The following is a 72089-nucleotide window of genomic DNA, read 5'->3' on the forward strand; positions in this document are numbered from 1 at the left end:
ATTTAGGAAGTATTTAAATATGCATTGCGAATACAAGGCGTACAAGGCTATGGGCCAAGTGCTGAAAAATGTGAAAGGTATTTTCTTTCTGCAGACACGATAGGTAAAATGGCGTTTGCTGTGTTGTAGACCTCTATGAGACTATGATTTGATTGGAACTTTAAATATTTGAAGTTTACCCATGGAGCTTTACAAGCTTTGAACTTGATTTGATTTGATTTCATTTATTTATTTCTTGTCACGTGTACTGAGGTAGATTGAAATTTACTGTTCTGCATAAAGTCCTGGTGGAATTCTCCGTAGATTATTACATGGGGCATATAATAATTATTAATAATTACAAGTACTGTAACAATGGTTCTAAAGATGTAGGAAGCGGATATGTAGGGGATAGCTCGCAGAAGTCGCCAATCTCCGGCGCCATCGGAAAAAAATAAAATCCAGATCCAGCGTTTTGTTGTCATATTTTGTGCGCAATGTCGGTCAAGGAAGAGAATGAACTGGTCCTATCCCCTTGTAGTCTGCCTATATGCCTGTTCAGAGAAATGCTATAGCACGTCCCTGATCGTTTCATTCACTTCAGTCCCCGACCCACACAGCTCCAATCGGCCTCTCAATGTCACAATCGGCTTGTGCTGCGGCACCACCGCATGGCCCCGCCGCCTCCGTACCGATGTTAGACTCGAACACAGTGGAGATATGAATAATTCCCGCATAAGACCATAAGACATAGGAGCGGAAGTAAGGCCATTCGGCCCATCGAGTCCACTCCACCATTCAATCATGGCTGATTTCAACTCCATTTACCCGCTCTCTCTCCATAGCCCTTAATTCCTCGAGAAATCAAGAATTTATCAACTTATGTCTTAAAGACACTCAACGTCCCGGCCTCCACCGCCCTCTGTGGCAATGAATTCCACAGACCCACCACACTCTGGCTGAAGAAATTTCTCCTCATCTCTGTTCTAAAGTGACTCCCTTTTATTCTAAGGCTGTGCCCCCGGGTTCTAGTCTCCCCTGCTAATGGAAACAACTTCCCTACATCCACCCTATCTAAGCCATTCATTATCTTGTAAGTTTCTATTAGATCGCCCCTCAACCTCCTAAACTCCAATGAATATAATCCCAGGATCCTCAGACGTTCATCGTATGTTAGGCCTACCATTCCTGGGATCATCCGTGTGAATCTCCGCTGGACCCGCTCCAGTGCCAGTATGTCCTTCCTGAGGTGTGGGGCCAAAAATTGCTCACAGTATTCTAAATAGGGCCTAACTAATGCTTTATAAAGCTTCAGAAGTACATCCCTGCTTTTATATTCCAAGCCTCTTGAGATGAATGACAACATTGCATTTGCTTTCTTAATTACGGACTCAACCTGCAAGTTTACCTTTAGAGAATCCTGGACTAGGACTCCCAAGTCCCTTTGCACTTCAGCATTATGAATTTTGTCACCGTTTAGAAAATAGTCCATGCCTCTATTATTTTTTCCAAAGTGCACAACCTCGCACTTGCCCACGTTGAATTTCATCAGCCATTTCTTGGACCACTCTCCTAAACTGTCTAAATCTTTCTGCAGCCTCCCCACTTCCTCCATACTACCTGCCCCTCCACCTATCTTTGTATCATCGGCATGCGAATGGCTTCATATATAGTGATCTTAATTAAAAACAGTTTTAAGAAATAAATACATGGTCGGATAACTTTATGTTTAAATCGCAGACCTGTCGGACATTGAAACTATCCACCTGAGACTAATGTCATGGGCAGCACGGTAGCACTGTGGGTAGCACTGCTGCCTCAAGACGCCGAGGTCCTAGGTTCGATCCCGCCACTGGGTCATTGTCGGTGTGGAGTTTGCACATTCTCCCCCTGTTTGCGTGGCCTACGCCTCCACAACTAATAATATGTACAGAGTAGCTGGGTTGGCCATGCTAAATTGGCCCTTAATTGGAAAAAAAATGAATTGGCACTATAAATTTTAAAAAAAAACCTCATGTCATGATAAGTTTTAACGGGTGCTTGAATATTATTCCCCTAATGCTCCCTTGCTCGGTGGCTTCTATTGGTTCCCACGAAGACAACAAGTAACTTTAAAAATTATCGTCCTTGTGTTTAAATTCATCTAGAGTCCGGAAATTCCTATTTTGTGCAGCCCCAGAAACCAAGCGTTTCTGATTCTGGCCTCTTCTTCGTCGAACGTTAAAGATATTGCATCGTTGGTGCAAGCCATCCTGAAACGAGAAGTGCAATGTTAGAATCGCCGGTAGTGGAAGCAGAATGGGAAAGGAAAGAAATTGGGCAGAGAGCAGGTATAAGAAAGTGAGATGCAAAAGCGATTCAGATGGAGTGAAAGATTGTAAGGCGCAGACATGGATAGATAGATAGATCGATAGATCAATACATGGATAGCTAGATAGGCATATATACATTTAGATACACAGATAGATAGATAGATAGATAGACAGATGGATGGATGGATAGATAGAGAGATAGATAGGTAAATAGATAAATAGATAGATAGATAGATCCATAGAGAGATAGATAGACAGATATACATATAGATATATAGATAGATAGATAGATAGATAGATAGATGTACATATAGATATACAGAGAGATGGATAGATAGATAGATAGATGGATAGATATATACATAGATAGATAAATAGACAGATATGCATATAGATATAGAGGTAGTTCGATAGATAGATAGATGGATGGATAGATAGATAGATACATAGATAGATAAACATATATGCATATAGATATAGAGATAGATAGACAGATAGATAGATAGATGGATGGATGGATAGATAGATAGATAGATAGATAGATCCATAGATAGATAGATAGACAGATATACATATAGATATCGAGATAGATAGATAGATAGATAGACAGATAGACAGATAGATAGATGGATGGATGGACGGATGGATAGATAGATATATACATAGATAGATACATACATAGATAGATAGACAGATATACATATAGTTTTACAGACAGATAGATAGATAGATCCATAGAGACATAGATAGACAGATATACATATAGATGTAGAGATAGATAGATAGATGCACATATAGATATACAGAGAGATGGATAGATAGATAGATGGATAGATAGATACATAGATAGATAAATAGACAGATATGCATATCGATATAGAGGTAGTTCGATAGATAGATAGATAGGTATATAGATAGATGGATGGATGGATAGATAGAAAGATACATAGATAGATAAACAGATATGCATGTAGATATAGAGATAGATCGATAGACAGATAGACAGATAGATAGATAGATAGATGGATGGATGGATGGATGGATAGATAGATAGATAGATAGATCCATAGATAGATAGATGGACAGAGATACATATAGATATCAAGATAGATAGACATATAGACAGATAGACAGATATACAGATAGATGGATGGATGGATAGATAGATAGATACATAAATAGATACATAGATAGATAGATTGACAGATATACATATAGATGTACAGATAGATAGATAGATGTACATATAGATATACAGAGAGATGGATAGATAGACAGATATACATATAGATATCGAGGTAGTTAGATAGATAAATAGATAGATATATAGATAGATGGATGGATAGATAGATAGATAGATACAGAGATAGATATACAGATATACATATAGATATACAGATATATAGATGGAAAGATAGGTAGATAGATAGGTGAATAGGTAGAATGATAGATAAATACGTAAATATGTAGATACATAGATAGATAGACGGATAGACAGATAGATAGATAGGTAGACGGAAGGGAGGAAGGCAGGATTGATCATAAACATTTCCTGGAAACAATGTTCTCTTGATGCCGACTGTGCTGCCGTAGTATATCCTGCCCTACGTTATTCGATCGTGTATCCCTTTCAATTGTGGGAACACTTTATCTTAGCTGCCTTTACATTCGCATTCTCAGTGCTGATGATTACAGATCATCGAATTTAATTTGACACAAGGCAAAGTCTTTATGGCCTGTATCGTTCTAGGAAATACTGTGTGCACCCTCTGAAAACTCTTCCCATTCTTCCTAAATATCTCCAAAATTAGAAGGAGCATCACGGTAGCATAGTGGTTAGCACAGTTGCTTCTCAGATCCAGGGTCCCAGGTTCGATTCCTGGCTTATATCATTATCTGTGCGGACTCTGCACGTTCTCCCCGTGTCTACATTGTTTTCCGCCGGGTGCTCCGGTTTCCTCCACAGTCCAAAAATATGCAGGTTAGGTGAATTGGCCATGCTAAATTGTCCTCAGTGTTCAAAAAAATTTGGATGGGGGTGTCGGCGTGGGTAGGGTGCTATTTCCAAGGGCCGGTGCAGACTCGATGGGCCGAATGGCCTCCTTCTGGAATGTAAGTTCTATCAAATTCTATGAAAACAGATGAAGCAATTAGACCGATAATTTGCGAGTAGAAACAGGGAACAAATCGAAGTCGCGATTTTGAATCATTTGAGTTATTACTGAAGAAAATTGACTGGTGAGTGACCAAGATACTGTCACCTAGGTAAACAATATTATGTTTATTGATGAGGAAAAGCATAATCAAGATTGTTCTCCATTTTCACAACTTAATGTTCTCGATTACATAAAGCACATGCAGAATGAGAAAGTTGCTAAAGTTGCAACATTAATTACCTTAATTTCAATGCTTTTCCAATCAAAAATGAGATATAATTTCATGTTACCTATCTTAATCTTGTCAAAACATTTCTACGACATTTGCCTGAAAAAAACCCAGTGATAGTAGGACCGTTCTCCAATTACAAAGACCACTCAACCCTCTAAGGTCGATTAGAAAAAGGCCAATATATTGTCCCGTTTGATGAAACTATGAGAACAATAACATTCGTTCTCAGCACATCGATGAATAAAATGTTACAGACCACTGCAGCAAATTGAGCGCCATCTCCGGAGACTCAAGTTCACAGTTAAATCTTCATGCATATATCTATATACGGATTCACCAAATAATTAGGGAAGCATTGTAATTCTGTGTGACATTCAGCAGACAATGTTGCACCAGTTAACCTAAAACAACCCGGAAAATGTTAATTCCCATTGATTTTGCTGCAACACAAACTGAACGTTCACAACAAATGTTTTTCAAATTCAATTTCCGCTGTGCATAAAAACATGCGGCAGTTGATTGTTCATTCCCTAAAGACGAATAAATAATTATCTCGTTAGTAAACTCTCGGCAAAGGAAAGCGATTCCGGTATTAACATGAGGACAGTTTCCCGATGCTAATATCACTCAGTTACGACGGAAGCGTTTTTGTTGATTAAATAGCTTGATGAAAACTAGTACAGAAGAATACGAGGGTATCACAGAAAATGTTTGAACTTCAGAGTGCGCGAGACAGACTAGATTCAGTGAAGTTGTTTTCCACTGGCAGGGGGCGGGGGGGGGGGGTCAAGAACAAGGGGACAGTCTCCTGGTATGGAATCGGACTTTTACCACTCAAATGACGAGAAATACCTTCACATGAGAGGTGGGGAGCCTATAGAATTATCCACCGCAGAAAGCTGGGCAGGCAAAATCACTGCGTATATGTAAGGAGAAAATAGATACGTTTCAAGACTTTAAATGTGCCAATGGATGTGGGGAGAACGCGGAAGTCGATCGTCAGCCGTGATCAGGTGAATGTTAGAGTCGACTCGAAGGGCCAAATAGCCGACTGCTGATCATATTTTTAATGTTTCTCCCGATTAGACCTCAGCCTCATGAACCGTATGGTCCACAATAAAACACATGCATTTCTGCATATCTGAAGCTCCACAGTACCCCAGCTGCATCTCGTAATCAGAGAAACCAATCTTGGCTTGACCATCTTCCGACATTCGAACACAAATGCTGGGACCAAGAAGCATGAGGTTCCCACTCGGTACTTTGCATACAAGGCACAAGTCTGCGCTGCGCATTCATGGTGTATAAGTGAATGTGTTCCTATTTTAGGTTATGGTCTCCTTGATAGATTTTTAAACGATTTGACATAAGGAGATAGATGTCGTATAATCATACCAGTGGTGTCCAAATGCAGAACCAAGTGACCAGAAAGATAGAATGTTGTCAGTTGAGACAAATTGGCAACCCATCGCACCACAGACAATGGATATTCATCGGAATATATAAATCTAACACCGTCACTCCCGATTAGTGCAAGTGGTAAATCCTTTGGGATTAGATTCAGGACACTTCTGCTTTCTCTATCTAATCTTGAATCTGAGGAATGTTGGAACTTGGGAAGGGCGCTTTTTCTGATGTTGTATGTCATGCTGACAACTCAATCATTATTGCTCAATCCGAAATCGATAAGAAACATGCCAAAGACATAACTTCTATAAATTTGTCGGATCTTTACTCCCATCGTACAATTGTATTTCCTAAAGGCGTTCTTCTTTGTGAAGCTAATTTTTAATCGCTATTTAAAAAAAATATCATTTTTATCCATCGGATGTGAGCGTTTCTGGAAAGTACAGCGCTTTTGAATCCCCAATTTATATTGGAGCATGACATACAGCATCAGAAAAAGCGCCCTTCCCAAGTTCCAACATTTCTCAGATTCAAGATTAGATAGAGAAAGCAGAAGTGTCCTGAATCTAATCCCAAAGGATTTACCACTTGCACTAATCGGGAGTGACGGTGTTAGATTTATATATTCCGATGAATATCCATTGTCTGTGGTGCGATGGGTTGCCAATTTGTCTCAACTGACAACATTCTATCTTTCTGGTCACTTGGTTCTGCATTTGGACACCACTGGTATGATTATACGACATCTATCTCCTTATGTCAAATCGTTTAAAAATCTATCAAGGAGACCATAACCTAAAATAGGTGCTGCCTTCTTGAACCTTTGCAGTCCATGCGGTTTCAGTACCTATAATGTGATGGCATGGGGGCAGTTTCTGGATTTCTATTCATCGCAGAGATGGAAAGGTGATAGTTGTCCAGGCGAGTGGCTTTGAGAGGAACGAAGTACTGCTATTCTCATACGTCTGCTGCTCTTGTCTTTCTAGCTGGTAGAATGTACTTCTGCAGGAACATTTATTAGTTACTGCCGTGCGTCATGTATCGAGGATACTTTACTGCCACCATGCATCCGTATTGGAGGGAACATTTGTTTTAAATCGGGATGTTGTTTGAGAGGGCTACTTTTTTTCTGGACGGCCTGTGGCTTCTTAACTATTGTAGGAGCTGCACTCGTCCAGACTATTTGAGAGAATTCCATTCTATTCCTAATGTATTACGTGTAGTTTGTGGAAAGGCTTTGGGGTGTCAGGAAGAAAGTTACTCGCCTCAGAATTCCCAATCACTGCCTTCTCCTGATCGCCATTGAATTTTGTTTTATGGTTGGTCCGTTCATTTCTCTTCTAGAAATCACAACCGTGTTTCTTTGTGCATGCAAAAACGTTCGCTCATCGAGAGATTTCCCTCTGATTTCCATTGCTTCAAAACCTTTGACGCCTCAATGAACGAAAAACTGCAGTGAACTCCCCGACACTCATTCCCACAACCTGTCTGCAGCTATATTATAATTGGACAATTAAGAACAAAGAGCAAGGAACAAATACAGCACAGGAACAGGCCATTCGGCCCTCCAAGCCTGTACCAGTCATGAAACCAACCTTTGCGAAAAACCTCAGCACTTCCTTGTGCCGCATCCCTCTATACCCATCCCATCCATGCGATTGTCAAAATGCCTTTTGAACGCCGTTAAAGTATCTGCTTCCACAACCTCCCTTGACACGCGTTCGAGGCACTAAGCACCCTCTACATAAAAAAACTGCCCCGCACTTCACCTCTAAATTTTGCCCCACGAACCGTAAACCTATGCCCTCTGGTTGACTGACCCTTCTACCCTGCGAAGGAGTGCCTGCCCATCCAGTCTATCCATGCCCCTCATAACGTTGGAGAACTCGATCAGGTCACCCCGCAATCTCCATCTTTCTAATGAAAAGTGTCCGAGTCTGTTCAGCCTCTCCACATAGCTAACATCCGCCAGGCCAGGCAGCATCCTGGTAAACGTCCTCTGCATCCTCTCCAAAGCCACCACATCCTTATGGTAGTCCGGCGAACAGAATTGTGGGCAATATTCTAAATGCGGCCTTACCAAGTTTCTATACAACTGTAGCATTACTTGCCATTTGTTCTACTCTATGCCCCGTCAACGAAGGCATTCATTCCGTATGCTTTGTTGAATTCCTTGCCCACTTGTGTTGCCAACATCAAAGACCTGTGGACCTCCACCCTCAGATCGCTCTGACTTTCTATTTTCCGCAGAATTTTGCTATTTACGGTATATTTCCCCTTCATGTCCGACCTACCAAAATCGATGTCCTGCTGTGTCCTCTGACAATCCTCAAAACTATCTGCCACTCCACCAACCGTGGTGTCATCCGCCAACTTACTGATTAGACCAGCTACGTTTTCCTCCGAACAGTTTATGTATACTACAAATAAAACAGAGGCCCCAGCACAGGTCCCTTTGGAATGCCACTAGTCACAGCCTTCCATTCAGAAAAACACACCCTTCCACAACTACTATTGCTTTCTGTGACCGAGTCTGTTCTCGATCCATCTTAGTACCTCACCTCTGATCCGGTGTGACTTCACCTTTTGTACCAGTCTACCACGAGGCACTAGTTCAAAGGCTTGAGAGACGTCCATGTGAGCAACATTCACCGTCCTTCCCTCATTAATCATCTTTCTCACTTCCTCAAACAACTCAATCAAGTTAGCTTGGCACGCCCTACTCTTCATAAAAACACGTTGTCTATCGCGAATGAGTCCATTTCTTTCCAAATGGGTATCAATCCTGAACCGGTGTATTCTCTCCAATAATTTATCTACTACTGACGTGAGGCTCACGGGCCTATAGTTTCCAAGATTATCGCTGCTATATTTCTTAAGCAGCGGTACCATATTAGCTATTCTTCAGTCCTCTGTGATCTCACCAATGAGGATACACAGGAGTCAGTCAACGGAACAGCAATTTCCTCCCTTGCTTCCCTCAGTATTCTCGCGTAAATCCCGTCCGGCCTAGGAGACCTTTCTACCTTAATATCTTTTAAAAGACCCAATACCTTTTCGATATTCACAGACCCTACACAAGAATTATCTTCCACAAAGTCCTTTTCTTTGGTGGACTAAGTATTCACTTAATACTAAGTATTCATTTAGTACTTCGCCCATTTCCTCTGGCTCAACACATAGATTCCCCCTTAAGTGGACCAATCCTTCCTCTGGCCACAATTTTGCTTGTTCCATATGAATAAAAAGCTTTGGGATCCACCTCAATTGTACTTGCCAAGGACTTTACATGACCCCCTCCTTGGCCTCCTAATTTCATGCATTCTACTTTCTTTGCACTCCTCAAGAGATTCGACTATTCCCACCCTTCTGGACCGTACAACAGTCTCCTTTTTATTCTATTTTATTTATTTTTTTTGATTTATTTTTCAAAAATAAATTTAGAGTATCCAATTCATTTTTCCCAATTAAGGGACAATTTAGCGCGGTCAATCCAACTACCGTGCACTTCTTTGGGTTGTGCGGGCGAAACTCACGGAAACACGGGGAGAATGTGCAAACTCCACACAGTGACCCAGGGCCGGGATCGAACCTGGGACCTCGTCGCCGTGAGGCAGCAAATCCTTTTTATTTTTGACGGAGTGCCCAATATCCTTCCTTATCCAAGGCTCCGCGAACATACCATACTTATCCTCCGTTCTCTCAGGAACGTGGCTTTCCAGAAACATAATCAACTGTCGCTTGAGAGGTGCCCACATGCCTGATGTTGATTTACCATCCAACAGCCGCACCAAATCCAAATTCTTCAATTCTTGTCTAATGTTATCGAAATTTTGCTTTCCCCGTTTACGACCTTAACGCGAGTGTTACTCTCATCCCTATCCTAAAGTACCTTAAAACTTATGGAATGGTGGTCACAACGCCTAAAATGTTCCCCTACTGAAACCTCAGCCACCTGCCCAGGCTCATTCCCAAATACCAGATCCATTACTGTCCCTTCCCTAGTTGGACTATCTACATTTTGCAACAAGACGCTTTCCTGGATTCACCTTACAAACTCTGCCCCATGCAAACCCCGAGCACAAAATCAGTCCCTGTCAAAATAGGGAAATTAAAATCCGCTACCACAACAACCCTCTTACTTTTGCAACTTCCTGTAACTGAACTTTACCCAGATTGCCTCATTGTATAAGCCCTCCAAGGGGTCCTCCTGCAGCACGGCTATAATATTCTCCTTAACCAGTAATGCTACTCCCCTTACCTTTTAAAACCGCCGATTATTCACCCCGGTATGTTGTTGGGCTTCATATCCAGCTGCCAAAACCCTGGAGACAACCTGCTCAGAGACGCTGGTCGGTTCTGCATGTGTGTGACGGGAGTGGGGAGGGGGTGGCGGGGGGGGGGGGGGGGGGGGGGGTTACGCTGCTTCCATGTTCTGGGTTCGCTTGGGGTTTACATATTGTTCACTTTCCACAGGTGGACAATCATCAGCGAATTATTGTCTATTGTTATCCATCTATTGTTGCAGATGTCTGTTCTGTGCATTATGGAGAATGTCGTGATGCCACTTGTCCGTGAGACAAGGAACCTATCAAAGGAATGGATTGCACCCTGAACAACCATTCTGCCGGAAAAAAATGCAAATACAATTATGAGGCTTTCCGGAAGCCTTCGACCTCCAGTATGTCTCCGATATAAACGTTGTTAACGCGTTAATATAATTTGCTTTATTGTTCAGAGCCCTTAATATAATAATATTCGTAATTGTTTATTGTCGTAAGTAGGCTTCAATGAAGTTACTGTGAAAAGCCCCTCGTCGCCAAATTCCTGCGCCTGTTCGGGAGGGCCGGTACGGGAATTGAACCCGCGCTGCTGGCCTTGTTCTGCATTACAAGCCAGCTGTTTAGCCCACTTTGCTAAAGCAGCCCGTAACCCGTCACCCTGCATTTTCGCTATTTGGATCATCGTCTGTAATCAGGAAAAATAACGTACTGAATTGATCACGGCGGCACAGTGGTTAGCACAGCTGCCTTACAGAGTCAGGGTCTCAGGTCCAATTCTGGCCTTGAGTGACCTTTTGTGGACTATTTCTTCTGAGGCTGCGAAATTAACTTTATTTTCTATTGTTCCTGTGATAGTGCAGAGGAAACTGTACTCTTTGCCCCGTTTTTATTTTATTAATTCAAAGAACACAGAACAATGCAGCACAGAAACAGTCCCATCGCCCCTCCAAGCCTCCGGTCTTGACACCAACCTTTGCCAAAGCCCTCAGTACTTCCTTGTGCCGTAACCCCCTTACCTGTCCTATCAAAGTGTTTGTCAAATTACCTTTTGCTCGCCGTACATCTATCTGCTTCCGCAATTTCCCATGCAACGCATTCTCGGCACTCACCACCCTCGGCGTAAAAAAACTGCCTCGCACATCTCCTCTAAACTTTTCCCCACGGACCTTAAACATATGAAGCCTGCCAACTGACCCCGCCACCCTGGGAAAGAGTGTCTGCCCATCCACTCCATCCATACCCCTCATAATCTTGTAGACCTCTATCAGGTCACCCCTCAATCTCCGTCTTTGTGATGTGAGTCTAATCAGCCTCTCCAAATAGCTAACATCCTCCAGACCAGGCAACATCCTGGTAAACCTCCGCTGCACCCTGTCCAAAGCCTCCACATCCGTCTGGCGGTGTGGCGACCAGAATTGTGTGCAGTATTCCAAGCACGGCCTTAACAAGGTTCCATACAACTGTATGTAAATGAAAAAAGTAGCATGACTTGCCAGTTTTTACACTCGATGCCTCGTCCAATGCAGGGAGGCATTCTGTATGATTTCTTGACTAAAATGTCCACTTGTGCTGACACCTTCAAACAGCTGTGGATCTGCACGCCCAGATCTCTCTGACTTTCTATATTCCTAAGAGTTGTACCATTTACAGTATATTAACCCTCTATGATCGGCTTACCAAAATGCATTACCTCACACTTGCCGGGATTAAACACCATTTGCCATTTGCCATTTCTCTGCCCAAGAATCCAACCTATCTATGTCCTGCTCTATCTTCTGACAATCCTCAACACGATCTGCCACTCCATCAACCTTGGTGTCATCCGCAATCTTACTAATCATACCGACATTTTCTTCCAAATCGTTTATGTACACCACAAACAACAGAGGCCCAAGCACCGATTCCTGTGGAATACCACTAGTCACAACCTTCCGTTCAGAAAAACACCCTTCTACTGCTACGCTTTTCCTTTTGTGACCGAGCCAGTTCTGTATTCAAAGGGATCTAGGGTTCTAAGGTTCTCTTGTTACATCAGCATTAATTGTCCATCCTTAGTTGTACCTGAGAAGGTGGTGTTCCGATACTCTCTCTGCATAACGGGAACTGCTGAATACCGGGTTAGCACTATTGCTTCACAGCACGAGGGAGCGCGGTTGGATTCTCTACTTGGGTCAATGTCTGTGCAGAGTCTGCACGTTCTCCCCACGTCTCGTAGGTTTCCTCCGGGTGCTCAGATTTCCTCCCACAAGTCCTGAAATATATGCTTCTTGTATGAATTGGTCATTCTGTATTCTTCAGTGTTCACGGACAGAGTATGGAGACTAGGGGATTGTCGCAGTAACTTAATTGCATTGTTAATACAATCGTACTTGTGTCACTACTATAGATTATTATTATTGTACGTGTGGTACATCATCTAGATGCAAGGGAGCACCACCACATGCAAGTTCCACTGCACGTCACTCAACATCCTGGCTTCGAAGTTTACGGCCGTCCCTTCACTGTCTCTGGTCTGAAGCGTATAAATCCCCATTAAAAGTACCTTGGGTTACCGACACCACGTGTGATGCAGCGGATTCATCATAGATTATCAGAGAATTTACAGTGCAGAAGGAGGCCATTCGGCCCATCGAGTCTGCACCGGCTCTTGGAAAGAGCACCCTACCCAAGGTCAACACCTCCACCCTATCCCCATAACCCCATAACCCAGTAACCCAACCCAACACTAAGGGCACTTTTGGACACTAAGGGCAATTTATCATGGCCAATCCACCTAACCTGCACATCTTTGGACTGTGGGAGGAAACCGGAGCACCCGGAGGAAACCCACGCACACACGTGGAGGATGTGCAGACTCCGCACAGACAGTGATCCAAGCCGGAATCAAACCTGGGACCCTGGTGCTGTGAAGCAATTGTGCTACCCACAATGCTACTGTGCTGCTATTTCTCTGAATGTGTCTGTGTCTGTGAATGTGTCTCAGCGTGTGTGTCTATAAATGTTTCTGTTTGTGTGCTTGCGAATGTATGATTGTCCGAATGTGTGTATATCTGTAAGTGTCAGTGTGTGTTTTTGTGTGTCTGTGAATATGAGTGCCTATGCATGTGAAAGTATTTATTTGCATTGCGAGTGTCTGTGTGTGTCTGCGAATGTGTCTGTAATTGAGTTGATGTACAGTTTGCATGCATTTGAAAAGTCCTGAGAGTGTGCCTGTGGGTGCGCATGCGAATTTGTGTGTGCCTGTGTCTGTCTGTTATCTCTGTCTGAGTTTCTATGAATGTGTTGGTGAATATGCCTGTGTATCTGTGTCTGCGAATCTGTATGTGTGTCTGCCTTCTCAAGGGAAATAAAAATGTTGGCCAAGTCAGCGATACCTGGGGTCCATGAACATATTTAAAAATTATATTGTCTCAAAGGAGCCCGATGGGATGCTGTCAGAATTTAATAGGAAGTTATATAATCCTTAAGATTACCACTTGGGATGATAAAATCATCTCCCTCTGGCGTGACACCAGGCACCATGTTATATCGGTAGGCGATGGCATGCTATTTGTTACACCGTCAACTTATTCCCTTATTTTTCCACGGGCTTTCTCACGTTGTCACCCGCTCATAATTGATTTGTGAAACTATTCCTTGTATTGTAGCCCCCAAGTACAGTACTCCAAGGAGCTTCACTATATCCATATAATTGACTTCGGGTTTTCTGGTGTACGCAGTGAGCCGTGGTGGACATCACACGCATGCTGTACTACACCTACATAACAAATACTGGGGGACTGCTGAACGGCTTTGCATTTCCTGCATCACGGGCAGCAGGATTTGTTTTTAAAGTAAGAAAGTTCCAATGCAAATATGATCCATATTCAGTGATTTCGATGGAACGTTTTCATCCCTCCTCACTGTTTGATGCATTTTACAAATAGATTAAAAGGATATTTTACGACATCCATCATCTGTTCTCGGAACTTCGTCTGAGTCACAGCATAAATACTAGTGTTTGTGCAGCAGCTGAGGAGTTGAAGCATGAATCCCATTTCCTGTATATAATTGGGCATATACACAGAATAATATCCCACATCCCACATTCGGCCCTATATAGAATATCCCATGATCATTGACCATAAAAATATGAAATTCCCTGAGATAAAGAAGAGCAGAATTACGGATTTCCTTCGACTCTCCATCACTGGGTCTCTGGGATTATCGACACTCCTGTTCCCCCGCAGTCTCTCCCGGCCTCTGCTCGCTGCTGAAATGTGCCTCACAGTTAAAATGTTAAGCAAAAGAATCAGAACAAATGGAGTTCCCGGGGTGACAATATAATGGAGGAACTCAATTGATGCCCAGACAGGTGATTCTTGAACACCATCTTTTACAGTGCAGAACCAGGGATTGTTTTCCAGCCAATACTCACCTATAAACATAAAATACCAGAAAAAGTTCTTTAAACCGCTCAGAAGAGCCACTGTTCCGAGAACCACCGTTGCATTTTTCTCACTGCAGTACTTAGTTTTCAGTTTCTGCCAACAAATTGCCACAAAACGATCAAAGGTGAAAGCCACAGTAAACCAGACAGTATAGTCAGTGGCTGCATAAAGAAGGATCGCATGGGCATTACATATGTGGAGAGTGTACATGAAAAAAAAATGATCTTGATAAAGAATCACAATCTGCCTCAAGATCAGGTCAACTATAATAACGAGAAGATCTGCAATTGCCATGGACACCAAATAGCGATTGACACACTTGGAGAGACCACATTTCCCAGGAATCAGGATAATAATCGTCAATACGTGAACTGTAAGGAAGGAAAGAATCACATAAATTATACACCACAGTTCGATCAGCAGCAGCTCAAAGCATATCGCGGTGGCATTTCCAGCATTGTGTGTGCATGAGGGATAAATAGAATTGTAGAAAATGTATTTATTGAAGTTTAATCCTTTAACAAATAAAGCAACAAACCCACAAAAGTAATACAGCGTCACAACAAAATTAATGGCACAACAAATATGAATATCGAAGGGAATGGGAGAACAGCAGTCCATTTGATACAATATAATCATTGCTCATAACGTGATACCTCTATAAGCCCACTAGAGAAGAAGGGACGTCAGGAGAAAGACAAAAAAAGAACCACGATGGTGCACACCTTCCCAATCTCTGATTGGTCACAGTTACCGGGAGAGTTCAAGATTACGTCTTCAGACAATGTTCTGGCACGCACCAACATATACCTCCCATAACACGAGCAGCGCTTCTGACACAGATGATACACCACCACCTGCTCCCCGTGGATGCCAGACCTGTCTGTACCCCAGCAGAGGAATCGGTGTATTGTGCGGTGTGAACCTGGATATCAACTAAAGTACAGCGCCTGGCTCAACACGAGGCCTCTTTGCACGAGGAGAATCCTTTCACAACGTCCCTAATAAGTGCCTTCGATATACAGGGGACATTAGGATACTAACCATAGCACTGGATCTGGACTCGCCCTGCAGAATCAAAATAAAACCCTCGGACATCCAGCACAAACTAAAATCTATACTCCTGCTGCTGCTGCACTAACCTAACCAGACCGGGGTCACTGCATCTCCCCCACATCCCTCTCATCACCGAAGGGAAGACGAGTCGTCAAGTGACCCAACATTTGGGCACGCCGGGAGGGGGTTGGGATTCTTCCTCATACCTGGTACAATGTGGACCCCCCCCCCCCCCCCCCCCCCGACTGCGTGGATTTGCAAATCAAACCCGGATTTACAACAGCATGCTGCTCAGCCCGGGGAAGAGAAGATTAGAAAAATATCCCTGAACGGTGCAAAAGCCTACAGGAGAAAGTGGAAACAAAAACTGCTCAATCACTGAATAAAAGCGTCCTGACTACAAGGGGGCAATATATACTAAAGTGCAGAATTCTTCTCAATCCCAGGCCCCCGTACACAGAATGTGCCGCCTTTTTGGAGAAGAGACATCCAAAGCTCCATGAGGCAACACGATACCAACCGCAGCAGCAGTTCTGGACAAGCCCAGCACCTTTTGGCACACGCACTTACGCTCCCCCAGAACCTTCAGCACGGTCGCAAACACGTAACCCAGGCGGCCCTGATATTGATCATCCAAACTCAACAGTTTACCTCCTCCGCTGAACAGTAAATTTCTCACCCAGGTGGAAAAAAACTTTAGGGAAAACACCGGAGTTTGTCTCGGAACAATAACTAATTAATCAAGGATTAACGGAGCCCACCTCAACTTTCCCAACCACTCATTCCCTCAAAATGGCGACCTAATGGTAACATCGAAGAAACCCAATCCAGGAGACATAATCTAGCCACACCAACGACAGAGGTAGACATGGATTCTTAAATTCAAAGTAAAAGAATGTTAACTAAAACACCGATACAGTTAGCTCTAATTGTCGGGCTATCTAAATCTCAGTGAGGGCTTAAATAATCTATCACCGAACTCCAGACCAAAAACCGCCCATCACACAACCACAGCTGCACCCATCTTCACTGTGAACGAGATAAGGAGTGTCCAGTCTTCACACCCTTCATAAAACCACATGGATAACAGCACATATAAAAGGAGTAAAACTGCACAGACTGTACATCACAGAAATTACTTAATATGCTTATTGCTAAAACAGGATTGCAGGCGACTTTCACGCTCGTTCTTACACACCGCGTGTCCTGACAGGAAAACATGCAACAACACATAATACATTGCATCATTATAAGAGACTAACGTTCAGGATTACTGCAGAAGGCTTGGATAATAACACCGTGTAAGTTGCATGAAAAGACCAAATCCATCAGATGATCACTGAACACTTAACAACATTTCTCGAGGATTCCAAAGGATGAATCGCTTTTCATAAATCTAGACAATATAAGGCCAGCAGCAGTAGGGCCCAACCGACCACAGGCCTCGAAGACCGGATACACGGGGTTCCATGGAATCGAATACAACCAGCCTCTACATGAGGATTATTAAAGAATAACGGCCATTCCTCAAACTCAGTCAGTAACACGCCTCTCACATTCGGCCAGAAACCGGACAGATGGACGCTCCTTTACAGGCTCCTACCTCCTGGGTTCGTTAGGATGTGCGACACTCCATGCAGCAGGTTCTCAACGAATTGACAACAGGCCCTTAAAAGGGAAAGAGTTCCAAGGAATACACAAATTCTCTCCTGCGCCTCCACCATTCTCCCAAGGAGACTTCGTGGTTCCACACGTTGCGTACGAAAGACCTGCAACACGAAGCTGAGAATGACATCCAGGGCAACATTCCCAGAGGCAGCAATCAAATCGATGCCCACGGCATCACCGAGGTGAAGGCCGTGCTTATCAGCAGAAAATTCCACTGAAAACTGTGCCCCACACAAGCCAACTCCGAATACCACAATCACACGAGGAGTTTTTGCGATGTAACTCCGCTCCTCATCGTAAAACTCCAGTCAGACTCATCGAGGGACATATTACCAAGCATCTGTCCCAAAATATGCTGTTTAGGGGCTGTTTAGCACAGGGCTAAATCGCTGGCTTTGGAAAGCAGACCAAGGCAGGCCAGCAGCACGGTTCGATTCCCGTAACAGTCTCCCCGAACAGGCGCCGGAATGTGGCGACCAGAGGCTTTTCACAGTAACTTCATTCGAAGCCTACTTGTGACAATAAGCGATTTTTATTTCATTCAAGATGAAAAGTTTGAAATGTGCATGAGGTTAAAATAAAGGATTAACAGTCGAACTGCGTAGTCGCTCCAGCGTTTACGTCACCTGACTCACATGATGGATCTGATTTTATTGTGAATATAACTTATTTCTCTGGCAGCAGGGTTTAAATGGCAAACACGGTGGCATTGTTAAAACATGTCAAAGATTCTAATGTTTTCATTCTGCGCAGAAATAAGCACACTCAATGATAACTGGAATATTAAAAAATATTGGTCCAGATTCCGCATAGCCCTCTAAATATTTGTACAACCTCTGTATATGCATGTAGTCACCGCCTGTTACACTGCAAAAGGAAGCAATTTGACCCATTGTGTCTGCACTGCTTCTCCAACCGAGCTTCGTAAATTAATATTTTTTTCCTGCATTTTTCCCGTGTCCCTCCCTACTTCGTCTATTCAAGTGCCATTTTCCTGCATTTTCCCCGTGCCACTGTCTATTCCTTCTGTGCAAGTAATAATCTAATGCGCTCTAAAATGCCGAAGGTGAACCTGCCTCCATCATATTTCCAGGCAGTGCATTCCAGGCTCCATCGACTCGCTGTGTGAAAAAGGTCATTTTCTCACGTCACATTTACTACTTTTGCAAAGCACTTCGAATATGTGTCCTCCCGTTCGTGACGATGTAATGAACATTAATAATTTCTCCCAGCCTACTCTGTCCAGACCCCTCATGATTTTGAAGATTTCAATCAAATCCCCCTTCAGCCTTCTTTTCTCCAAGGAGCAATGTCGCAACATCTCAAACCGTCCCTCATAACTTAAGTTTCTCACCCTCGGAAACAATTTTGCAAGCCTCGTCTGCATATTCTCCAATATGTTCACATCCATCCTAAAATACATAAAAAGTGAGGTTAAAAACATTCAAAGAACCCGAGCCTAACACTCTGTGGAGCTGAGATATGGAGTGGTTAGGATCCTCAGGAAGCCTCAATGGTTCGCGTGGCTTGGTCATATTCTTTGTACTTATTTTTTTTATATACATCTTGTATTTCTGACAAGCAAATTTATCTGTAAAAACATGTAAAGAGGCGCTGAAACAGCAATACATGTGCAGGGCATGAGAAGCCCAAACGTTTAATTCTTTACTACGCCCTTTTATTTTTACTAACTCTAAATGCCTGTAACAGTTTTTAAGACATTTCCATTCCTGTGTAGAAGATTGTTCCTGAACAAAGAGACCACAAAAGAAAACAGTGAATGCTCCCAAGTATCCTGGGGGTGTAGTGTAAGGAATGTGTTACTTCTGTTCACTGTAAGGATACTTGGCAGATGACCAATATGTTTCCTGGAACATAAAGCGCCAAAAAGAACATAGAACAGTAAAGCACAGTACAGGCCCTTCGGCCCACGACGTTGTGCCGAACATTTATCCTAATCTAGTGTCAGCCTAACCTACACCCCTTCAATTTACTGCTGTCCATGTGCCTATCCAAGAGTCGCTTAAATGTCCCTAATGACTCTGACTCCACCAACTCCGCTGGCAGCGCATTCCAGGCACCCACCACTCTCTGTTTTAAAGAACCTACCTCTGAAATCAGCTGTATGCCTTAATCCAATCACCTTAAAGTTATGTGCCTTCATGACAGCCATTTACCACATGAGGAAAAGTCTCTGGCTATCCATTTTACCCATGCCTCTCATTATCTTGTACACCTCTATCAAGTCACCTCACTTCCTCTTCGCTCCAGTTAGAAAAGCCCCAGCTCCCTCAACCTTTCTTCATAAGAAATGCCCTCCAGTCCAGGCAGCATCATTGTAAATCTAATCTGCAGCGTCTCCAAAGTATCCACACCCTTCATATAATGGGGCGACCAGAACTGCACACAATATTCCAAGTGTGGTCTAACCAGGCTACAGCAAAACCTCGCGGCTCTTAAACTCAATCCCCCTGTTAATGAAAGCCATATACGCCTTCTTAACAACTCTATCAAACTGGGTGGAAACTTTGAGGGATCTCTGTACGTGCAGTCTAAGATCCCTCCGTTCCTCCACACTTCCAAGAATCCCGCCTGTTACCCTGTATTCAGCATTCAAATTCGACATTTCAAAATTAATCACTTTATATTCATCTCGGTTGAATTCCATTTGTCACTTCTCATCCCAGCTCTGCAACCTGTCAATGTCCTGTTGTAACCTGCAACAGCCCTCAACACGATGTACAACTCCACCAACCTTCGCATCATCGGCAGACTTAATAACCCACTCTTCCATTTCCTCATCCAAGTCATTTATAAAAAAGAGCAAAGGTCCCAGAACAGATCGCTGTGGGACACTACTGGTCACTGAACTCCAGCCTGAATACTTTCCATCCACTACCACTCGCGGTGTTCTTTCGGCCAGCCAATTCTGTATCCAGACAGCCAGATTTCCCTATATCCCCTGCCCCAGTATTTCTGAATGAGTCTACCATGGGGAACGTTCTTAAATACCTTACTGAATTCCGGAAAAGAACACATCGCGGCACGACCTTCATCAATATGTCTCGTCTCATCTGCAATGAATTCAATGAGGTTTGTGAGCAATGCTGACGATCTTTAATCATGATGTGGAGATGCCGGCGTTGGACTGGGGTGAGCACAGTAAGAAGTCTTACAACACCAGGTTCAAGTCCAACAGGTTTGTTTCGATGTCACTAGCTTTCGGAGCGCTGCTCCTTCCTCAGGTGAATGAAGAGGTATGTTCCAGAAACACATATATAGACAAATTCAAAGATGCCAAACAATGCTTGCAATGCGACCATTAGCAGGTGATTAAATCTTTACAGATCCAGAGATGGGGTGACCCCAGGTTAAAGAGGTGTGAATTGCATCAAGCCAGGACAGTTGGTAGGATTTCGCAGGCCAGATGGTGGGGGATGAATGTAATGCGACATGAATCCCAGGTCCCGGTTGAGGCCGCACTCATGTGTGAGGAACTTGGCTATAAGTTTCTGCTCGGCGATTCTGCGTTGTCGCGCGTCCTGAAGGCCGCCTTGGAGAATACTTACCCGGAGATCAGAGGCTGAATGCCCTTGACTGCTGAAGTGTTCCCCGACTGGAAGGGAACATTCCTGCCAGGTGATTGTTGCGCGATGTCTGTTCGCCCATCCTGGTGTTGTAAGACTTCTTACTGTGATCTTTAATCAAACTATGTTTTCCTAAATAATCATAAATCCTATCTCTCAGAATCCGTTCCAGTATTTTGCTCACCATACACGTAAGATTGGCTGGTCTGTAATTCCCAGGGACTTCCCGATTCCCATTCTTGAATAAGGGAAGAGCATTCGCCTTCCACCAATCATCCGGTACTAAGTTAGTGGAGAGTGAGGACGCAAAGATCATGGTTTACGGCGCAGCAATCGCCTCCCTCAATTCCTATATATAGCAAAGAACAAAGAACAAGCAAAAGTACAGCACAGGAACATGCACTTCGGCCCTCCACGCCTGCGCCGACCATGCTGTCCGTCCAAATTAAAATCTTCTACAATTCCGGGGTCCGTATCCCTCTATTCCCATCCCATTCATGTCTTTGTCAAGACGCCCCTCAAACGTCACTGTCGTCCCTGCTTCCACCACCTCCTTCAGCAGCGAGTTCCAGCGACGACCAGCCCTCTGTGTAAAAACCTTACCTCGTACATCTCCTCTAAACCTTGCCCCCAGCACCTTAAACCTGTGCCCCCGAGTAATTGACCCCTCTACCCTGGGGAAAACCCTCTGTCTATCCACTCTGTCTATGCCCCTCATAAGTTTGTAGACCTCTATCAGGTCGTCCTCAATCTCCTTCGTTCCAGTGAGAACAAACCAAGTTTATTCAACCTTTCGTCATAGCTAATGCCGTCCATACTAGGCAGAATCCCGGTAAATCTCTTCTGCACACTCTCTAAAGCCTCCACATTCTTCTGGTAGTGTGGCGGCCAGAATTGAACAATATACTCCAAGTGTGGCCTCACTAAGGTTCTATACAGCTGCAACATGACTTGCCATTTTTTTATACTCAATGCCCCGGCCAATGATGGCAAGCATTCCGTATGCCTTCTTGACTACCTCCTCCACCTGTGTTGCCCCTTTCAGTGACCTGTGGACCTGTAAACCTAGATCTCTCTGACTGTCAATACTCTTGAGGGTTCTACCATTCACTGTATATTCCCTACCTGTATTAGACCTTCCAAAATGTATTAGCTCACATTTGTCCGGATTAAACTCCATCTGCCATCTCGCCGCCCAAGCCTCCAAACGATCTAAATCCTGCTATATTGTCTGACAGTCCTTATCACTATCCGCAAACTGACTAATCAGACCAGTTACATTTTCCTCCAAATCACTTCAATATAATACGAACAGCAAAGGTCCCAGCAGTGATCAATGAGGAACACCACTCGTCACAGCCCTCCAAACAGAAACGTAGCCTTCCATTGCTACTGTCTGCCTTCGATGACCTCGCCAGTTTTGTATCCATCTTGCTAGCTCAACTCTGAACCCGTGTGACTTCACTTTTTGTACCAGTCTGCCATGAGCAGTACCGTGGCACAAGTGATTAGCATTGCGGCTTCACAGCACCAGGATCCCAGGTCAATCCCCTACTGGGTCACTTTCTGCGCGGTGTCTGCACGTTCTTCCCGTGTCTACGTGGTGTCATGTGAGAAATAGGTAGTTAACAAATGTACCTTTAAGAAATGGGTGTTTATCAGTGATGTCAGAGTGTGGGAGGAGCTGGGCTGTCTGTCAGCTTTTTACTTTCGTTTTAGGCTGTTTGATGCAGGTTGCGTTATAGTTTTCTTCAATGTTGCAGCTGAAGCTGCAGAGGATGTGTACTGTTGATCTCTCTGCCATGAAAAGACTATTTCTTGATCATTTGGTGAATTCTAAATTAGAAATGTTCTCAGTCGTGAATGTAAACCTAATGTGCTGTTTAAAGTTGTTTCTTTTGTCTTCTGGATGTTGTTAGGGAAGTTATTAAGCATAACTTAGTGTTGTATTCTTTGGGGGTTGTATTTGAATAGATGGTTGCGAAGATGTTCACTGTATGTTTTAAAACGTTTAACTTGAGTTCATAGAATAAACATTGTTTTGCTTTAAAAAACACTTTTCCATTTCTGCTATACCACACCTGTAGAATGGGCCGTGTGCTGCCCATACCACAATCTATTAAAAGTTGTGGGTCAGGTGAAATCCATGATACACCTTGCGGTTCTCTAAGCCCTGGCCCATCACAGTGGGTTTCCTCCAGGTTCTCCGGTTTCCTCCCCCAGTCCAAATCCGTGCAGGTTGGTGGATTGGCCGTGATAAATTGCCCTTAGTGACCAATAAAAAAGGTTAGGAGGGATCCTTGGGTTACTGAAATAGGGTAGAAGGGAGGGCTTAACTGGTTCGGTGGAGACTCGATGGGTCGAATGTTCTCATTCTGCTCTGTAAGTTATATGTATGTCTATGGGGGACCTTGTCAAAAGCCTGACTGAAGTCCATGTAGACGACAGCCACTGCCCTACGTGCATCAATCATCTTTGTAACCTCCTCGAAAGACTCTATCAAGGGAGTGAGACCCGACCTCCCCTTCACCAAACCGTGCTGCCTCTCGCTAATACGACCACTTGCAACCAAATGGAAGTAGATCCTGTCTCTCCAGTAATTTCCCTACCATTGACGTAAGGCACACCGGCCTGAAGTTCCCTAGAATATCCTTGCTACCCTTCTGAAACAAAGGAACAACATTGGCTATTCTCCAGTCCTCCTGGACATCACCTGAAGACAGTGAGGATCCAAAGATGTCTGTCAAGGCCCCAGCAATTTCCTCACTTGCCTTCTTTAGTATTCTGGGTAGATGCCATCAGGCCCTGGGGACTTACCCACCTTAGTATTTTTCAAGATGCCCAACACCTCGTCTTTTTGGATCTCGAGGTGACACACCCTTCGCCAGACTCAACGTCCACCAATTCCTTCTCTTTGCTGAATACTGATGCAAAGTATTCATTCAGTACCTCGCCCCTTTCCTCTTAATCCACACATAGATTATCTCCCATGGCCTTCAGTGGGCCCACCCTTTCACTTGCTACCCTCTTGCTTTTTATGTCCGCGTAAAAAGCCTTGGGATTTTCCAAAACTCTATTTGTCAATGACTTTCCGTGACCCCCCCCCCCCCCCCTTTTAGCCCTCCTGACTCCTTGCTTAAATCCCTTCCTACTTTCCTTATATTCCACACAAGCATCGTCTGTTCCCAGCCTTCTAGCCCTGGTAACTTCCTCATTTTTCTTTTTGACGAGGCCTACAATGGCTCTCGTTATTCAAGGTGCCCGAAATTTGCCATATTTATCCTTCTTCCTCACAGGAACATGCCGGTCCTGAATTCCTTTCAACTGACATTTGAAAGCCTGCCACATGTAGATGTTGATTTACCCTCAAACATCCGTCCCGACTCTATGTTTTTCAGTTCCCGCCTAATATTGTTATAATTAGCCTTCCCCCAATTTAGCACACTCACCCTTGGACCACTCTTATACTTGCCCACCAGCACTTTAAAACTTACTGAGTTGTGGTCACTGTTCCCGAAATGCTCCCCTGCGGAAACTTTTACCACCTCGCCGGCCTCATTCATCAATACCAGGTCCAGTACAGACCCTCCCCTAGTTGGACTATCGACATATTGTTTTACGAAGCCCTCCTGGATTCTCCTTACAAACTCTGCCCCGTCCAAGTCCTGAGCACTAAGTGAGTCCCAGTCAATATTGGGGAAGTTCAAGTCTCCCATCACAAAAACCATGTTGCTTTTATTCCTTTCCAAAATCTGTCCACCTATCTGCTCCTCTCTCACCCGCTGGCTGTTGGGAGGCCTGTAGTAAACCCCCAACATTGTGACTGCACCCTTTTTATTCCTGATTTCTACCCATATCGCCTCGCTGACCTCTGAGGTGCCCTCCCGCAGTACAGCTGTGATATTCTCCCTCCCCTTTTACACCCTCCTCTATCCCGCCTGAGACATGTATATCCTGGAATGTTTAGCTGCCAGTCCTGCCCCCCCCCCTCAAACAGCTCTCTGTAATGGCAACAACATCATAGTTCCAAGTACTAATCCAAGCTCTACGTTCATCTGCCTTATCTGTTATACTTCTTCCATTAACACATTTGCACTTCAGGCCACAAGTCCCGCAGTTTGCAGCAACATTTCCCTGTCTGCTCTTCCTCAGAGCCATAGTGGACCTATTTCCTAGTTCTCCCACAATTGTTTCACCTTCTGACCTATTGCTCCGGTACCCACCTCCCTATCACACTAGTTTAAATCCTCCCGTGTGACACTAGCATACCTCACGAACAGGATATTTATGCCTCTCCAGTTCAGATGCAAGAATCAATCTTATGCAGGTCACACCTGCCCCGGAAGAGCTCCCAGTGGTCCAGATAACAACGCCTCCCTTCTACACCAGCTGTTTAGCCGCGTGTTTAGCTGCTCTATTTTTCTATTGCTAGCCTCACTGGCCCCTGGCACAGTGAGTAATCCCGAGATTACAACCCTTGAGGTCCTTCCTTTTAACTTTCAGCCTAGCCCCCTGAACTCCTTCTGCAGGACCTCTTATCCCTTCCTGCCTTTGTCATTCGTGCAAATATGTACCACGACCTCTGCCTGTTTGCCGCCCCCCCCCTTCGGGATGCCCACTACCCGATCCGAGACATCCTGAACCCTGGGACCAAGGAGACAACGTATAATCCTGGAGTCACTTTCACGTCGACAGAGGCGCCTTTCTGTGCCCTGACTATAGAGTCCCCTATGACTACTGCTCTTCTGCGTTTTGACCCTCCGTGCTGAACATCAGAGGCAGCCGCGGTGCCACTGCTCTGGCTCCTGCTGCTTGCCCTGATAGCCAATTCCCCCCCCCCCCCGACAGTATCCAAAGGGATACACCTGTTTGAGAGGGGGACAACCACAGAGGATTCCTGCACTGACCGCCTTCCCTTTCTGGTGGTCAACCCATCTCTCTGTCTGCACCTTGTGTGACCACATCTATATAATTGCTATCTATGACACTTTACGCCACCTACATGCTCCTACGTGCATCCACGGACCTACCACATCACACAGTCACTGCAGTGCACCACTATAATTGACATTGTGTTAATTAATTCGTGAATTAATTTTAAAAATAGCAAATACAATTTAAAAAATTGTTACTGCTAACTATATGTTTTCTAGCACTAGATTTCTACTATAAATGTGCATACTAAATACAGGACTCTCCGGTCTCTGGCTTAGATACACCTCTCAATTATGATGAAGTAATTAATTAATTATATTTAATTTGTTTAACAATGTTTAATTTTCAAATTTAGTGCAGAGTCCCTACCAGCCAATCAGGTCACAGCTTTCCTGTGACGTAACTTTTCAGTCCCCCCCCCCCCCCGCCCCAGACGGATCACTCAGAATAGCAGAATGCCTCTCACTTACCTGTTCCCAAGATGCTCCACGGTTCACTCTCTCTCTCTCTCTCTCTCTCTCCCGCTCCCGCTCCCGAAAATGAAGGACGCTGGAACCCGAGGGGTATGATTTTATATCACCTACCTTCCCAGCGTGCTCCCTGGTTTTCTCCCTGCTTCCCGGAATGCACTCTGGATCTCTCCCTGCAGATTACCAGTCACGAAGCCAAACGAAGGAACCCGAACAAAAAGGAAAACAGCACCTCCTCCAACTCCGCGCCCAATTACCACACTGCCCAAATTACCCAGTTCCAATTCCCACTCTGGCCGTGTCTCACTCACTCAGGATGGATATCATTCACGAGCGCATAGCTTACTGAGTGCGCTTTGTGGCTGTCTTTTATACAGAACTCAGCTAAACAAGATGAGTCACACTACTTAAGCTTCAAACAGAAGAATACAATGTACACCATTGTGCCACTAAACAGGCCTCAGGTGACTGACAGATAACTTCCTCTCCGCAATTAGGGTATATCCCGTATGGTCCAGGCGACTTCTCTATACTGATGCTTTTCAAAATTCCAGAACACATTCCTTCGAAATATCAATCTGTTTGAGCCTATTTGCCTGGGGCTGGATTCTCCGCCCCGCCGCATTTCTGCCCTGACCCGCTGGCGGGATTCTCCGTTACGCCGGCTGGTCAATGGGGTTTCCAATTATGGAGCAGCCCACGCCGCCGGGAAACCCCAGGGCGCTGGCAAAACGAAGAACCCCGCCCCTGGTTCACTGTCCTCGCCAGCAACACGGTCCCTCTCCCTAGTGAATACTGAAGCAAAGTATTGATTTAGGACCTCCCCCACCTCCTCAAACTCTTGGCACAAGTTCCCTCCACTATTCGCTGACCCGTGCTTCACTCACTCTGATCATTTCCTTATTTCTCACATCAGTGTAGAATGCATTGGGACTTTCCCTAACTGTTCGCGCCAGGGCTTTTCTATGCCCCCTTTTAGCTCTCCTAAATCAATTATTTCTTCCAGGCTACCTTATAACCCTCTAGAGCAGTGCCAGGTCCTTCCTTCCTCAACCTTACGTAAACTTCCTTGTTCCTCTTTATTCGAGGCTCCACTTCTCGTGTCATCCAAGGATCCTTCACCTTACCTTTCCTTCCTTGCCTCAGTGGGACAAAACTATCCAGTAGTCGCAGCACGTGTCCCTTAAAAAAACCTACATTACTCTTCTGCATTTCCCTGAGAACATCTGATCCCAAATTATGCTCCTCAGCTTCTGTCTAATAGGAGTATAATTTCCCCTCCCCGATTTAAATACCTTCCCATACTGTCTGTTCCTATCCCTCTCCATGACTCTGGTAAAGGTCAAGGTGTTGTGGTCACTGTCACCGAAATGCTCTCCAACCGAGACATCTGAAACCTGGCCTGGTACTTTGTCAAGCACCAAATTCAACATGTTCAAACTCAGGCGTTCTCATACCACGCCATGCTCGTTTAATGCTTAATTTATGGAACTATTTGCAGAAACTTGCATACTTTCCCAACTGAAAATCCATTCGACGTATTTACTGCATAAATATCAGACCCTTTTTCTCGTTCATTGGACTTCATCTCGGACCAGAGTCGCGTGACAGGTGAGAGGAGCCGAATCTCAAAGCCGTCTTCCGGGTCCCCGACAAGCAGAAGGGCATGAGATTCTTGTTTTAAATTCTTGTTTTATATCCCTATTTGTTCTATTCTTTTATTGTATTCTTATGTGTATCATGTTTGTCAATAAAGTAGAGTGGAGGAACTTCTGTCGTTGTTCTATATCATCCTTAATTTGTTACACCCAACTTCCAGTGCGTGGCCTTGCCCCACTGCAGTTGACTACAAGGGAGAGAGGTGATTGGTGACTAGCAGGTAAGCACTTCATATCGGGAGCAAAGCTGAACAGGAGAAATCCAGAGTGCAATCTGAAAAGGTAAGTGGTTCCCTATAAATCAGGTGACTTGTTTCCTTAACCCTGTCATTCCTAGGCTCACCAAGTAGATTATTTCTGAACTACATTTTGTAAGGTAAGAGCTTTGTTCTCACACTTACTAGCCAAACTCAGTCTCCTCAGTCTCGTCGACCAGCAGGTATCATATTGGCTGGTGACTAGAAAGTAGTTGTTCCTTTCATTTTTCTATTTTTCACTTGGCATTGTAGTTGTTGTTGTAAGTTAACCTGAGGGTTTACACATGGCAGGAGATCGCGGACACGTGCCATGCTCTTCGGGTGCGATGTGGGTGTTCAGGGACACATCCATTGTCCATGGCTCCTTCACGTTTAAGAATTGCGTTCAACTGCAGCTCCTGTAAGGACGCTTGACGGCCCTGGAGCTGCGGACGGACTCACTTTGGAGCACACACGATGCTAAGGGAGTCGTGGATAGCATGTTTAGCGAGATGGTCACACAGCAGATCAAGAGTACTGAGGGCGATAGGATATGTGTGACCACCAGACGGAAGGCAGTGCAGTAGTTCTCTGCGGTCATCTCCCTCCAGAACAGAAAAACGTTTTAGATACTGTTGAGGGAGATGGCTCACCAGGGGAAGGCAGCAATAGCCAGGTGCATGGCACCGTGGCTGGCACTGCTGCGCATGTTGGCATGTAAAAGACTGGTAGAGCTGTAGTGATAGGTGATTCGATTGTAAAGGTAGTGGACAGGCGTATCTGTGGACGCAAACGAGACTCCAGGTATAATGCCTCCCTGCTGCAAGATTACTGGAAGTCGCAGAGCGGCTACAGGACATTCTAAAGCGGGGGGTGAACAGTCAGCTGTCGTGGTGCAGAGAGGCATCAACGATATTGGTAAAACGGGACTAAGTCCTACATGTTGAATTTAGTGAGTAGGACCTCAAAGGTAGTAATCTCGGGATTGCTACCAGTGCCACGTGCTAGTCAGAGAAGAAATGACATGATATACAGGATAAATGCGTGGCTTGTGAGAGGTGCAGGAGGGAGGGGTTCTTATTTTTGAGACATTGGAACCGATTCTGAGAGAGGTGCGACCAGTACAAATCGTACTGTCTACTCATGGACAGTACTGAAACAAATGTCCGAAGGGGTTGATTGCTAGCGCTGGTGGGGAGGGTTTAAACTAATGTGGCAGGGGAGTGGGAACACTAACTTGATAGAATGTTTCGAGGAGGTCGCAAAGATGATTAATGCAGGTAGGGCAGTGGATGTTGTCTATATGGACCATTGACAAGGTTCGTCATGGCAGACTGGTACAAAAGGTGAAGTCACACGTGATCAGAGGTGAGCTGGCAAGATGGATACAGAACTAGTTAGGTCATAGAAGGCAGAGAGTAGCAATGGAAGGACATTTTTATGATTGGAGGGCTGTGACTACAGGGATCAGTGTCATCATAGATATCATCAAATGTTATCATAGCATTTACATCGAGTCTGCACCGGCTCTTTTGAAACAGCACCCTACCAAAGCCCACATCTCCACCCTATCCCCATAACCCAGTCACCCCACCCAACACTAAGAGCAATTTTGAACACGTTGGGCAATTTAGCATGGCCAATCCTCCTAACCTGCACATCTTTGGATTGTGGGACGAAACCAGAGCACCCGGAGGAAACCCACACACACACAGGGAGAACGCACAGACAGTAAACCAAGCCGGAATCGAACCTGGGACCCTGGAGCTGTGAAGCAATTGCGCTAACCACCATGCTACCGTGCTGCCCGTGCTGGGCCCTTTGCTGTTTCTAGTATACATAAATGGTTTGGAGGAAAATGTAAATGGTCTGATTAGTAAGTTTGCGGACGATACAAAGGTTGGTGGAATTGCGGACAGCGATGGGAACTGTCAGAGGATACAGCAGGATTTAGGTCGTTTGCAAACTTGGGCAGAGAGTTGGCAGATGGAGTTTAATCCGGACAAATGTGAGGTTATGCATTTTCAAAGCCTAATGCAGGTAGTGAATATACAGTGAAAGGTCGAACCCTCAAGAGTACTGAGAGATCAAGGTGTACAAGTCCACACGTCAGTGAAAGGGGCAACACAGATGGAGAAGGAAGTCAAGAAGGCATACGGCATGCTTGCCGTCATTGGCCGGGGCATTGAGTATAAAAATTGGCAAGTCATGTTGCAGCTGTATAGAACCTTAGTTAGGCCACACTTGGAGTCTTGTGTTCAAATCTGGTCGCCACAGTACCAGAAGAACGTGGAGGCTAACGAGAGGGTGCAGAAGAGATTTACCAGGACGTTGCATTCTATGGAGGGCATTAGCTATGAGGATAGTTGAATAAACTTGGTTTGTCCTCACTGGAACGATGGAGTTTGAGGGGCGACCTGATAGAAGTCTACAAAATTATGCGGGGCAAAGACAGGATGGATAGTCAGAGACTTTATCCCAGGGTAGCGGGGTAATTTACTAGGGAACATCGGTGTAACGTGCGAGGGGCAAGGTTTAGAGGAGATGTACGAGGCAAGTTTTTCACACAGAGGGTAGTGGGTGCATAGAGCTCGCTGCCGGATGAGGTGGTGGAAGCAGGGACGATAGTGACATTTTAGGGGCATCTTGACAAATACATGAATAGGATGGGAATAAAGGGATACAGACCACGGAAGTGTAGAACATTTTAGTTTAGAGGTCAGCATGGTCGGCACAGGCTTGGAGGGCCGAAGGGCCTGTTCCTGTGCTGTACTTTTCTTTATTCTGTGTTCTGTGCTCTTTGAATGCAGGAAAGCAGAGCGTATTAAAGAGGAGATGGAAACAAAAGCCTGTAAGGAGAATAGTGGAAGGCAGAGAAACAGATTGAACTGTCTAGTATGCCACGGAGTGAGAACCAGAGTTATAGGTCAGCGGGCGAAATAACTGTGGGAGAGCTACAAAGTAAGACCAGTAAGATGAACAGAAAGAGCAGGCAGGAAGTGGCTGGTCAACACAGCTGTGCTGATGGGCTGAAGTGCATTAGTTACAATGTGAGGAGTATTTCAGTTCAGACAAATGAACTTAGAGCTGGGATTAGTACGTGGAAATATGATGTTGTTGCTGTTCCACAAATTTGGTTGAAAGTGGGTCAGGATTGGCACCTGAACATTTCAGGATTTAGATGCTTCAGGCAGCATAGAGTGCGAAGCAAAAGGGGTGGGGGAGTTGCATTATTGGTTAAGGAGAATATCACAGCTGTGCTGAGGAGGGACACCTTGGATGTTTCAGGAGCGAGGCAATATGGGTCGAGTTCAGGTATAGGAAGGGTGCTGTCATAATGTTGGTGATTTACGACAGACTTCATAACAGCCAACGGGATATAGAGGAGAATATATGCAGACAGATCTTGGAAAGATGCATAGACAATAAGGTTGTTGTGGTGGGTGATTTTAATTTCCCCTATATTGACTGGGACACACTTACTGCCAGAGGCATGGATGGAGCAGCATTTGGAATGAGCGTCCAGGAGAGTTTCTTGAAACAATATGTAAATAGCCCAACTCGGGAAGGGACCATATTAGACCTGGTGCTTGGAAATAAGCCTGGCCAGGTAATCGAAGTTTCAGGAGGAGATCATTTCGAGATCATAATTCTGTAAGATGTAACCTGCTTATGGATAAGGACAAGAGTGGTTTTATGTGAATGTGTTAGACTGGGCGAAGGCTAATTGCAACAGCATAACGCAGGATGTCGATAGTGTTGACTGGGCGAGGCTTTGCGACGGAAAATCAACAATCGGAATGTGGGAGGCTTTCAAATGTCAGTTGACTTTTCACAATAACTTCATTTGAAGCTTACATGTGACAATAAGCGATTTTAATTTCATTCTTTTCATTTCATTGATTAGAATTCACGACCGGTATTACCCGTGAGGATGAAAGATAAGAATGGCAAATATAGGGATCAGTGGATAACAAGGGATATTTTGAACCTTGTCAAAAAGAAAAAATGAAGCATTTGCATGTCTAAAAGGCTTAGGACAGATGAAACCCTTGAAGAATATAAAGCAAGTATGAAGGAACTTTAGGTAGGAGTTAGGAAGGCTAAAAGTTGTCACGAAATTTCATTGGCAAATAGGTTAAAGGACAATCCTAAGGCGTTGTATACATATGTAATGAGCAAGAGGGAAGCAAGAGAAATGGTTCTTCCATTCAAGGATACATGTATGGAACCAGGGGAAATTGGAGAGATACTAAATGAGTACTTTGCCTCAGTATTCGCCAAACAGAGGGTCTTGGTGAATGAGGACCATAGAGCAGAGTGTGTTGATATTCTGAGTCATGTTGATATTAATAAAGAGGAGATGTTAGGCATCTTAAAAAGGGTTAAAGCAGGTACGTCCCCAGGGCCTGATGGGATCAACTGCAAAATACTGAGGGAGGCAAGGGAGGAAATTGCTTCGGCCTCGACAGCAATCATTGTATCCTCATTAGCTACAGATGACGTTCGAGAGGACTGGAGAGGAGCCAATGTTGTTCCATTGTTTCAGAAGAGCAGGAGGAATAATCCAGGAAACTTTAGGCCGGTGAGCCTTACAACAGTGGTAAGGAAACTATGAGAAATTATTCTTAGAGGTATAATTTGCACTTAATAATGATGGACATCATGGTTTGGGGAAGGGAAGGACATGCCTCACTAATTTGATCGAGTTCTTTGAGGAAGTGACAAAGATTATAGATGAGGGAAAGGTAGTAGATGTTGCACACATGAACTGCAGTAAAGCCTTGGACAATGTACCTCATGGTAGACTTGTACAAATGGTGAAGTCACATGGAATCAGAGGAGAGCTGGCAAGTTGGATACAGATCTGGTTTGGGCACAGAATACAGAGGGTAGCAGTAGAAGGGTGCTTTTCTGAATGGAAGGCTGTGTCTAGCGGCGTTCCACGGGGATAGGTTCTGGGGCCTTTATTGTTCGTGGTGTATATAAATGATTCAGAACAAAATGTAGCTGGAGTGATTAGTAAGTTCGCAGATTACACAATAATTGGAGGAGTTGTGGATAATGAAGAGGGTTGTCAGAGGATACAGCAGGATATAAACATGTTGGAGCCTTCGCGGAGAAATAGCAGATGGAGCTTAATCTAGACAAGTGGGATGTAATGCACTTTGAAAGATCCAATGCATGTAGGAATTACAAACAAATGGTAGAAATCTTGCGAGTACTGACAGACAGTGAGATCTGGGCATGCATGCCCACCGTTTCATGAAAGTGGCAACGCATGTGGACAAGGGGTCAAGAAGGCATACGCCAGGCTGGCCTTTATCGGTCAAGAAGGCATATGCCAAGAGGGCCTTCATCGGTCGGGGCATTGAATATAAAATTTTGCAAGTCATGTTGCAGCTGTACAGGACCTTATTTAGGCCTAATTTGGAATATTGTGTATAATACTCGTCGCAAAACTACCAGACGGATGTGACCGTTTTAGAGAGGGTACAGCATCGGTTTACTGGAGTGTCGCCTTGTATGGAGGGCAATAGCTATAAGAAGATGTTAGATAAACTCGGTCTGTCCTCACTGGAGCGACGCAGGTTGACAGGCGGCCTGATAGATGTCTACAAGATTTTGAGTGGCATGGACAGAGTGGATAATCAGATGCTCTTTCCTAGGGTAGGAGAGTCAAGTACTAGGTGACATATGTTTGAAGTGCGTGGAGACATACAAGAGCAAATGTTGATGTACATAGTAACACAATCAAGAGGTTGATAGTAACATACTTCAGGCGATATGTTTCTACTGCTTCATCGATGCTAATTTCCAAAACTTTAAAAAACATTTAAAGTAAGAATGAATGGGCGAGTTGCAATACTTGATCCTTTCTCGTTAGAGGGATATTGGCTGTTTGCAGACCACATTGGCTAAAACGAGAAGTTAATGATTGATTTAGCATGTATCCACGAGGTAGACAACAGATGTGGAACAAGAAATGTTGGGGAAAAACTCAGCATTCTGGCAGCACCTGTGATGTGGAAAACAGTGAACTCTTCATACGGGATTCCCCAGTGCTTTTTTGAGGGTGACAATGTTTTTGTTTAATGATCTAGATTTTTGTATCGAGTGCATAATATCAACGAAACGAAAGTTGGAAATGAATATAATATGGAAAGGGGAAGCAACCTCACTGGGACCACGGATGATTGGTGAATAAAATTATGTCCAGTTCAGCAGTGATAGGAGTATCCTCTTAGCACGTTACTCCTTATAGCTCCCTCATAATCTATTATATTTCAAAGAGGTCTCAGCCCAATCTTGTGAACTCCAATTAAAATAATCTATATGTCTTCGTAAGGCATTCCCTTCATCTGAGAAATCACCAGTGAACCATGTTTTCACTTCCTCCATTAGCATCTCCTTAAATAAGTAGACAAAAACTGTACACAATACTCCAGGTGTGCTCTCACAAACATTCTGCGAAGTGTTATGAATGCTTCGCTACTTGTTCAATTAATTCCTTTTGCAAAAAAGGCCGACGTTTATAATGCCTTACGAAGCCAATTCTGTACCTGCCGCTCAAATGTTTGTGACTCATGAATAAGGATGTCCACATTGCTCTGAACTGTCACATTCTGCACCGTTTGCCCACAATCTTACAATTTCTCTGCCTACTCTTTCAAAAGGCATACATGGATGATTGAAATGATCAGAATTATAGGACAAGAACAGGGCAGTGCGAATAATTGCTGTTGTTCAGTGGCCACAGCGATTTCAATACAATAATTACTGCCCTGTCTGCGTGGGTCTTAACCCAAAACCCACATATTTGCAGGGGGGGTGCATTGGCCACGCTAAATTGCCCGTTATTGGAAAGCAAATGTATTGGGTACTCTACATTTATTTCTAAAAACATAAAAATGTATTACCGTCCCAAAATCTAACTGCTGTTGCAACGGGTCCTATGTATGCCTGTGAGTAGAGGGGTGATGGGTGAACTGGTCTTGGAAAAGTCAAGATACAGTTTGTAGAGTTGGAGCTGGATGTCATGGAAGAGGCGGACCAGGAGAAATTTGGAATAGGCGAGTTTGGATGAGACAAGTCCATACATGAGAGTTTCAGCAGAAGATAGGCTGAGACAAATGCCGAATGATGGCTTTGTTCTGGAGGTAGGTATTTTGTGTTCAACATGTTGAACGGGAACGCATATATCTTGGGAGATGACGCGACTATTAGAGCTCAAATATATCGGATTGGTTGCAAAGTGCCTGCTGTAATCTCAGTGGTTGACCAGATAGTGAACTGGAGCAAACCTACAGGAAACGTATTATGTACCAAGCAATGAATAAAATGGCTTTCCTCTAGGAGAAGTTTCAAATAAAATGAGTGAATAAAACGTCGAGTACCTAATGATAAATTAAGATAACTGTCCAGAGATGCCATCATAAGTGATGTGCTAACTCACAATGCAGATAGTTACTTGTTATATAATGCATTACTGATTTTATAAACTATCAAGTTTTCGGGAGCTGTAGAGATGAGTAAGTGCGTTGTAAACAAAACTGCAACGTAACTAAACATAGATGATATAATGAATTATTTTACATAAACATTTTCCAGCGAGACCACCGGTGACAGAGGGAGCAGAAGCCGCTTGTATAATCAATCTTCAGTGCCAAATACGTACAAATTATTTTCTTGTTCTTAATTCTGTAAATGAAAAATACATAACTCACTCTACACCCTCCACTGCTATTGAAGTTACTTTAAACTTCAAACACTGTGGCTACTCCTTACTTACAGAGCGCATGTATTGCTCATTCCTTTTCCCCTGAACTGTGTGGTTTGCTGGACCATTTGATATGATCATTGACAGTCAGCCGCATTGCTGTGGAGCTGGCGTGACATTTAAGCCAGATCGCATGAGGATGACAGATGTTCTTCCCAAAAGGATGTTAGTGATGGGTTTCTACAACAATCGTCCTGTTAAAATATGTATCCCAGAGCATTACCCTGGATCTCTGGATTGCTAGTCAAGTGCAAATACCAGAAAGCCACAATCTCCCCATTAACGTTTAATGTACATCCACGTCTTACAATTGGCGAGATCTCCCTAAAATGTCCAGAAATTAAAAACATCCTCCTGTCTGTCCTAGTATTTGTCCTCAAGTCTCATTTAAGTTCTATTCCTTTCATATCCATTTTTCGGAAATTTCGGACCTCGAGGGTTGTAATCTCGGGATTACTCCCTGTGCCACGTGCCAGTGAGGCTAGAAATAGGAAGATAGAGCAGACAAACACGTGGCTAAACAGCTGGTGTAGGAGGGAGGGTTTCTGGTTTCTGGACCACTGGGAGCTCTTCCGGGGCAGGTGTGACCTGTATAAGATGGACGGGTTGCATCTAAACCGGAGAGGCATAAATATCCTGGCCGCGAGATTTGCTAGTGTCACACGGGAGGGTTTAAACTAGTATGGCAGGGGGGTGGGCACGGGAGCATTAGGTCAGAAGGTGAGAGGGTTGAGGGAGAACTAGGGAATAGGGACAGTGTGGCTCTGAGGCAGAGCAGACGGGGAGGAGTTGCTGAACACAGCGGGTCTGGTGGCCTGAAGTGCATATGTTTTAATGCAAGGAGCATTACGGGTAAGGCAGATGAACTTAGAGCTTGGATTACTACTTGGAACTATGATGTTGTTGCCATTACAGAGACCTGGTTGAGGGAAGGGCAGGATTGGCAGCTAAACGTTCCAGGATTTAGATGTTTCAGGCGGGATAGAGGGGGATGTAAAAGGGGAGGCGGAGTTGCGCTACTTGTTCAGGAGAGTATCACAGCTATACAGCGAGAGGACACCTCAGAGGGCAGTGAGGCTATATGGGTAGAGATCAGGAATAAGAAGGGTGCAGTCACAATGTTGGGGGTATACTACAGGCCTCCCAACAGCCAGCGGGAGATAGAGGAGCAGATAGGTAGACAGATTTTGGAAAAGAGTAAAAACAACAGGGTTGTGGTGATGGGAGACTTCAACTTCCCCAATATTGACTGGGACTCACTTAGTGCCAGGGGCTTAGACGGGGCAGAGTTTATAAGGAGCATCCAGGAGGGCTTCTTAAAACAATATGTAAACAGTCCAACTAGGGAAGAGGCGGTACTGGACCTGGTATTGGGGAATGAGCCCGGCCAGGTGGTAGATGTTTCAGTAGGGGAGCATTTCGGTAACAGTGACCACAATTCAGTAAGTTTTAAAGACAAGGATAAGAGTGGTCCGAGGATGAATGTGCTAAATTGGGGGAAGGCTAATTATAACAATATTAGGCGGGAACTGAAGAACATAGATTGGGGGCGGATGTTTGAGGGCAAATCAACATCTGACATGTGGGAGGCTTTCAAGTGTCAGTTGATAGGAATACAGGACAGGCATGTTCCTGTGAGGAAGAAAGATAAATACGGCAATTTTCGGGAACCTTGGATGACGAATGATATTGTAGGCCTCGTCAAAAAGAAAAAGGAGGCATTTGTCAGGGCTAAAAGGCTGGGAACAGACGAAGCCTGTGTGGCATATAAGGAAAGTAGGAAGGAACTTAAGCAAGGAGTCAGGAGGGCTAGAAGGGGTCATGAAAAGTCATTGGCAAATAGGGTTAAGGAAAATCCCAAGGCTTTTTACACTTACATAAAAAGCAAGAGGGTAGCCAGGGAAAGGGTTGGCCCACTGAAGGATAGGCAAGGGAATCTATGTGTGGAGCCAGAGGAAATGGGCGAGGTACTAAATGAATACTTTGCATCAGTATTCACCAAAGAGAAGGAATTGGTAGATGTTGAGTCTGGAGAAGGGGGTGTAGATAGCCTGGGTCACATTGTGATCCAAAAAGACGAGGTGTTGGGTGTCTTAAAAAATATTAAGGTAGATAAGTCCCCAGGGCCGGATGGCATCTACCCCAGAATACTGAAGGAGGCTGGAGAGGAAATTGCTGAGGCCTTGACAGAAATCTTTGGATCCTCGCTGTCTTCAGGGGATGTCCCGGAGGACTGGAGAATAGCCAATGTTGTTCCTCTGTTTAAGAAGGGTGGCAGGGATAATCCCGGGAACTACAGGCCGGTGAGCCTTACTTCAGTGGTAGGGAAATTACTGGAGAGAATTCTTCGAGACAGGATCTACTCCCATTTGGAAGCAAATGGACGTATTAGTGAGAGGCAGCACGGTTTTGTGAAGGGGAGGTCGTGTCTCACTAACTTGATAGAGTTTTTCGAGGAGGTCACTAAGATGATTGATGCAGGTAGGGCAGTAGATGTTGTCTATATGGACTTCAGTAAGGCCTTTGACAAGGTCCCTCATGGTAGACTAGTACAAAAGGTGAAGTCACACGGGATCAGGGGTGAACTGGCAAGGTGGATACAGAACTGGCTAGGCCATAGAAGCATAGATGCTTTTCTAATTGGAGGGCAGTGACCAGTGGTGTTCCACAGGGATCAGTGCTGGGACCTTTGCTCTTTGTAGTATATATAAATGATTTGGAGGAAAATGTAACTGGTCTGATTAGTAAGTTTGCAGACGACACAAAGGTTGGTGGAATTGCGGATAGCGATGAGGACTGTCTGAGGATACAGCAGGATTTAGATTGTCTGGAGACTTGGGCGGAGAGATGGCAGATGGAGTTTAACCTGGACAAATGTGAGGTAATGCATTTTGGAAGGGCTAATGCAGGTAGGGAATATACAGTGAATGGTAGAACCCTCAAGAGTATTGAAAGTCAAAGAGATCTAGGAGTACAGGTCCACAGATCACTGAAAGGGGCTACACAGGTGGAGAAGGTAGTCAAGAAGGCATACGGCATGCTTGCCTTCATTGGCCGGGGCATTGAGTATAAGAATTGGCAAGTCATGTTGCAGCTGTATAGAACCTTAGTTAGGCCACACTTGGAGTATAGTGTTCAATTCTGGTCGCCACACTACCAGAAGGATGTGGAGGCTTTAGAGAGGGTGCAGAAGAGATTTACCAGAATGTTGCCTGGTATGGAGGGCATAAGCTATGAGGAGCGATTGAATAAACTCGGTTTGTTCTCACTGGAACGAAGGAGGTTGAGGGGCGACCTGATAGAGGTATACAAAATTATGAGGGGCATAGACAGAGTGGATAGTCAGAGGCTTTTCCCCAGGGTAGAGGGGTCAATTACTAGGGGGCATAGGTTTAAGGTGAGAGGGGCAAAGTTTAGAGTAGATGTACGAGGCAAGTTTTTTACGCAGAGGGTAGTGGGTGCCTGGAACTCACTACCGGAGGAGGTAGTGGAGGCAGGTACGATAGGGACATTTAAGGGGCATCTTGACAAATATATGAATAGGATGGGAATAGAAGGATACGGACCCAGGAAGTGTAGAAGATTGTAGCTTAGTCGGGCAGTATGGTCGGCACGGGCTTGGAGGGCCGAAGGGCCTGTTCCTGTGCTGTACATTTCTTTGTTCTTTGTTCTTTGTTGTTCTATTGAGCATTAACTGCCTTGATGTAACTATCGCCTACCTGATTTTCATTTCCTCTGCCAGCCTTTCATCTCACTCATTCTTCGCCTCCCTTTCACTCCCTACCAATTTTGTCCATCTCTGTCCACCTCAATGTTTCTATCACGCACTATAATAATCGCTGTGCATTGTTCGATTGTTCTATTTATCTATCTTCTTCTCTGTCTCCGTTACTTCCTCTCTGCCTCTATCCGCAAGTCTGCCTGTCTTTGTCGCTCATTCGCAGTCTGCCACGTTTTCGCTCGATGTCGTCCTCCCTCTCATGCTCTTCCCCTGCATCTTACTGAATTCAGTTCTACCTCGCTGCACCTCTCTCTCGTTCTCTGTACCACGCCACCTCTCTCTCTCTCTGGAAGTTTCCGTCTCCCTCTCCAGCTTTTTCCTTTCATTTTTAGCTGCTTGCTTGCACTGATTTATTGCTATTATCCCCACCCTCCTGGCTCCAACACTCTTTCCTTGTTTCTTTTTTCTAAGGCTAACATGGGCCACGGCAGACAGAAAAGAAAGGGACGTTGACACATCTTGTGGGAGCTTCGGGATGTAGAAAAACGCAAATTGACGGACTATGAGAGATAGAGGCATATAGACCGTTTACTGTGTCTCTTGTTCTGTGATGTGTCTCGAATATCATTTCATTCGGCGATCTGGGCATCACCGCTGGTTATTGCCCATCCCTAATGGCCCTTGCTCGACGATTTGAGAATTACGTCTGTGGTAGATGTAAGGACCAGGTAAGGACAGCAAATTTCCTCCCCAGAGGGAATTAGTGAACCAGGTGGGGTTTTTTTAGAACAGCGGTTTCGCGGATCAGACTTTTAGTTTCTCCATCAGCATGGTGGGATTCGAACGTGAGTTCCAGAGCATTACACTGAGTCTCTGAATTAGTACTTCAGTGACTATAGAACTACACCATTGCCTTTCTATTTTGAATGCTTGCCCGGATGAAGACAGGCATTTAATTTAGTTACACCCGTGGTGCACCTTTCCTGGTAGTTTCGTTGCGACATTGTGAATGGAGATGTCTGGGACAATTGCTCTAACTAAGAGCATATATGAAGGGCCATTGTGGCCTTACGGTCAAGTTGATGTTCTTCAGTTCAACGGTGATCTGAATGGCAGCTTTGAGTAGAAATTGCGATTTGGGATGTTGCAACAGGTCGGTCTTTTCGTCCAAAATCGTACCTCGAAAGTTGGAGGCATTAGTGGAATTAAGATTTGGAAATGTGGCACTTATATTCGTGAAGGATATAAATACATAAGACCAAACAATTGCGTGTTAGTTAGTTTACCATCAGCGGTCGGTAAACCTTTAGAAACAATTGCCAGCAATATATAAATAATCAAATCGTGGTTTACTAATCTGTTGTGTTGTAGATGAATTAACAGAGAAGTTTCAATAAAGTGATGTGATGTTCAAGAGGAGTTTAATAACACATTTAAGTAATAAGTACGTAAAAAGGTTTCTTTATAAAATTGAGGGTCATTGAACATGAGGGTGACTGTCAGCTTGGGTAAAAAAATTAGCAAGGAGCTGAGAGAAGAGAAGTTCTTTCATGGTCAAATGTCGTGCTTTCCGATTCAAGGATTATTTGCAATGTTGTTACCCAAAAATCTATGGTGATCTGTCTTGCTGCAGCGATTACGCTGACACAACATTTAATTAAACGCAGAATTCTGAAGACTTCTCATGAGTAGCATGGGCCAGGAGGTCCCTCTGCATAGATCTCTAAGGTTTTCAGGGCATTTTGACAGCCTGGTCAGTGGAAGCTGGAATCTTGGGCCGCGTAGATAATAGTAATCAGTATAAAATGTTCTTCTGAACATTTGTAAGAGATAGTGATATAGAGAAAGCAGCGAGAATGACCCCCATGGGCGGCATTCTCCATTTCTGCGTCTAAGCACCGGCACGAATGGAGAATCCGCGGGAGGTTCACGTCAACATAATCGTCGTGATTGTGGTACCGTTGAAGGGCTAGCACTGGCGCCACGTGAAACGCCCACGGATCGCACCGTAAACGGCAAGAGAATGGCCTTGTCCCGGGCCACGAGCAATGGCGTAAGGCATGTATATAACCTACGGCCCACACCCGGCTACCTCTGGCCACTCCCCACCAGTCCCCCCCCCCCCCCCCCCCCCCAGCCCTAGCAGAAGCCCCTCGCCCCCAAGCCAGCGCCATGATCTGGGCCATTCGGGAGCAACCCTCAGGTACGAACTGCAATGCTGTGTCCCGTCATGTGAACCCGTTTTAGGGGTGAATTCACGGCTTTGCCGGTGGCACCGAAAATATTCGTGGAAAGATAATGGTCTGGAAGGACTTGTTAGGGAAGGTGGGAACTGTTGTCTCTGGAGACGACCTGTCAAAATGTTGTTTTGGGGTTGAACAGTCTAAATATGGAGTTGGAAGGAGTGAATGGGGAAGATCCTGATAGGAGCAGTGCCGGCATTAAGCGATACAGTTTTAGGATTATTTTCAAAGGAAAATCCACAAGCAGTGGCATCGATTTGCTCAGTGCTTGGTTGAAATATTGCAGGATTGCAGCAGCAGATTCAACGAATCCTTCAAAATAAAATTGAATATATTATTGTATCTACCTATCTCCGAGGAATTTGCCTTTACATCTCTCTCTGTCTTTTCCCTTTATATTTGACCCTAATCGTATAATTTTCCCTCGCAGTATTTCGCTCTCATTTATTATTCTCTCTTCCAAACCAGTCTCACTTTCTGTCTCTCCCTCATTCTCACTATCTGGCTTGGCTCACACCACTTTTCTCTGTGCACCGATGTCATACATTTTCCTCAGTTCTCCAAATATCTAAGTGGCCACAGCAGGAATAGAGTAAAATGTGGCTTGCGACACAAATCTGGATACAGAGATTTAGCAAAGTAATCCACAATACCAGAGATGAGACTAAATTTTTTTTAAACGACGAAGTAGTCAATAAAATCTAGCAGAGTGAATGATTCAATACCGCGCTTACCGACTGAAGTTGTAACATCAGAGGACGGGAACTAAATAACGAGAATAGGAATGGACATTCAGACGGTGTCTAGAAATAATAGCTCGGCCAAGAGACTTACCAGACAAACCAACAATCGCAATAATGGGATAATAAATACTTTGAACAATCTTAAGTGCGTAATACATCCGATCCTCGAATGGTAGCCAATCATAATATGAAGACAGATAGTCAAATGCCCAGTTGAAACTCTTATTCATTGTTGTAATTTCCCAGTTTATTGATGTCAAATGCTAAGGCATTGTTGTGAAAGTACAATCAATTGGTGACGGATTCTGCCCAACATATAATATCCCTATCTCCTGTACTGGACTCTGATCTATCCTCCCTTTCGCTGTGGTGCTACTGATCTGCAAATGATCTGTTGGCAGCATGTGCTTACACATTGAAAGGGTTCTCCTATTAATAGCAGAGGAAAACCCTCCAGTGACACAATTCTGGGCCCAGGGGTTTGTCATTGCTGAAAGTCATTGAACAAACATATTCACATTATGCTCTCCAGTTCAGGACTTTTCGTATCTAAAGGACAATGCTTTGCGCATCAATGTTTGGTAGGTCTGACCCGACAATTGCAAAATAAGATCACACTCAAAATATCAGTCAAGCGTTAAATCTGTAACTGCTCTCCTGCAATGCAATTAATTCAATGTGATCGACGGAGAGAAAGCCACAGCAAGAGATCGGAGTAAAGTGATTGTTCACCAAGGTTGACGAGAATCACCTGGATATTTCGTGGGATGGAGCGTTTCAGCTTTCTAGAGAGGCTTCTTAGAGTGAATATGTTTTATTTCGAGCCGAGAAGGAAGAGTGGGAACGTCATCAAGCTGTACGAAATTAGTCAGGACATAGATACTATAGAAAAGTAGAAAACGTCCACCTGACTCGAGGGGTCAATAACCATGGTCCACAGATTTATGGGAAGGGGCAGGGAATTCACAGGGGATTTGAGGATAAGCTTTGTCACTCCGATTACCCTGACATTTGCAAACAGTAACAAGGAACAATAATTATATGATAGAATGATAAACTCAGCGTTCATTATAGTGTCCAGTGGGTGACCCAATCACCTCTCAAACTTGAGTGGAGTTGCCAACCTGAGAAGGTTATTTCTTGATTATGGAGCTAAAACACCATAAACTTGCGCAGCGTGGTGATCCGTATTGTCCAATATCTTCACGTGAACTTGTTTCAGGTGCACGAATTTGCCCGTGTTCCATACATGATGCATGTTTTCTTTCTTGAACTGTCGAGGCATTATTTGTGTTCATTAAATATTGCGGATAACCACAGACACACATCTAGTTTTCTATAATTACAAGTAATGTTTAATAGCCGGATTCATAACATAGATACATAGAAGATAGGAGAAGGAGGAGGTCCTTTGGCCGTTCGAGTCTGCTCCAGAATCTATCACGATCACATGACTCATCATCAACTTAATAGCCTAATGCTGCTTTCTCCAGATAAACTTTGATCCTATTTGCCCCAAGTGGTATATCTAGCCGTATCTTGGATATATTCAATGGTTGAGCATCGACTACTTCCTGTGGTAATGCATTCCAGAGGCTTACCACTCTTTGGGTGAAGATATGTCTCTTCAGATCTTTCCGAAATGGTTTACCCTGAATCATCAGACTATGACCCCTGGTTCTGGACACACCCACCATCGGGAACATCTTCCCTGCATCTACTCTGTCTAGCCCTGTTCGAATTTTAAAAGTCTCAAGGACATTTCCCCTCATTCTTCTGAACTCCAGCGATACCAGTCCTAACCTACTCAATCTCTCATCATATGAGAGTCCCGCCATTCCTGTCAGTCTGGTAAACCTTTGCTGCACTCCAGAGAGAGCAGGAACATGCTTCCTCAGAAAAGGAGACCAAAACGGCACACAATATTCTAGGTGTGGCCTCACCAAGACGTTGTATAATTTCAACAACACATCCCTGCTCCTGTAGTCGAAACCTCTCACAATGAAGTCCATCATACCATTAGCCTCGTTTAGGGCATACTGCACCTGCATGCTTACCTTCTCTTCTCATTCCTTCTGTATTGACACTGTGTGTCTCAAGATGAACAATAGATCAGTACTTGCATTAATATAAGTTCCTCACGACTATTGTTCATGTCGAAGCGTCTTGTAACGAATCAGGTTCATTTGAAGTGCTGTCACTGATTTAGTAAAATCGGTGTAAGAATAAGTGTGCGGAGTAAGCTTCACTGAACATAGAACATTAAGCGCAGTACAGGCCCTTCGGCCTTCGATGTTGTGGCGACCTGTGAAACCACTCTAAATCCCATCTACACCATTCCCTTATTGTCCATATGTCTATCCAATGAACATTTGAAAGCCCTTAGTGTTGGCGAGTCCACTACTGTTGCAGGCAGGGCATTCCACGCCCTTACTACACTCTGAGTAAAAAACCTACCTCTGACATCTGTCTTATATCTGTCTCCCCTCAATTTAAAGCTATGGCCCCTCGTGCTAGACATCACCATCCGAGGAAAAAGGCTCTCACTGTCCACCCTATCCAATCCTCTGATCGTCTTGTTTGCCTCAATTAAGTCACCTCTGAACCTTCTTCTCTCTAACGAAAACAGCCTCAAGTCCCTCAGCCTTTCCTCATACGATCTTCCCTCAATACCACGCAACATTCTGGTAAATCTCCGCTGCACCCTTTCCAATGCTTCCACATCCTTCCGATAATGCGGCGACCAGAATTGCACGCAACACTCCAAATGCGGCCGCACCAGAGTGTTGTATAGCTGCAACATGACCTCATGGCTTCTAAACTCAATCCCTCGACCAATAAAAGCTAACACACCGTACGCCTTCTTAACAACCCCCTCAACCTGGGTGCCAACATACAGGGATCTATGTACATGGACACCGAGCTCTCTCTGCTCATCCACACTGCCAAGAATCTTACTATTAGCCCAGTACTCAGTCTTCCTGTTATTCCTTCCAAAAGGAATCACCGCACACTTTTCGGCATTAAACTCAATTTGCCACCTCACAGCCCAGCGCTGCAGCTTATCTATGTCCCTCTGTAACTTGTAACATGCTTGCGCACTGTCCACAACTCCACCAACTTTAGTGTCATCTGCAAATTTACTCACCCATCCTTCTACGCCCTCCTCCAGGTCATTTATAAAAATGACAAACAGCAGTGGCCCCAAAACAGATCATTGTGGTACACCACTAGTAACTGGACTCCAGTCTGAACATTTCCCATGAACCACCACCCTTTGCCTTCTTCCAGCTAGCCAATTTCTGGTCCAAACTGATAAATCACCCTGAATCCCATGCCTCCGTATTTTCTGCAGTAGCCTACCATGGGGAATCTTATCAAAAGCTTTACTGAAATCGATATGCACCACATCAACTGCTTTACCCTCATCCACCTGTTTGGTCAACTTCTCAAAGAACTCTATAAGGTTTGTGAGGCACGACATCCCCTTCACAAAACCGTGTTGACTATCTCTAATCAAATTATTCCTTTGCAGATGATTATACATCCTATCTCTTATAAACCTTTCCAAGATTTTTCCCACAGCAGAAGTAAGGCTCACTGGTCTATAGTTACCGGGGTTATCTCTACTCCACTTCTTGAACAAGGGGACAACATTTGCTATCCTCCAGTCTACTGGCACTATTCCTGTAGACAAAGATGTTTTAAAGATCAAGTCCAAAGGCTCTTCCCTAGCTTCGCAGAGAATCCGAGGATAAATCCCATCCGTCCCAGGGCACTTATCTATTTTCACACATTCCAGAATTGCTAACACCTCCTACTTATGAACCTCAAGCCCGTCTAGTCTAGTCGCCTGAATCGCAGTTTTCTCCTCGATAACATTGTCTTTTTCCTGTGTGAATACTGACGAAAAATATTCATTTAGCACCTCTCCTATCTCCTCGGACTCCAAGCACAACTTTCCACTGCTGTCCTTGACTGGCCCTACTCTTACCTTAGTTATTCTTTTATTCCTGACATATCTATAGAAAGCTTTAGGGTTATCCTTGATCCTACCTGCCAAAGACTTCTCATGCCCCCGCCCCCGCCCCCCCCCCCCACCCGGCTCTTCTTAGCTTTCTCTTTACGTCTTTCCTAGCTAACATGTAACTCTCGAGCGCCCTAACTGAACCTTCATGTCTCATCTTTACATAAGTCTCCTTCTTCCTCTTGAAAAGTGTTTCGACTGCTTTAGTAAACCACGGTTCCCTCACTCGACCACTTCCTCCTTGCCTGACAGGTACATACTTACCAAGGTCACACAGCAGCTTTTCCTTGAACAAGCTCCACATTTCCATTGTGCCAATCCCCTGCAGTTTTCCTCTCCATCCGATGTATCCTAAGTGTTGCCTCATTGCACAATAGTTGCCTTTCCCCCAGATATAACTCTTGCCCTGAGGTATATACCTATCCCTTTCCATCACTAAAGTAAACATAATCGAATTGTGGTCACTCTCACCAAAGTGCTCACCTACCTCCAAATCTAACACCTGTCCTGGTCCATTACCCAGTACCAAATCCAATATAGCCTCGTCTCTCGTTGGCCTATCTCCATTCTGTGTCAGGAAACCCTCCTGCACACATTGGACAAAAAGTGACCGATCTAATATACTCGAACTATAGCTTTTCCAGTCAATATTTGGAAAGTTAAAGGCCCCCATAACAACTACCCTGTTGCTTTCGCTCCAATCCAGAATCATCTTTGCAATCCTCTCCTCTACATCTCTGGAACTTTTCAGAGGGCTATAGAAAACCCCTAACAGGGTTACCTCTCCTTTCCTGTTTCTAACCTCAGTCCATACTACCTCAGTAGACGAGTCCTCATTAAACGTCCCTTCTGCCACCGCAATACTGTCCTTGACTAACAATGCCACCCCTCCCCCTCTTTTACCACCTTCCGTGTGAGCTTACTGAAATATCTCAATCCCGGCACCGGCAACAACCATACCTGTCCCTGCTCTATCCATGTCTCCGAAATGGCCACAACATCGAAGTCCCTGGTACCAACCCATGCCGCAAGTTCGCCCACCTTATTCCGGATGCTCCTGGCATTGAAGAAGACACACTTTAAACCACCTTCCTGCCTGCCGGTACATTCCTGCAACTTTGAAACCCTACTCTTGACCTCACTACTCTCAACCTCCTGTATACTGGAGCTACAATTCAGGTTCCCAAGCCCCTGCTGAACAAGTTTAAACCCTAGTTTAAACTGAGGTGTAACTATGGTACAATTTCCCGATTTTCTTCGAAATGAACGTCGATTGTTCAGAAGGAAATTTAAGTGTAAATAAGAGAACGAGAAAATACCATAAAAAGAGACTGTGAACTGACATAAAAGTGAATGCTAACGTCTTCTCTTGGCACATGAGGATTTACAGGGTTTAAAATTAGGGGTGGAGCCAATTACTGACCGACAGGTAGATTAACGGACAGAGATAGCGGGCTTGCATGAACATCCGAGGGTGGATGTTTTGGCCTCCCTTGTGGCGTTTTGTCTTTTGGCGGATCATCGTTGGCCATAGACGGGATCTTTTTTAAAATTCCAAGCAAGGTGAAATTTATTGTGGCCATCCCCTCACACCATGCACTCTATTTGGAGCGGGGTGAGGCCCAGGTTAGCGGGGTGAGGCCCTCTGTGAGAAAGTGGAAATTCTACACGCAGAGTGAGGTGGAGCTGTGATTGAACCGGGGTCTTCAGCACATTAAAGCAGCAGTGCTAGCCACTGTGCAACCGTGCCGTCCATCGATGGGACCTTCGAGACCAGTTGGGCAGTGAGGTGAATGATCGCCATCCGCGGGACCTGAACTGCACCCTGGCAGGAACGACCATGAAAATTCGTTTGTGTTTGTTTATTCGCGTCATTATAAAAACTTGGGCGATTCATAAACCCGAAGGCTTTAACACTGATGAGGAGGTCGTAGATGGATTGGCTCACTGCATTTATAGTTGGCAAGGCACCAGGGGTGGATGAGATGCATGCAAAAAAAAAACACTAAACTGAGTAAGAGTGTACATTTCAGCCATACATTTCTAAACTTCCCTCGATGCAGGGGTGTTGATAGACGTCTGGAGATATATAAATATTTCACCGTTCTCCAAAACCAGAGTACAGATATAAACCTAGCTGGTTAATCACTTTATCTTCAGTGATAGTAAAACGCCTCGAAACAAAAATGCAAGAATAAACATAATTGTGATCTGGAAAATATGTTGGATAATTAAACAATCATAGAATTCCTACAGTACATAATGTGGCCATACTGACCATCAGTCTACAGGGATCCGCTGAAATTGCACCACCCATGTCCAGTAGATGGCAGATCCCTATAATGCTATAACCCCGGCTAACCTTTGCACAATAAAGGACAATTTAGAATGGCCAATCCACCTAAGCTGCACATCTTTGGACTGTGCGAGGAAACCGGAACACCCATAGGAAACTGACGCAGACAATGTGCAAACGAAGAACAAACAAAGAACAAAGAAAAGTACAGCACAGGAACAAGCCCTGCGGCCCACCAAGCCGGCGCCGACCAGGCTGCCCGTCTGAACTAAATATTCTTTTCTTCCGGCGTCCGCATCCCTCTACTTCCATCCTATTCATGTATTTGTCAAGACACCCCTTAAACGTCACTATCGTCCCTGCTTCGACCACCACCTCCGGCAGCGAGTTCCAAGCACCCATTACCCTTTGTGTAAAAACTTGTCTCCTGCATCTCCTCTAAACCTTGCCCCTCGCTCCTTAAACCTATGCTCCCTAGTAATTTACCCCTCCAACCTGGGAAAAAGCATCTGACTATCCACTCTGTCTATGCCCCTCATAATTTTGTGCACCTCAATCAAGTCGCCCCTCATCCTCCGTCGTTCCAGTGAGAACAAACCATTTATATCTACTACGAACAGCAAAGGTTTGCAAACTCGATGCAGACAGTCACTCAAGGTTGAAATTGAACGGGGTCTCTGACACTGTGAGACAGCAGTGATAACCACCGTGCCTCCATAGAGAAAACCAACATTGTTCTTTCACGCAAACTTTCTTTAAATAACTTGCTGAATTGATGAGGCTTTGGAAAGTGTTGACGGGAATAATGGTGCACAGGGATTTACAGAAAGTGTTTGATGAATGCGTTTGGGCCGCATGGTAGCACAGTGGTTAGCACTGTTGCTTCACAGCTCCAGGGTCCCAGGGTCGATTCCCAGCTTGGGTCACTGTCTGTGCAGCCACTGTCTGGCCCTGCCTGCGAGGGTTTCCTCCAGGTGCTCCGATTCCCTCCCACAGTTCAAAGATGTGCAGGTTAGGTGGATTGGCCATGGTAACTTACCCCGAGTGCCCAAAAAGGTTGTGGGAGGTTACGGGGACAGAGTGGCTTTGTGCGCTTAGGTGGGGGCCACTTCCTAGTGCCGATGCAGACTGAATGGTCCGAATGGCCTCCTTCAGCACTGCAAATTCTATGAAAATAAATATGCGTATATTACACTTCAAAGCGCTGGTTTGTTCTCACTGTAGGGAGCGCCTGCAATAACATAGATAAACAAAGGTAGCTGGCTGGTGTGCATATAAATAATATTGACTTAATCGCCATTACAGATACATTGTTACAATCCAATGCTGCGAAGTGAATACTTCAGTGTACAAAAATGTTGAAAAGATTGATAGAATAGTAAAAAGAAGGGGGGGGGTGCAGTACTGATAATCAGGATGACTTAATCCTATCAGAGAGAAAGGATCTTAGATCCTCAGTAGCAACAGTACTTGATGGACATTGGAAATAGCAAGGGTCAGAAAACGCTCGTGTGAGGAATTTAGAGATTGTGAACAGTATTTATACTCTTACAGGGAAAATTTGACAAGACATTGTTGGAATTTGTAACTTTGAGTGTTACTGTTGTGAGGGACATTAAGTGTTTTGTGGGCTTTATCAATAAAGTGGAAAGATTGTCTTGGAAGGGAAATCTGTACAAGACTTATGAGAAAGATTTCTCTGGAAATTTTAAATCAACTGGGTGTAAATAACGTTTTGGTCGAATAACTTGCAATTTGTTCTGTTAATTGGTAACAACATCACAAAACAATTACTGACAAATACTTAGATACATAGAAGATAGGAGCAGGAGGAGACCAGTTGTCCCTTCGAGTCTGCCCCTGTTGCTCGGAAGGCAAGGGGGGAAGAGGAGTAGAGCATTAGTCATTGGAGACTCAATTGTTATGGGGATAGATAGGAGATTCTGTGGGAACGAGAGAGACTCGGGGTTGGTGTGTTGCCTCCCAGGTGCCGGGGTGCGTGATGTCTCGGATCGTGTTTTCGGGATCCTTAAGGGGAGGGGGAGCAGCCCCAAGTCGTGGTCCACATAGGTACCAACGATATAGGTAGGAAAAGGAATAGCGATGTCAGGCAGGAATACAGGGAGCTCGGGTGGAAACTTAGATCAAGGACAAACAGAGTTATTATCTCTGGTGTGTTACCCGTGCCACGTGATAGCGAGTCGAGGAATAGGGAGAGAGATGAGTTGAACACGTGGCTACCGGGATGGTGCAGAAGGGAGGGTTCAGATTTCTGGATAATTAGGGCTCATTCTGCGGTCGGTGGTACCTCTACACCTGGATCTACACTTGGATCAGAGGGGTACCAATATCCTGGGGTGGGGGGGGGGTGGAATTTGCTAATGCTCTTAGGGAGGGTTTCAACTAGTTCAGCAGGGGCCTGGGAACCTGAATTGTTGCTCCAGTATACAGGAGGTTGAGAGTAGTGAGGTCATGAGTAAGGTTTCAAAGTTGCAGGAGTGAACCGGCAGGCAGGAAGGTAGTTTAAAGTGTGTCTTCTTCAATGCCAGGCGCATCCGGAATAAGGTGGGTGAACTTGCGGCATGGGTTGGTGCCCGGGACTTCGATGTTGTGGCTATTTCAGATACATGGATAGAGCAGGGGCAGCAATGGTTGTTGCAGGTTCCGGGGTTTAGATATTTCCGTAAGCACAGGGAAGGTGGTCAAAGAGGGGGGGGGGGGCGGAGGCATTGTTAGTCAAAGACAGTATTACGGTGGCAGAAAGGACGTTTGATGAGGACTCGACTACTGAGGTAGTATGGGCTGAGGTTAGAAACAGGAAAGGAGAGGTCGCCCTGTTAGGGGTTTTCTATAGGCCTCCGAAAAGTTCCAGAGAAGTAGAGGAAAGGATTGCAAAGATGATTCTGGATAGCGTGAAAGCAACAGGGTAGTTGTTATGGGGGTCTTTAACTTTCCAAATATTGACTGGAAACACTATAGTTCGAGTACTTTAGATGGGTCCGTTTTTGTCCAATGTGTGCAGGAGGGTTTCCTGACACAGAATGGAGATAGGCCAACGAGAGGCGAGGACATATTGGTTTTGGTACTGGGTAATGAACCAGGACAGGTGTTAGATTTGTAGGTAGGTGAACACTTTGGTGATAGTGACCACAATTCGATTACGTTTACTTTAGTGATGGAAAGGGATAGGTATATAGCGCAGGGCAAGAGTTATATCTGGGGGAAAGGCGATGAGGCAAGACTTACGTTGTATCGGATGGAGAGGAAAACTGCAGGGGATGGGCACAATGGAAATGTGGAGTTTGTTCAAGGAACAGCTACTGCGCGTCCTTCATAAGTATGTACATGTCAGGCAGGGAGGAAGTGGTCGAGTGAGGGAACCGTGGTTTACTAAAGCAGTCGAAACACTTGTCAAGAGGAAGAAGGAGGCTGATGTAAAGATGAGACATGAAGGTTCAGTTAGGGCGCTCGAGAGTTACAAGTTAGTGAGGAAGGACCTAAAGAGAGTGCTAAGAAGAGCCAGGAGGGGACATGAGAAGTCTTTGGCAGGTAGGATCAAGGACAATCCTAAAGCTTTCTATAGATATGTCAGGAATAAAATAATGACTAGGGTAAGAGTAGGGCCAGTCAAGGACAGTAGTGGGAAGTTGTGCTTGGAGTCCGAGGAGATAGGAGAAGTGTTGAATGAATATTATTCGTCAGTATTCACACAGGACAAAGACAATGCTGTCGAGGAGAACACTGAGATTCAGGCTACTAAACGAGAAGGGCTTGAGGTTCATAAGGGGGAGCTGTTAGCAATTCTGGAAAGTGTGAAAATAGATAAGTCCCCTGGGCCGGATGGGGTTTATCCTAGGATTCTCTGCGAAGCTAGGGAGGAGATTGCTTATCCTTTGGTTTTGATCTTTAAGTCATCTTTGTCTACAGGAATAGTGCCAGAAGACTGGAGGATAGCAAATGCTGTCCCCTTCTTGAAGAAGGGGAGTAGAGACAACCCCGGTAACTATAGACCAGTGAGCCTTACTTCTGTTGTGGGCAAAATCTTGGAAAGGTTTATAAGAGATAGAATATATAATCATCTGGAAAGGAATAATTTGATAAGAGATAGTCAACGCAGTTTTGTGAAGGGTAGGCCGTGCCTCACAAACCTTATTGAGTTCTTTGAGAAAGTGACCAAACATTTGGATGATGGGAAAGCAGTTGATGTGGTGTATATGGATGTCAGTAAAGCTCTTGATAAGGTTCTCCACGGTAGGCTACTGCAAAAAATACAAAGGGTGGTGGTTGATGGGAAATGTTCAGACTGGTGTCCAGTTACTCGTGGTGTACCACAAGGATCTGTTTTGGGGCCACTGCTGTTTGTCATTTTTATAAATGACCTGAAGGTAGAAGGGTGGATGAGTAAATGTGCAGACAACACTAAAGACGGTGGAGTTGTGGACAGTGCGGACGGATGTTACAAGTTACAGAGGGACATAGATAAGCTGCAGCGCTCGGCTGGGAGGTGGCAAATGGAGTTTTATGCAGAAACGTGTGAGGTGATTCATTTTGGAAGGAATAACAGGAAGACTGAGTACTGGGTTAATGGTAAGATTCTTGGCAGTGTGGATGAGCAGAGAGATCTCGGTGTCCATGTACATAGATCCCTGCAAGTTGCCACCCAGGTTGAGAGGGTTGATAAGAATGCGTACGGTGTGTTAGCTTTTATTGGGAGAGGGATTGTATTTCGGAGTCATGAGGTAATGTTGCAGCTGTACAAAACTCTGGTGCGGCCGCATTTGGAGTATTGCGTGCAATTCTGGTCGCCGCATTTTGGAAGGATGTGGAAGCATTGGAAAGGGTGCAGAGGAGATTTACCAGAATGTTGCCTGGTTTTCATAGAATTTACAGTGCAGAAGGAGGCCATTCGGCCCATCGAGTCTGCACCGGCTCTTGGAAAGAGCACCCTATCCGAGGTCCACACCTCTACCCGATCCCCATAACCCAGTAACCCCATCCAACACTACTGGCAATTTTGGACACTAAGGGCAATTTATCATGGCCAATCCACCTAACCTGCACATCTTTGGACTGTGGGAGGAAACCGGAGCACCCGGAGGAAACCCACGCACACACGGGGAGGATGTGTAGACTCCGCACAGACAGTGACCCAAGCCGGAATCGAACCTGGGACCCTGGAGCTGTGAAGCAATTGTGCTATCCACAAGGCTACCGTGCTGCCCCGAGGTATGCAGGAAAGATCTTATGAGGAAAGGCTGAGGGACTTGAGGCTGTTTTCGTTATTGAAAAGAAGGTTAAGAGGTGACTTACTTGAGACATACAAGATGATCAGAGCATTGGATAGGGTGGACAGTGAGAGCCTTTTTCCTCGGATGGTGATGTCTAGCACGAGGGGACATAGCTTTAAATTGATGGGAGATAGATATAAGACAGATGTCAGAGGTAGGTTCTTTATTCAGAGAGTAGTAAGGGCGTGGAATGCCCTGTTTGCAACAGTAGTGGACTCGCCAACACTAAGGGCATTCAAGTGGTCATTGAATAGACATATGGGTGATACGGGAATAGTATAGATGTGCTTTAGAGTGGTTTCACAGTTCGTCGCAACATCGAGGGCCGAAAAGCCTGTACTGCGCTGCCATGTTCTATGTTCTCTGTTCTATGTTCCATGCTCTATGTTCCGCGATTTATCACGATCATGCCTGATCATCCAACTCATTAGCCTAATACTGTTTTCTCCCCATTACCATTGATCCCATTCGCCCCAAGTCCTATATCAAATCGCCTCTTAAATATATTCAATGTTTTAGCAATAACTTCTGCCTCTGGCAATGAATTCCACAGGCTCACCACTCTTTGGTGAAGAAAAGTCTCCTCATCCCTGTCCGAAATGGTTTAACCTGAAACCTCAAACTGTGACCCCTGGTTCTGGACACACCCACCATCGGGAATATCCTCCCTACATTCATCCTTTCTAGTCCAGGTAGAATTTTATACATCACTATCAGATCCTCCTCCCCTCATTCTTCTTAACTCCAGGGAGAACAATCCTAACCGAGTCAATCTCTCCTCATATGACAGTGCCGCCACTCCTTCAATCAGTCCGGTGAACCTTTGCTTCAGTCCCTCGAGAGCTGGAACATCCTTCCTCAGAGAAGGAGACCAAAACTTAACACAATATTCTAGATGTGATCTCACCAAGGCTCTCTATATTTGTAACAGCTGATTCCTACTCCTATACTCGAAACATCTCGCAATGAAGGCCAACATACCATTTGCCTTCTTTACTGTCTGCTGCAGCTGCATGGTTCCCTTCAGCGACTGGTGCGCAAGGACACGCAGATCCCGATGCACACTCCCCTATCCCAATTTACAACCATTCAGGTACTAATCACCTTTCCTGTGTTTGCTTCCAAAGCAAATAACCTCACACTTCTCCAAATTAGATTGCATCTGCCATTGATTTGCCGACTCGCCCAACCTATCCACCTGATGCTGTACGATCCTTGCATCCTCGTCACAGTTCACACTGCCACCCAACTTAGTACCATCTGCAAACTGTGAGATATTGCATTTTTCTCCCTCATCCAAATCATTAATATATATTGTGAATAGATATGAATATACATATATTGGCCTCCCAAGAGCCAGCAGGAGATAGAGGAGCAGGTAGGTAGACAGATTTTGAAAAGGAGTTAAAGCAACAGGGTTGTTGTGATGGGAGGCTTTAACTTGTCCAATATTGACTGGGACTCACTCAGTGCTGGGGCTTGGACGGGGCAGAGTTTGTAAAGAGCAAACTGTCGGGAACAGTGATCACAATTCAGTAAGTTTTAAAGTGCTGCTCGACAAGGATAGGAGTGATCCTATGGTGAATGTGCTAAATTGGGGGAAGGCTAATTGCAACAATTTTAAGCGGGAACTGAAGAACCTAGATTGTGGGCGGACGTTCGAGGGTTAATCAACATCAGACATGTGGGAGGCTTTCAAATGCCAGTTGAAAGGAATTCAGGACCGGCTTGTTCCTGTGAGGAAGAAGGATACATATGGAAAATTTCGGGAACCTTGGCTAACGAGAGGTATTGTAGGGCTCGTCATGAAGAAACATGAGGCATTTGTCAGGTCTAGGAGGCTGGGAACAGTTTAAAACTTACTGAATTGTGGTCATTGTTCCCGAAATGCTCCCCTACTGAAACGGCTACCACCTGGCCGAGCTCATTCACTAATACCAGGTCCAGTGCAGCCCCTTCCCCAGTTTGACCATCAACATACAGCTTTAAGAAGCTCTCCTGGATGCTCCTTACAAACTCTGCCCCGTCCAAGCCTGTGTGGAATATAAGGACAGTAGGAAGGAACTTAAGCAAGGATTCAGGAGGGCTAAAATGGGGTCACAAAAAGTCAGTGGCAAATCGGGTTAAGGAAAATCCCAAGGCTTTTTACACGCACATAAAAAGCAAGAGGGTAGCCGGGGAAATGTTTGGCCCACTGAAGGACAGAGAAGGGACTTAATGTGTGGTGCCAGAGGAAATGGGCGAGGTACTAATTAAATACTTGGCATCAGTATTCACCAAAGAGAAGGAATTGGTGTATGTTGAGTCTGGAGAATGATGCGTCCATAGCCTGGGTCACATTGAGATCCAAAAAGAAGAGCTGTTGGGAGTCGGGAAAAATATTAATGTGGATAAGTCCCCAGGGCCTGATGGGATCTACCCCAGAATACTAAAGTAGGCAGGAGAGGAAATTGCTAAGGCCAAGTGAGAAATCTTTGTATCCTTACTGTCTTGTGCCAGAGGACTGGAGAATAGCCAACGTTGTGCCTTTGATTAAGAAGGGTAGCAAGGATAATCCAAAGAAATGCATGCGGGGTAGCCTTCCGTCAGTGGTAGGGAAATTACTGGATGGAATTCTTCGGGACAGTATCTACTCCCACTTTCAAGGAAGTGGACATATTATCGAGAGGCAGCACGGTTTTGTGAAGACGAGGTCGTGTCCCACTAACCTGATAGAGTTTTTCGAGGTCACAAAGATGAGTGATGCAAGTCGTGCAGTGGATGTTGTCCATATGGACTTCAGTAAGGCCTTTGACAATGTCCCTCATGGCAGACCGGCGCAAAAGGTAAAGTCACACGGGATCACAGATGAACTGGCAAGGTGGATACAGAACTGGCTAGGTCATAGAAGGCAGAGAGTAGCAATAGAAGGGTGCTTTTCTGATTGGAGAGCTGTGATTCGGGTGTTCCATCGGGATCAATGCTGGGACCTTTGCTGTTCGTACTATATGTAAATGATTTAGGAGGAAAATGTAACTGGTCTGATTAGTAAGTTTGCGTCCGACACAAAGGTTTGTAGACTTGCGGATAGCGATGAGGACTGTCAGAGGATACAGCAGGTTTTAGATAGTTTGGAGACTTGGGCGCAGAGATGGCAGATGGAGTTCAATCCGGACAAATGTGAGGTAATGTATTTTGGAATGTTTAATACCGGTAGAGAATATACAGAGAATGGTAGAACACTCAAGAGTATTGACAGTCAGAGAGATCTAGGTGTACAGGTCCACAGGTCACTGAAAGGGGCAACACAGGTGGAGTAGGTAGTCAAGAAGGCATGCGGCATGCTTGCCTTCATTGGCCGGGGCATTGAGTATTAAAATTGGCAAGTCATGTTTCAGCTGGAAAGAACCTTAGTTAGGCCACACTTGAAGTATAGTGTTCAATTCTGGTCGCCATACTACCAGAAGGATGTGGAGGCTTTAGAGAGGGTGCAGAAGAGATTTACTAGGATGTTGCCCGGTAAGGAGGGCATTTGCTACGTTGAGAGGTTGAATAAACTCAGTTTGTTCCCACTGGAACGACGGAGGTTGAGGGGCGACCTGATGAGGTCTACAAAATTATGTGGGGCATGGACAGAGTGGATAGTCAGAGACTTTTTCCCACGGGATACGGGATAATTACTAGGGTTCATAGGTTTAAGGTGCGAAGGGAAGGTTCAGAGGAGATGTACGAGGCAAGTCTTTTACACAGAAGGTAATGGGTGCCTGGAACTCGCCGCCGACGGAGGTGGTGGGAGCAGGCACGATAGTGACGTTTAAAGGGCATCTTCACAAATGCATGAAAAGGATGGGAATAGAGGGATACGGACACGGAAGTGTGGAAGATTTTAGTTTAGATGATCAGCATGGTTCGCGCAGGCTTGGAGGGCCGAAGGGCCTGTTCCTGTTCTACACTGATATTTGTTATTTTTTCTTTTATTAGTTAGGGTTCCAGCACCGATGCCTGTGACACCCCACTCTTACTGGCTGCCAATTGGAAAATTACCCATTAATTCCTACACTTTGTTTCCTCTCTGCCAACCAGGTTTCTATCCACCTCAATAAAGTTAATGAATGGCTTAGATAGGGTGGACGTAGGGAAGTTGTTTCAATTAGCAGGGGGGACTAGGACCTGGGGGCACAGCCTTAGAATAAAAGGGAGTCACTTTAGAACAGAGATGAGGAGAAATTTCTTCAGCCAGAGAGTGGTGGGTCTGTGGAATTCATTGCCACAGAGGGCGGTGGAGGCCGGGACGTTGAGTGTCTTTAAGACAGAAGTTGATAAATTCTTGATTTCTCGAGGAATTAAGGGCTATGGAGAGAGAGCGGGTAAATGGAGTTGAAATCAGCCATGATTGAACGGTGGAGTGGACTCGATGGGCCGAATTGCCTTACTTCCGCTCCTATGTCTTATGGTCGTATGGTAATACACATCCCTCAATCCCATGCACGTTAATATTGCACAATAATCTCTCATGAGGGACTTTTTCAAACGCATTCTGAAATTCCAAATATACAACATCCACTAGCTCCCCCTTGTCAACTTTACCAGTTACATCTTCAAAGAACTCCACCAGATGTGTCAAGCATGATTTCCCCTTCATAAATCCATGCGGACTTTGACTGATCGCGCCACTGCTTTCTAAATGTTCCGCTATAAAATCCTTAATACTGGACTCAAGAATTTTCCCCAGTACCGATGTAAGGCTTACTGGTCTAGAGTTTCCTGTTTTCTTCCTAACTCCCTTTTTGAATATTGAATGACAGTAGATACCTTTCAATCTGCAGGGAACGTTTCAAAGTCTTTAGAATCCAGGAAGATGACCACCAATGCATCCACGTTTTCCAGAACCACCTCCTTAAGAACTCTGAGGTGCTGATTATCAGACACTGGGGATGTACCCACCTTCAACCCCATCATCTTTTCCAGCACTATTACTCTCCTAATATTGATCTCCTTCAGCTCTTCCCTCTCACTGAATCTTTCATTCTCCAACATTTCTGGTGTCGGATTTGTGTCCTCTTTTTTGAAGACTGAACCAAAGTATGTATTCAATTACTCAGCCGTTCCTTTGTCCCTTATCATACATCCCATTGCTTCTGTCTGTAGGGGGCCTACATTTGTCTTTACCAATCTCTTTTTCTTCACGTATCTGTAGAAAGTCTTAGTGGCATTCTTTATGTTCCCTGCAAACTTACTTTCGTACTGTATTTTCCCCTTCTTAATAAGTAGTGATCATAATTCAATCGATTTAAAGCCTGGAGGAAGCGACGTCGTGGAATTGGCACTGGACTAGTAATTTCAGTTTAAGTAATACAGAAATCCAGGTGTAATGCTTTGGCTACCGTGGTTCTATGGTGGACGGTGAAATTTAAATGAAATAAAAATCTGGAAATAAATGTCTATTGATGACCATGATTCAATTGTTATAAGAACCATCCAACATGGTACTCCGGATCCACAGCAATGTGATTGTCTCTTACTTGCCCTTTTAAGTAATCCAGCAAACCACTCATTTCAAGGGTAAGTAGGGTTGGGTAACAAACGCTGGTCCAGCCAGCGACGCCACATGTCTTTCACGAATTAAAAATAATTGATAGTTTGAAGGTGCTGATCTCCAAGCACAAATACGGAATTTAAATTTGGCTTATTGCCTACCAGTCCTAAGGTTTGAATAACGGAGATTCAGTATTATTGTGGGAAATAAACAAGTAAAATGTTTCGAGAATGAATTGAAAATGTTAAGAACAATCTATACCAATGAAAAACAAAACTCAGGGAGGAATATCTATCCGTGGCTTCATGAGCAGGTAAGGTTTGCTATTAGATTAAAATAAGGTTTGTAAGTTTGCAAATAGGTGTGTGATTGGCATTGTTTTCCAAGCCAGCACATATCACGAAAAGATTGACTCCTGAGAAAATAACAGAATGTTCGAATAAATAAACAAGGGTAAGAGATGCAGATGATCAGAATTTTTGGAATAATAAAAATAAGATGAGGGAGCCGTTGGAATAAATATTGGTCTCTCAGACGTGGAAGTAGAAGAGATTGTTCCTGAGAGTGTGGAACTAGTTGACATTTAACAAATGCTCATTATTTTTCCTCACTGACGAATACATCAGTCACAGCTCGACTGAGTAATAGTCATGAGGTAATAATCGATTGTCAAAAACACCAGTTCGGTTACCGACGGCTGTGAAATCCGCCACTTCAACTGGTCTCGCCTGCATAAGATTCTGTTTCTCTTGTTTTCATTCTTCCTGCCAAAATCGATAATTTCCATATGTCCACATAATGCCCCATTTTCCAGACCTTTGACCACTCACTTATCGTATACATATCCTTTTCGGAGTATCCGTATGTCTTCTTTCCAATTTAAGTTCCTATGTACCTTTAAGTCATCAGCAAATGTAGGAAACATCCTTCGATTCCTTTCCCCAATTTCCGTCATATAAATTGTAAACATATGAGGCCCCCAACACAGATCCCATGGCACGCCATTTGTCACACCCTGCTAACGCAAAAATGACACATACATAGCCAATTAGCAATCCATGTCAATATATTACACCCTACGTCATGCACTTTACTTTTTTTCAGTGGCCCTGGATGTGGCATCGTATCAAGTGTCTTCTGGAAATACAAATACAGTATATCACCAGCTCCCCTTTATCTACAGGAAATGTTACTTCTTCAAAGAAGCACAACATATTGATGTAACGTGACTTCTCTTTCACTAAACAATATTGACTCTGCCTGGTTGCCTTTTTTTTTCAATGGCTTGCTGTGTGGTTGACAAAGATAGTTTATTCCATGTTCCGGGACAGATTACTTTACTGGCCTGTAGCCCCCTGCTTTCCATCTCCCTACTTTTCTTAATAAAATAGTCATAATAATAGGCTATTTTCGAAACTAATGGAAAACGTTGCGAATCGTGAGATACTTGGAGGTGGTTTATCTCCCCAACTCGGCACTAATTTCCCTTCTCGTAAGATTATCTACAAATCAAATGGTTGATTACACTGGAAGAACACATTCTGAAGCTGCCACCTCAGAGGGACATATCTTGCCTCATGTGTGATTTGCCGGTGGCCAAACCCTGCCCTCTAAAACTGTTACTTTGAATAACTGGTTAAAAAATACGATTTGGTTTCCCTAAATTCATACTTGTATAAGTGACTGTTACATTTGTACTGAAATATTCTTTCGAAACATTTCTCTTCAACGAGTATAAATTGTGTTCCTTCGAATTGTTCTGTTTATCGTAGCATTTGTGTTCAATTCGTAATTGCTTTGCATCCCTTGTTTTATCCTCAGAGAATTATCCAGTTTTTCTCTACATATTCTGTCAAAGCACTTCACGATTTTCACACCTAAATCGAATCTCCATCAACTTTCCATTCTCTAAGAAGAATAGTTCCACCTTCTCCAATACATAAATGTAATCGAAGTTACTGAGTACGGGAAAAATTCTAGCAATTGTTTTCTGCACCCTTAATAAATCCTTCGCATCATCCGTGAACTGTATTTCTCAGAACTGGAGACAATGCATCTAGTTGTGAAACTACTGGAGAAGATTTTGAACGAGATAATCAATCTCCACTTGAAAGAGAAAGTTTGATCAGGGATGGTCAGCGTGGCTTTGTCAGAGGGAGCTCATGCAAATTTGATTGATTGTTTTCAGCATGTAACCAAGCGATGAGGGTCGTGTAGTTGCTGAAGTTTACATGGATTTCAGCAACGCCTTTAAACATATCCAGCATTCTGAGACTTATTAAGAAGGCAAGTGCACATGGGATGCAGGGCATTTGATAAGGTGGAGCCATAATTGGCTTAGCGGCAGGAGAGCGGTGAGATAGATGGCTGGCTGCTTTAATGTCTGTAAACCAGTGACGCCAGTGGCCTATCACAGGGATCCGTGTTGTGCCCCCGTGTTTGCCATTTGTAAAAATTACATAGATGACTATGTGGTGGTAGGATGAGTAAGTTTGCTGATGATACAAATATTGACCCCCGTGTTAAAGAGTGATGTTGAGTGTCTTTGGTCACAGGAAGATGTAGACGGCATGGTCAAGTGGGCGAATAAGCAGCAGATGGAATTTAACACTGGAAAGTGTGAGGTGATACACTTTGGATGGAGTAAGTTAACAAGGAAGTATACTATGAAAGGTTTGACACTGGGAAGTTCCGAAGAACAAAGGGAACTTGGCGTTTCTGTCCATAGATCTCTGACGGCAGAAGGACAGGTTAATAGGGTGGTGAAACTGGCATATGGGTCTCTCTCTTATATTAATTGGGGCATAGATTACAAAAGCAGGGAGGTCATGATGGAGCTGTACAGAATTTAGTTGAGGCCACAGCTGGAGAACTGTGTGCAGTTCTGATTATAGGCATTATAGGCAGGATGTAATTGCACTGGAGGGTTTGCAGAGAAGAATCACCAGAATGGTGCCTGGCATGGATCATTTATGTTATCAAGAGGTGCTGGATAGGCTTGGGTTGTTTTCTCTGCAGCAGAAAAGACTGAGGGGTGACCTGATTGAGGTGTACAAGAATATGAGGGGTACGGACAGGGTGGATAGGAAGTAGTTGTTCCCCTCAGTGGAAGGGTCTGTTACGAGGAAACACAAGTTCAAAGTGAGAGGTGGGAGGTTTTGTGGGGATATCAGGAAACAAAAATACCTTCAGAGTCGTGATGGTTTGGAATGCACTTCCGGGGAAGATGGTAGAGGCGGGATGGCTCACAACCTTTAAAAAGTACCTGGATGGAGAGCACGGTGGCGCAGTAGAAGCATTGCAGCCTCACGGTGCCACCGGTATTGTCTCGTATGAGGTAGAACATTTAACGAACATTAATAGATCCAATGGCCTCGGCCAGGAATACCGGCATTTCAGAACTGAAATGGGCCTTCAAATGGTCCACCAAATGTTCGGTCCCGTCTTCGATAATTCCCACGGTGGGCGGGGCAAGAATAGTTCCCCCCGTGCCGATAAATTCGAGCTGAAGTGGTGAAACATTGCGAAAACGGACCAATAGAGAAAAAAACTTTCCTCAATTTCTTCAATCAGTTAATTAACCTTCCACCAATCTGTTTCCTGTTACACAACCAGTTTCCACCACCCATATAATCCCAGGGATTCAACCTTCCAGAAACCATACAAAGGCATTTTGGGAAACGTCTTTTCCAAATCGAAATAAATTACATTGCAAGTGTTGCCGTATCGATATTCTGATTTAGCACTTAAAAAATATTAATCAAGCGAGTTCGATCGCATTTTCCTTCAACAAATATTTTTTGTTTATCCTACATTCGAATTTAGCGAACTGCCAGTTACATTTGCCCCATTTAACCCAAATATCCCTCTTCATTAAATTTAATTGAATTCCTGGAGTTGTTACGTTTACCCTTACATTTTTTACCACTATCAAGGGTGCAACATTTTCAATTTTCCACCCCTCCAACAGTACCTGGTATTTAAGGAGAATTGAAGAGTTATGTCCATCACTCCCACTATTCCCATCCTTCATTCCCTCTGCTCCGGGCAGCCATATATGGTGCCGCCGTGGTTTTGTTACTGCACTAGCGGCCCAGCGTAATGCTCTGTGGAACACGCAGATGTAAATTGCGAATTGGAAAACAAATCTAGAATCAATATTCTAATAATGACCCGTCGCAAGTTCCTTTATGTGCTCCCGGGAAGAAAATCCATAGCTGGTCTGGCGTACACATGGCTCCAGCCCCACAGAAATGTGGCTGGCTCGACAAGTGCCCTTCAAAATAGCTCTGCAAGCCACTTAGTTCAGGGGCAAATGGGACCCTGTAAATATAAATGTGTTCCAACTAGTTGAAAGGATAGTGAATGTTTGGATTGTTTTTACCGCAGGGAGTGGGATAGGCTGGATATTGAATTATGCTGAAGATTCAAATTGATAGATTTTTAATCAGTAAGGGATTCAAGGGTTACGAATATGAGGCGGGGAATTGGAGTTCAGGATTGTAGGATTTCAGGTTGTCATGATGAGTGATTTAAAATTTCACGATATTGGCTGCGGCACGCTTACTGCTGGAGGCATTGATCGAGCATAATAAAAGAGCAAACAAAGAAAATTACAACACAGGAACACGCCCTTCCACTCTCCCAGCCTGCGCCGATACAGATCCTTTATCTAAACCTGTGGCCTATTTTCCAAGGATCTACTTCCCTCTGTTCCCCGCCCATTCATACATCTGTCCAGATGCATCTTGAATGATACGAACGTGCCCGCCTCTACCACCTCCGTTGGCAAAGCGTTCCAGTCACCCACGACCCTCTGCGTAAAAGAATTTCCACGCACATCTCCCTTAAACTTTCCCCCTCTCACCTTGAAATCATGACACCTTGTAATTGACACTTTTGGGAAAAGCGTGTTGCTATCCGCCCCGTCCATACCTCTCATAATTTTGGACACCTCAATCAGGTCCCCCCCCTCAACCTCCGTCTTTCCAACGAAAACAATCCTAATCTACTCAACCTTTCTTCATAGCTAGCACACTCCATACCAGGCAACATCCTGTTGAACCTCCTCTGCATCCTCTCTAAAGCATCCACATCCTTCTGGTGATGTGGCGACCAGAAATGCACGCAGTATTCCAAATGTGGCCTAACCAAAGTCCTATTCAACTGTGACATAACCTGCCGACTCTTGTACTCAATACCCCGTCCGATGAAGGCAAGCATGCTGTATGCCTTCTTGACGACTCTATCGACCTGTGTTGCCACCTTCAAGGTACAATGGTCCTGAACTCCCAGATCTCTCTGTACATCAATTTTCCCCAGGACTCTTCCATTGACCGTATAGTCCGCTCTTGAATTAGATCTTCCAATATGCATCACCTCGCATTTGCCTGGATTGAACTTCATCTGCCATTTCTTTGCCCAACTCTCCAATCTATCTATATATTGCTGTATTATCTGAGTCCCCCTCGCTATCTGCAACTCCACCAATCTTCGTATCATCTGCAAACTTGCTAATCAGACCACTTATACCTTCGTCCAGATCATTTATGTATATCACAAACAAAGTGGTCCGAGCACGATTCCCTGTGGAACACCACTAGTCACTTTTCTCCATTTAGAGACACTCCGTTCCACCACTACTCTCTGTCTCCTGTTGCAGAGCCAGTTCTTTATCCATCCATCTAGTACATCCTGAACCCCATACGACTTCACTTTTTCCATCAACCTGCCATGGGAAACTTTATCAAACGCCTTACTGAAGTCCATGTATATGACATCTACAGCCCTTCCCTCATCAATTAACTTTGTCACTTCCTAAAGAATTCTATTAGTTTTGTAAAACATGACCTTCCCTGCACAAAATCATGCTGCCTATCAATGATATTTTCTTCCAAATGTGAATAGATCCTATCCTTCAGTATCTTCTCCAACAGTTTGCCTACCACTGGCGTCAGGCTCACAGGTCTATAATTCCCTGGATTATCCCTGATAACCTTCATGAACAGAGGGACAACATTAGCAATTCTCCAATCCTCCGGGACCTCACCCGTGCACAAGGATTCTGCAAAGATATATGTTAAGGCCCCACACCTATTTCGTCCCTCACTTCCCTCGGTAACCTGGGATAGATCCCATCCGGACCTGGGGACTTGTCCACCTTAATGCCTTTTAGAATACCCAAAACTTCCCCCTTCCTGATGCCGAGTTGACCTAGAGTAGTTAAACATCCATCGCTAGCTTTAAGATCCGTCATGTCCCTCTCCTTGATGAATGCCGATGCAAAGTACTCATTAAGAATCTCACCCATTTCCTCTTTTGTCTTTGAGTGGGCCAATCCTTCCTCTAGTTACTCTCTTGCTCCTTACATACGAATAAATGGCTTTGGAATTTTCCTTGACCCTGTTAGCCAAAGATATTTCATGACACCTTTTAGCCCTCTTTGTTGCGCGTTTGACATTTGTCCTACTTTCCCGATATTCCTCCAAAGCTTCATCGGTTTAAGTTGCCTAGATCTTATGTATGCTTCCTTTTTCATCTGAGCTAGTCTCACAATCCCACCCGTCATCCATGGTTCCCTAATCTTGCCATTTCTATCCCTCATTTTCACAGGACCATGTCTGCCCATCACTCTAATCAACATTTCCTTAAAAGACTCCCGCATTTCAAATGTGGATTTACCCTTAAACAGCTGCTCCTAATCCACACTCCCTAGTTCCTGCCGAATTTTGTTATACTTGGCCTTTCCCCAATCTAGCACTCTTCCTCTAGGACCACTCTCGTCTTTGTCCATGAGTATTCTAAAACTTACGGAATTGTGAACGCTATTCCCAAAGTAATCACCGACTGAAACTTTAACCACCTGAAATGAAATGGAATGAAATGAAAATGAAAATCGCTTATTGTCACAAGTAGGCTTCAAATGAAGTTACTGTGAAAAGCACCTAGTCGCCACATTCCGGCGCCTGTTCGGGGAGGCTGGTACAGGAATTGAACCGTGCTGCTGACCTACCTTGGTCTCCTTTAAAAGCCAGCGAATTAGCCCAGTGTGGTAAACTACCACCTGGCCGGGTCATTCCCCAATACCAGGTCCTTTATGGCCCCTTCCCGAGTTGGACTACTTACATACTGCTCTAAAGAAAACTCTCCTGGATGTCTGAGGAGAGTTCAGTCGGGTTTTTTTAAACAATAATTCAATAGCCCAACTCGGGAAGGGGACATATTACACCTGGTGCTGCTGATCGAATTTCAGTAGAAGATAATTTCTGGAACAGTGATCATAATTCTGTAAGTTTTAAGCAGCTTGTGGAAAAGTCAAGAGTTGTCCTCAGGTGAATGTGTTAGACTGGGGGTTGGGTAATTAGAAAAGCATTAGGCAGGATCTGGAGAATGTTGACTGGGCGAGGCTGTCTGAGGGAAAATCGACATACGGCATGTGGGAGGCTTTCAAATATCAGTTAATTACAATTCAGGACCGGCATGTAGCTGTGAGGACGAAAGATAAGGATGGCATGTACAGGGATCCCTCTATAACGAGGGATAATTGAATTTACAGTGCAGAATTTACAGTACATATATATTACGAATCTTGTTAAAAAGCAAAAAACATTCCTCATGTCTAAAAGGCTGAGCACGGTTGAAGCCTTTGAAGAATATAACGCAAGTAGGAAGGAACCTAAGGTCGGAGCTAGGAAGGCTAAAATAGGTCATGACATGTCATTGGCAAACAGGATTAAGGAAAATGCTAAGGCGTTTTATACATATGTAATGAGCAAGAGGGCAGACAGAGAAAGTGTGGGTCCATTCAAGGATATTGGAGGGGATTTAATTCTAATTTAAATTTAATTCTAAACCTAACATTATTACTAACCTCTCTCTTTTATCCTCTCTTGCAGGCTTGAACATCCTCTGAGGCCCTTGGAGACCTTTTGACCCGACCCGGCCTGACCTCCGCGACCTGGAAGAAGATCGGGCCCAAACCGGAAGTGAAGCCCCGACCTCGATTTGGAGCCGAGCCGGACCTCGGAACTCCAAACCCGGCCTAACTACCGACGCCAGCCCCCGGATCGCCTTGTCCAGACCCCGGAGCTCCCGACCCGACCCCCGATGACAAGACCCGGCCCAACGCGACCCCGAGAGACCCGCCCAGCGACCCGACCCCGAGAGACCCGCCCAGCGACCCGACCTACCTGGTGATGGAAGAAAGAAAAATCGACGTGGAGGCTCGACCGGGCATACTTCAAGGTCCGACCCCAGGAGCGCCCAGGGAGGGAACAGACCACGGGACCCAGCCCAATCCGCCTCAGGATGCCCCTGCCCAGGACCCAGGACCCCCGAAATGGCGGAGACCACACACGAGGACCCAAACGCGCTGCAAGGTATTCCGCGCCCGCAGAACGCAGGGACCCATCCGGACCGTAAACATGCCCCCCTAGCAACCCGTCTACCTCAACCAACGCCCGGGACCCTGCCAGAGGCGACCCCAGAAACGTAAACAGCGCCCTGGTCCCCGCCCAAGGGCCAGACGCGACCACCTACCTTCCACAAGAGATTACATCTCACATCGGATCCCAGGATCATCCAGCAGCAGCCTTCGACAGAGGAAGCGAGGGAAACGCAGCGGTCTGCAGGTTAGACTGAAGCAACGCGGTTTCAAGACCCCTCTCCCCAGCACACTCCTGGCAAACGTCCAAGCGATCGAAAACAAGCTGGATAAACTTGACGCCAGATTTACCTCTTAGAGGGAAGTAAGAGACTGCTGTGTGCTCTGTTTCACAGAGACATGGCTCACCCCTGCCTCACCGGACTGTGCCATACAACCTGAAGGCTTCTCAATTCATCAGGCGGACCGCACGGCATCATCAGGCAAAGCGAAGGGTTGAGGGGTTTGCCTCCTCATCAACTCGTCCTGTTGCTTGGATTTGGCGACTCTGGCGACCTACTGCTCCCGAGACCTGGAATACCTGACCGTGAAGTGCCGCCCATATTATCTTCCACGTGAGTTCACTTCAGCCATTATCACAGCGGTCTACATCCCACCCCAGGCAGTAGTGAGGAAGGCGCTGAACGAACTATGCACAGTAATAAACAACTACGAAACTGAACACTCGGAGGCTTTGTTCATCGTGGTCGGAGACTTCAACAAGGCTAACCTCAAGGGTGTACTGCCAAAATTCCACCAGCACATCTCTTGTCCCACCAGGGGCGACAGCACTCTTGACCACTGCTACTCAAAAATTAAGGGCACCTACCGTTCCATCCCTCCACCGCACTTTGGGAAATCAGACCATAAGACGGTGCTCCTTCTCCCGGCATACAAGCAGAAACTCAAACGGGAGAATGCAGCTAAGAAGGTTGTGCAGTGCTGGTCCGAGGAGACAGAAGAGCTCTTACTTGACTGCTTAGAGACAGTGGACTGGTCCATATTTAAGAACTCAGCGACCAACTTAAATGAGTATGCCACCACCATCACAGACTTCATCAGGAAATGTGTGGACGACTGCGTGCCAAAGAAAGCAGTATGTGCGTTCCCCAACCGGAAACCATGGCTCAATCGCGAGATTGACTCCCTACTGAAGGACAGATCTGAGGCGTTCAAGGCAGACGACCCTGACATATACAAGAAATCCAGGTACGACCTCCACAAAGCCATCCGGAATGCCAAGAGAGAATATCAAACCAAGCTAGAGTCACAGACAGACTCTCGGCGGTTGTGGCAAGGACTAAACAACATAACAGGCTACAAAGCGAAGCCGAACAGTATCTCTGGCAGCAGCGCACCACTCCCCGATGAACTCAATGCATTCTATGCTCGGTTCGAGCAGGTAACCAACAATCCGCTGGCGAGTGCCCCAGCAGCCCATAATTCACCCATACCCACCATCACAGCTTCCGAAGTCAGATTGGCCTTCCTGAAAGTGAACCCTCGGAAGGCGACGGGCCCAGACGGGATCCCTGGTTGTGCACTCAGAGCCTGCGCAGACGAGCTGGCACAGGTATTCACGGACATCTTTAACCTGTCCCTACTCCACTCCGAGGTCCCCACCTGCTTCAAGAAGACCACCATCATACCGGTAACAAAGAAGAACCAGGCAACGTGCCTCAATGACTACCGACCAGTGGCCCGGACTTCAGTCGTAATGAAGTGCTTCGAGATGTTGATCATGAAGCGCATCGCCTCCATACTCCCAGAACGCCTTGATCCTCTGCAATTCGCATACCGCTGCAACCGGTCCACATCAGACACCATTTCCCTGGCCCTACACTCATCCCGAGAGCATCTCGAAAACAAGGACTCCTACATTAGACTCCTATTTATTGACTACAGCTCCGCCTTCAACACCATAATCCCAGCCAAGCTCATATCAAAGCTCCAAAACCTAGGACTTGGCTCCCCACTCTGCAACTGTATCCTCGATTTTCTGACCAACGGACCACAATCAGTAAGAATGAACAACAACACCTCCTCCACAATAGTCTTCAATACCGGCGCCCCGCAAGGCTGCGTGCTTAGCCCCCTACTCTACTCCCTGTACACACACGACTGCGTGGCAAAACTTGGTTCCAACTCCATCTACAAGTTTGCTGATGATACGACCATAGTGCGCCGGATCTCGAATAACGATGAGTCCGAATACAGGAGGTAGATAGCGAACGTAGTGGAGTGGTGTAGCGACAACAATCTCTCCCTCAATGCCAGCAAAACTAAAGAGCTGGTAATTGACTTCAGGAAGCGTAGTACTGGACACACCCCTGTCAGCATCAACGGGGCCGAGGTGGAGATGGTTAGCAGTTTCAAATTCCTAGGGGTGCACATCTCCCAAAATCTGTCCTGGTCCACCCACGTCGACGCTACCACCAAAAAAGCACAACAGCGCCTATACTTCCTCAGGAAACTAAGGAAATTCGGCATGTCCACATTGACTCTTACCAACCTTTACAGATGCACCATAGAAAGCATCCTATCAGGCTGCATCACAGCCTGGTATGGCAACTACTCGGCCCAGGACCATAAGGCCATAAGACCATAAGACATAGGAGTGGAAGTAAGCCCATTCGGCCCATCGAGTCCACTCCACCATTCAATCATGGCTGATTTCAACTCCATTTACCCGCTCTCTCTCCATAGCCCTTAATTCCTCGAGAAATCAAGAATTTATCAACTTCTGTCTTAAAGACACTCAATGTCCCGGCCTCCACCGCCCTCTGTGGCAATGAATTCCACAGACCCACCACTCTCTGGCTGAAGAAATTTCTCCTCATCTCTGTACTAAAGTGACTCCCTTTTATTCTAAGGCTGTGCCCCCGGGTCCTAGTCTCCCCTGCTAATGGAAACAACTTCCCTACATCCACCCTATCTAAGCCATTCATTATCTTGTAAGTTTCTATTAGATCTCCCCTCAACCTCCTAAACTCCAATGAATATAATCCCAGGATCCTCAGACGTTCATCGTATGTTAGGCCTACCATTCCTGGGATCATCCGTGTGAATCTCCGCTGGACCCTCTCCAGTGCCAGTATGTCCTTCATGAGGTGTGGGGCCCAAAATTGCTCACAGTATTCTAAATGGGGCCTAACTAATGCTTTATAAAGCTTCAGATGTACATCCCTGCTTTTATATTCCAAGCCTCTTGAGATGAATGACAACATTGCATTTGCTTACTTAATTACGGACTCAACCTGCAAGTTTACCTTTAGAGAATCCTGGACTAGGACTCCCAAGTCCCTTTGCGCTTCAGCATTATGAATTTTGTCACCGTTTAGAAAATAGTCCATGCCTCTATTCTTTTTTCCAAAGTGCAAGGACCGCAAGAAACTTCAGAGAGTCGTGAACACCACCCAGTCCATCACACGAACCTGACCCCCATCCATTGACTCCATCTACACCTCCCGCTGCCTGGGGAAAGCGGGAAGTATCATCAAAGATCACTCCCACCCGGCTTACTCACTCTTCCAACTTCTTCCATCGGGCAGGAGATACAGAAGTCTGAGAACACGCACGAACAGACTCAAAAACAGCTTCTTCCCCACTGTCACCAGTCTCCTAAATGACCCTCTTATGGACTAA

Source organism: Scyliorhinus torazame, chromosome 19, assembly GCF_047496885.1.
Source record: "Scyliorhinus torazame isolate Kashiwa2021f chromosome 19, sScyTor2.1, whole genome shotgun sequence".
NCBI lineage: Eukaryota > Metazoa > Chordata > Chondrichthyes > Carcharhiniformes > Scyliorhinidae > Scyliorhinus > Scyliorhinus torazame.